Below are 72,089 nucleotides of genomic sequence, written 5' to 3' on the forward strand. Positions count from 1 at the left end.
TTTGAGGTTTGTTGTGACCCAGCAGGCCTATTAGTTGTCTCTTTCCAAGGTATTTTGTGGTAAACTTGTGGTGCACAGTTTAGCGTACATTTCTGACGAACCTAGGAGTTTCCTCTTAATTGCTTTTTATCCTAGCCTCCATTGATTTTGAGACTATCCTTCGGCTTGAACTTCTCCACATTTTGTGACACATGGATTTCATTTCTTTGGGAAGCAATTTAGAGCTCTCTGTTTTGTGGCCGGTTTCTCCTTTTAAAAAAATATAAGACCTGGGTCTGGAGCTGAGAACTGGGACAGTGGAATGCTTCTGAGTGACCCCACCGCTTTAGGAACACTGTGATTGGTTAAAGCAGGGAGGGCAGGAGCCTCAGGTGTTCTCGACTTGCCTCTCCCAGCGCGGAAGCCCCACCGTTTGGGCTGGGATATAAATGATCAGCTTCCTAGTAATCTCAGTGCACAGGACCCCAGTTAGAGTCACAGATGGAGGTTTCAGCAACAGGACTCAGCCTGGGCTCCTCGGCTGGACATGACCTGGGTATTCAGCCAGTTTGGGGTGGCATCAATGCCGCGGGCGTTGGCCATGTTGCACAGATGCGTTGGTGAGTACAGGAAACAGGACCACCTCCCTGAGCAGCCACAGCTGGGAACGACAAGGCCTCTGCTCCGCTGGGAACGACAAGGCCTCTGCTCTGCTGGGAATGACAAGGCCTCTGCTCTGCTGGGAACGACAAGGCCTCTGCTCCGCTGGGAACGACAAGGCCTCTGCTCCGCTGGCCGTCGCAGGAGAGGATGCTGGCTGAAGTCAGACTCACAGCGAGTGGACCAGACGCCGGTCAGTGACATTCCCAACCCCGAGGCTTAGAAACACAAAAAACAAGAGCCCGGGAAGGTATAATTCCACAACCCATTTCAATATAATGTCAACGATAGCGCTGTTCAGCATTATAAATCCCAGAGGCTACTTTAGACGTGTTTCTCTCTCAAAACCAAAAAATTCATTTTGGAAGAATGAGGGGCCCAGAAAATGTACACACTTTGCTTAAGATTCCACAGCCCTCTGGCCACTGTGTTACAGCATTTCTTCTACACCTTTTCATGAATAATTTTCCAATTCTAAGCCAGATTCCTGCATCTTGGGAGCCTGGTATTTATTCTCCAGTTTTGCAAAGCAGCGCTGTGAAATGAATCTATGAATGGTTAATACACCACATTTCAAAATATGTTAACTTTGCTATTGGTAGAACGTTGACGTTATTTGGGATGTGAAACATCACAGAGCCACCCGAGACTGGTTGCTGGGAAAGTTACGTGACTCTGCTCTGAGCTTAACCATGGTCTCCAGAGTCCCCTGTAGGTAAAATGCAGGCTGCTGCTTGATTTGGGCTGTGGCCACAGGGCCTGGCCGGCGTGAGTTTTCACTGACCGGACGTCGGCAACCTGCAGATCTTTGTCAAGGACATGCCCCCCTGCCCTTCTGTCAGTTTAAAGTACCAGCCTGTGTATGTACATTCTGCTTCTCTACACTGTGATAAGTACACATTTTTAGTACACTGCCTCGTGACTGGAAATGGCAGTTTTTAGATTTTTTTTTTTTCCTGAAGTAAAGGAAGTTTACACTTCTTGTTCCCATGATCTTATACTCTGCTGCTCATGGTTCCATGCGGGGCGGGAGGCTGTTTCCCCCAGAAGACACAACAGTGATGCCACTGAGCTGGAGGCTGAGACCGTCCCCGGCCACTTTGGGCTGCTCCTGCCTCTGACTCGATAGGCAGAGAAGGAAATTCCTGTGCAGGCTGGGAAAACTGATCCCAATCAGTAAGGGGAAGTGGGACTTACACCCCACAATGCAGGTGAGCAAGAGCGCGCTTGGAATACAGGCTCTGCTAGGGTGTCTCCTATGATTACCATGCTGTGTAATTAAAGAAAGCAGAAAACTACGAGAAGCCAGTTCAAGCAGGACTGCTAATGGCCCAGACCCTTCAGGAATTAAGTTAGGGTCACTCAACCAGGCAAAGAACCATGACCAGCTGAGGTTCCGGCTGAGGGCAAAGGGTATACGGAATGGGGAGCGGAAGACGGTAGCTATAAATACTAGCTGTGACCATATGACAAGTTCCAGAAATTAGGGCCATGATTGTTATTAGTGTTTTCTCCTTAATATTTATATTTATATGTATTTGTATGTATATATACATATATACATTGTATATATACAAACATATATAAATACATAAATATTTGTGTGTATACATGAGTACATATATTAAAATATCTTTGTTTTCTGTCCTATGTTGTCCTCTTATGTAATATAAGATGGATTGACTTTATATCATAATATCATTATTTACATATCATTAACTTTACATCCCAGTATTTAAGTTAAAAATATCAAGGAGGAGACTAAACATCAGCCCAAGACTCTGCATCCCATCCTGGAGAAGGGTTATTGTGTTTCCGGTTGTGTGCTGTGTAGTTGTATTATGTTAGGCAGAAGTGTGACTTTGTTAGTGTCTTTAATTGGAGACCAGATATGGTTTAAGGAGACAGTATGAGCTCCAAGTTGATAAGGGGTGGACTGGTGATGGTTAATTTTTATTTGTCTATCTGGACAGTGCTTTTCGATGAGATAACATTGAATTGGTGAATTTTGAATTAACAGATTGTCCTCCATAATGGGGGTGGTTCTCATCCAATCAGTTGAAGGTCTGAATAGAACAAAAAGACCAGCAAGAGGGAATTCTCCAGCAGACAGTCTTGGAACATCAGCTTCACCATCAGGTTTCCAAACAACCGTTTTGCTCTGAGAGGTTATGTGTAAAATAAAAAAATGCAAATTTATTTTTGATGGATAATTGAGTCAAGAGGAAATGCTAATTATAGAATACAGTCTTAAATATTAGATCCTTCACTCAATTAATGAGACTATGGCTTAAATAGCGTGGGGTCCATTTCTACGTAAGTTGTCATTCTTGTGCCTCTGCCAGTATTTTGACGTGATCTAAATATAAAGAAAATGTCTTAAAAATTTGCATTTTTTTTACTTAAAATAAAAATGTAGAAATAAGGATTTTTTTCTGATCAACTGTCTAAACAGAATTGAGCAGTAAAAAATAATGTTTTCATATTTTTAATTAAAATTTTTGTAGATGTTATTACTAGAATAGGTTAGCAATCAAGTCAGTCTAGATTTATTAACTCCATGGCTCTTTGTTGATTCTGAATGGAACTTAATAGTTAAATCTTTAATCCTGTGAAAAATACAGTTGTTTAAATATTATAAACATTTGCAGTCAGGGACAGGATGTCCTTAAACCTTACCGTGTCTCACTGCAGTGTAGGTATCAGGTATGGGCTTTATGCTGATTCTATAACAGACATTTCTCATGTCTTGCAGTTTATCAAGATGACTTTGTGGAGATAGTAAAGACTGTGAAAGAAAAGTAAATCTGTGGCTTTCAAAACTAGTGGACTTTTCACAAAATGATGATGCTAGGAGGAAATCGTAAGAAAAACAGTAAACAGTAAACTCTTTGAGTACACAGGATTTCAGGAAACTGTGGAATACTAAATGTGGCTACCTTTTATTTTCTGACCCAACACCAGGTGCATAATGCATTAGAGATGCCAACTGAACCGAGAACATAGCCTAATAAAACAAAAGGCATTTGCTTTATCTGACTAATTGAGGCATAAATAATTATAACGATCAGTCTTGTAGAAAATAAATACTCATTAAAGGTAGGGTGTGAACAGGCGTGTGATGTTAATTTGGTTAACATTCCTAAACCCTGATAGGTTTTTAAATTGCCATTCTTGAATGTCCAAAGTTCAAGAATCCAGAACAACTTGGCATACTGCTCAGTATCTACATTTTATAATTAGCAAGTTCAAGTCTGTTAAATAAAGTGGACTTGAGCGCATATTGGCAGGCTTGAGAGGTTGGAATGCATAAGTGGGAAGGTGTTTGTAATCCCTGTGGGCCAAGACTTCTGAGGGAACAGATGACAGCTCTGAAGAGCCCTCACCGGGCTCTGTAACCAGAATTCCACAGGAAGCCACGGTCTTTATCTGAAACTTTTTGGGTTGGTTTCAGTGTGAATCATTCCTATCAGAGGTGACACTTAGCGCCATTGCAGCCTGGCAACATGCATGTTCATGCTTTGAGCTAGTTTGATAAGAAGCAAACCAGATCATGCACTGAAGGAGGGCCAAGGAAAGAAGAGAAGGGGAAAATTCAGGGTGCTGAACAAAAATCATTTTCTTACTTCCCATTTTCTTACTTTGCCTTAGGCTGAAAATGATAAAATCATAACATGGAAATTAGAACCATCTGTTGGCAGGATAGTGAACTGGACAGATTTTACCAAAAAAATAGAGAATAATGTATTTTAGGAGTTAGCTTAAATCATGGGAAACTATATTTAAAATGCCTACTTTTCTTGACAAAGAGATGTATTGCTTTTTATATACTTAGTTATATTTTCTAACATTTTATTTCCTTTGGATATATTTTTCCTTAGTGCAGTCAAGAGTTTACTCCAATTTATAAAGCCTGTTCCACCCAGGAAGATACTCTAGAAAGGAGTTTAATAATATACAATAAGGCTTATTACAAGATGGCTTATACTTTCTAATTAAAACAATTCTCATTAACTTATTATTCTAGCATTATGGAAATGCAAAAAAAAGTAAAATTTAAGCTTCTGAGTGAAAAAAAAAAAAGGCCATTATGTTGTTTTATGTAGTTCATATTTGTGAAGAATAAAAGTTCCTATTTGCTTGCTGAATCTTCTGGTATAGTTTCCACCATATAAATAGTTGGCATGTTTTGGTAAGTGCTATGAGTGGAGCAGTTCTTACTGAAGAAGCTGAAATCTATGCTGAGAGCTTCCATCAGGACCAAGATGTTAAGAAAATGGTTTAAGAAACAAATGCCTTTTTATTGCCACAGGGACAGAGGAACAATAAAGTACTTAGAACAAAGTGTGGCACAGAGTAAACACTTAAAGATGTTTGCCATCATTATGATATGTGCATTTTGAGAGGTTGTTTGGTTTTTCTTGAACTGTTCTAGCTGAGACCTTGGCAAGAGTCCAGATACAGTCCCAGGTTCTCTGGATTGCAAATGGCCACATGTTGTGTTGTGATTTCTAGGCAGGGTCAGATCAATGTCAACTAAATAAACTCAAGAGTTAGTTTGATCCAACTTCCATGGTCTCTATGGTGGATAGCCATGTTTCACCTGATTATATTTCTTGTCCACTGTCCAGAACAGGGCATCACAAACATTCTCACTCATGTATTGCTGCAAACAAGAGACAGAGATACCGTGGTGAAGTCCCCCACTCTCTGGGATTACACCATGATCAAGTGGGATTCATTCCAAGGATGCAAAGGTGGTTCAACATTCGCAAATCCATCAATATGATACACCATGCTAACAAAACGAAGGATGAAAACCTTATGCTTACCTCAACAGATGCACAAAAAGAATTTGACAAAATTCAACAATCATTTATGATAAAAGTCTTTAAAAAATTGAGTCTAGAGGGAAGGTATGTTAATATAATAAAGGGCATATATGACAAGCCCACAGCTAACGTTATACTCAACAGTGAAAAGCTGAAAGCTTTTCCTCTAAGACCAGGAACAAGGTAAGAATACCCACTCTTTCCACTTTTATTCAACATAGTACTGGAAGTCCTAGTAAGACCAATCAGGCAAGAAAAACAAAATTGTCTCTATTTGCAGCTGACATATTATATATAGAAAATCCTAAAGAATCCACTAAAAAAACTGTTAGAAGTAATAAATTCAGTAAAGTAACAGGATATAAAATCAATATACAAAAATCAGTTGTGTTTCTATACACAGATAAGTGAAGAAAACAGATAAATTAGGAAAAATTGGATAAATCAGACAAATTAAGAAAACAATACAATTTAAATTGCATTATTTAACCAATGAAGTAAAAGGCTTTTACACTGAGAACTATAAGACATTGATGAAAGAAACTGAAGACACAAATAAGTGGAAAGATAGTGCTCATGAATTGGAAGCACTAATATTATTAAAATGTCCATATTATCTAAAGCTCTCTATCAATTCAATGCAATCCTCGTCAAAATTCCAATGGCATTTTTCACAGAAATAGGGTAAACAATCCTAAAATTTATACAGAACTACAAAAGACTTCAAATAGTCAAAGCAATCTTAAGAAAGGAGAACAAGACCTGAGGCATCACAATCCCTGATTTAAAACTATATTACAATTCTTGATTTAAAACTATATTACAAAGCTCTGATAATCAAAACAGTACGGTATTGACATAAAAACAGACACAAAGATCAATGGAACAGAATAGAGAGCCCAGAAATAAATCCATGCGTATATGGTCAAGTAATTTAAAACAAGGAGCCAAGAATAGGCAATGAGGAAAGGATAGCCCCTTCAATAAATGGTGCTGAAAAATTGCACAGCCACATGCAAAAGAATAAAACTGGACAACTATCTTATACCATACATAAAATTCAACTCAAAAGGTTTAAAGACCTGAACATCAGACAAAAAAACCATAAAACTCCCAGATAAAAAGATAAAGGGTAAGCTCCTTGACATTGGTCATGGTGATGGCTTTTTGGATCTGACACCAAAAACAAAGGTAACAAAGCAATGATAAACAAGTGGGACTATGTCAAACTAAAAAGCTTCTACACAGCATAAAATCAAAAGACAACTTATGGAATGGGAGACAGTGTTTGCCAATTACATATCTGATAAGGGGTGAATATCCAAGGGATATAAAGAATTTATACAACTCAATAGAAAAAAATTTTTAAAAAAATCTGATTTAAAAATGGGCCAATAAACTGAATAGACATTTCTCCAAAGAGGACAGTGGGTATGTGAAAAGATGCTCAATATGACTAATCACCAGGGAAATGCAAATCAAAAACACAATGAGATATCACCTCACATCTGTTATAATAGAATGGCTATTATAAAAAAGACAAGAGGTAACAAATGCTGGTGAGGATGTGGAGAAAAGAGAACCCTTGTGCACTGTTGGTGGAAATATAAATTGGTGCAGCCACTATGGAAAACAGTATAGAGGTTCCTCAAAAAATTAAAAATGGAACTACCATATGACCCAGCAATTCCATTTGTGGGTATTTGTTCTAAGAAAATAAAATCACTGTCTTGAAAAGGTATTTGCACTTCTGTGTTCATTGCAGCAAGATTAACAATAGCCAAACACGGAAACAACCTTTGTGTCCATCGATGGATGAATGAACAAAGGAAATATTATGTGCAGCCATAAAAAGAAGGTGATCCTGTCATTTACAACAACATCAGCTTGGGAGAATGCATGCAACTCAAGTTCTCGTGTGTCAGCCAAAGGCCCTAAGACTAAGGATAGAGGTCTCCAAATAATACACTAATGACCCACTGAACTGGAAAAAAAGAAAAAGAAAAAGAAAGTGTCAAGCTTCCATCAATGAAAACAGCAGTCTGTCTCTTTGGGGTGTGTGCAAGTATTGAAAACACTGAGCGCCATGGAAGAAACTTTTCAACACCCACTCAACTGTTAGACCTACTTTTCCAGGATATTTTTAGTTCAAACTGTCCCCCCCATATTCTGTTTTTATGCTTATTTTACCAGCAGCTGTTAAGAGATTCCATTTCAAACAATAAGTTAGGACTTCCCATGTTGACCGTCAAGTCAACGATTTTCTCATTTATAAACATTTGAGAATTGCCATGTTTTCTAAGTTTGAGGAATAGGTTTCTGCTCAAGTATACTTTTAAAAATGTGATGATAATTGCGATCAAGGTAATTCATACATGAAGGGTGCCCATACAATTAGTCTCTGAACTTGGAGGCCCCATGGCCACGTGTCTGAAAGCAAGTCCGCCGCTCAGGGAAGCGTCCTATAAAGCTGTAATTCAGTGGGTGTTTGTCAGTTCTGTTACAAAATTAGAAGGTACAGACCATGATCATTTATTCAGAGACTTGAGAGTTCACAGAGGTAAAATTGTTTAGCAAGTAACACTCTTACTGTCTAGCTCCCTTGGCAGCTGTAAGTCGTGAGGAGTAAACGTAACTGCTTGTTCTTTAGTCTGTAATAGGATGTGGCACCGCTGGGACAGGCCCAAAACAGATATGCCCACAGGGTAGTGCGAAACACCTGTCATTTCTTGTGCAAAACAGCCCCAGTGAAAAATACAAGAGACAAATAATAAAACACTCCCTTTTGTTTTTAAATAAAGTTTGAACAAATTCATGCCCTCACTCAGCCTGTGGTCCAGCTGAGTGTCAGAGGCTAGCAGTAAGTTTTGAAGGTTTATGGCCCTCGGTAACGATGTGCGTATTTTATATTAGAAGAGAGGGGTCACTAACGATTAGGAAAGAAGCTGCATTTGCCAAGGTCATTGGAGACAGGACATAGAGACAGTGCAGAAGTAAGGTCCAAGGTGAAGTTCTGAGTGCTGAACTCCCTGCCCCACAGCCCCCGGGGGTCTCCTCTATCCCTGACCTGCGACTGGAGACTCGCTGTGAGGTACTGTGCTTTAAAGGATACGCCTACGCAACCCTAATTCCTTGCTGGGCCTTTTATTACCCTTGGCTTAGGATTGTTCCCAAAGTATCATAAAGGAATATATTGAAGCAATAGTAGCTCTGAGGTTCCCGAAAGGTCGGGGATGACTGATATTTACCAGGGAGTATGAAGGCATGCTTATTGCTCCAGGGCGGAAAGATGGCGAAGAGGAACCTATGTTTCGTCAATCCTCAGATGCCTCCTTGAATAATGAAAATGCACTGAACTGCAGAAAAAGATACTGAGTTCCGAGCAAGGTTTAAAAAGGAGTCATAATTCAGTAGCAATCCTTGCCCATTAAAGATTAGTTAGGAAACAAAAATGTATGTCCAGTATCCCTGCTTAGAGACCTTCAACTTGTCTGATTGGTGATGCTTTATCCAGAAAAAAAAAATTATATTCTGTTCTCTTTTAGATCATCTATGCATTGATAGTAGATGCCAAGACCATATAAATAAGGGCTCTCACTCTCTAGGCAGTATCATCCAGCCACTCTGAGCCAGGGCTCGTTGAGTGTTAGCAGCCGCACACATCAGGCTAACTTCCTGTTGTGAAGTTTTGCCCAGCATTACAATCAACACACCTAGCACACACACTGTTTGTACAACAAATATATTTTAATTTCAGTACTTCCCTCTGTTCATACCTGCCACCCCTTATGTGTCATTAAAATCTGCAACAGGCAGAATGCAACACTATCCATTCTCCTACCTAAGACACTTCAGCAGGTAAAGCCCCCAATATAAATATCAAGGGACATCTTTCAGCTCAGTGAGCAGGTCGGAGTACCCGTAAGCGATTCTTTCCTAAAGCATGGCTGCTAGAGGAAAGGGGTCAGCAGTCAGACTTGAAAACCAGGCTGCCTGGATGCCAAGCCACGCCCATCACTCACTAGTTTGGGCAGGTTCCATAACTGTCCTATTTGTTTCCTTGACTGAAAACCAATGATACAGTGACACTCATTTTATACCACTGTTGTGAGAATTAAAGGAGCTAGTAACTTGTAACATGGCAAAGACCATGCTTGGTATGAAGCATGCACACAATTGGTATTAACTACTATGGAATCTGTCTCCCATGAAATTGTAAAATTGCTGGGAGCCAGGGATTTTCACATTTTGTCCTCTTCTCTATCACCCCAGCAGAAAGCCTGCTTATATTGGATGCACAGTGAATGCTGAATGAATGAGTGAAAGGGACGGAAGGTACTGGCATAGTTTTATTGTTGACAGAGGCTGACATCTTCACATATGGAAAACTTAATTCTAAACAATTTTGAGATTCAAATATGCAGTGTTCATGAACCCTGCTGCCTTCACAAACTTAAGGAGTTTCATGCCATTATTAATATAAGCCTCTTCTAAGAACCACAACATTCATTAAATATGGCTTTATAATGTTATTTCCAAATGTATATAAGAGAAAAATTCATTAACAGTTTCACACAGTAACATTTATAAATGAATAACTGTCAAGTAAAATCATATGAAGCAATACATTTACCCAAGGGGTATTTATTTTCCTGTTTTGTTTATGTATTTTCTTTAGATTCCACATATAAGTGAAATCACATTGCATCTGTCTTTCTCTGTGTAACACCCCACTTAGAACAATACCCTCCAGGTCCATCCATGCTGCTGCAGATGGCAAGAACCCATTCCCTTCCATGGCCGAACAATATTCCACTGTATATATGTACCACCCCTTCTTTATTTATTCATCCATTGATGGACACCCAGGCTGCCCCCACATCTTGGCCATTGTAAACAATGGGGCAATGAACATATGGATGCACATGTCCCCTCGAAGTAGCATTTGGGTTTCTATGGATAATTACCCAGAAGTAAGATTGATGGGTCCTTCTTTGTCTCTTCTTATAGCCTTTGTTTCAAAGTCTCTTTTGTCTGGCATAAGTATTGCTACCCCAGCTTTTTTTGTTTGTTTCCCTTTTCATGAAATATCTTTTTGCATCCCTTTATTTTCAGTCTGTGTATGTCTTTCTATCTGAAGTGAGTCTCTTTTAGGCAGCATATGTAAGGGTCTTGTTTCCTTATCTATTCAGCCCTCCTCTGTCTTTTGATTGGAGCATTTAATTCATTTACATTAAAAGTAATTGTAAATTACATTGAAAAGTAAATGTTTCTGTTGAGAAATCAGCTGACAGTCTTATGGGAGCTCCCTTGTAGGTAATTAACTGCTATTCTCTTGCTGCTTTTAAGATTCTTTGTCTTTAACATTTGACATTTTAATTATTTTTATCATTATTATTATTATTCTATCTCCATTTTTGTGTTTCCTATCTTTTTGTTGAAGTTCTCACTGAAATCACTGAGCATCCTTATAACCAGTGTTTGGAACTCTGCAAATGACAGGTTGCTTGTCTCCATTTGCTTTAGTTCTTTTCCTGGAGCTTTGTTCTATTCTTTTATTTGGGACATCTTTCTTTGTCTCCTTATTTTGGCTGCCTCCCTGTGTTTGTTTTTATGTATTAAGCAGGGCTACTATGCCTCCTGGTCTTAGTAGAGTGGCCTTATGTAGTAGGTGCCCTGTGGGGTCCAGTGGCACAGTCTGCCTCGTCACCTGCGCCGGGTGCTGTAGGTGTGTCCCTTGTGTGGGTTTCCTCCTGTTATAGTTCAGCCTTGGTTGCTGTTTGCATATCAGTGGAAGGAACTGACCCTCAGGCTGATTGGTCATGAGGACTGTGCATGTCTACAGTGGAGGAGCTGTGGTGCAGGGCCTGACCCTACAGAGCAACGTTCACTTTAGTAGGGCTCTGGTGCCTGACCAGTCTGCCCTTTGGGTGTGTCATCCTTGGAGGTGGTTGGGTGATGCTTCAGCTTGGTCTGAAGCTCTGTGACAACCTGGAAGGCAGCAAAGTAATCCAAAGATGGCTACTGCTCATGCCATGCTTGGAGGTACCAAGCTGCTAACCAAGGCTGCCTGTTGCTAGTGCCAGGCTTGGGGTAGCTCAGCAAGAGGTACAAGATGCTGCTTGTTTGGGTTTTGTGAACCTTTGAGAGGTTTTAGTAAAGCCTGAAGCATGAGCCAAGGTAGGCGGTTTGTATGAAAAAGCCACTGGAAGCAGCTTGTGTGTGCCCAAAAGTTGGGTGGAGCAGGGCAGATGAAAGGTGTTAGCCAGATTGATGGAGACTCACATATAACGCCCACTTCTGTCTGCACACAGGGAAGGGGAGGGCTCAACAGAGAAACAATGGCTTCTGCCAGCTCCTCCATCCAGGAGAACGCTGCTCCTCCAGCCCTTGCTCTGAAGCCAGACAACTCAATTCCTCCCGGTATGTCCCTGGCACCTTTTGAGCTGCTGCCCAGCGCTGGAGCTCAGAGCGAGTGTGTTTGTCAGTGAGTAAATCTGTGTGTGGATTCTTTAAGAGGAACACCACCCTCGTCTCACTCAGACACAGTCTCTGCTGGTTTACATAGCCAAAAATTATGGGGACTTCTCTCCCTGGCACTGGAATCCTGGGCTGGGGAGCCTGGTGGGCTGGGGCCCCTCTTTCCTCAGTGGGGACCTCCTGATATTTAATGGTCACATGCAGGTGTGGGACCAGCCTGTTTCACATCTCTGCTCCCCCTACCAGTCTCGAGGTGGCTTCCTCTGTATATCCTTAGTTATAGGACTTGTGTTCAGCTAGACTTCAGGTGATTCTCAGTGATGGTTGTTCTGTAGTTTAATTTTAATTCTAAAATTGTAATTTTACAAGTTGTAATTATGATGTGGTCATGAGAGTAGGTGAGCACAGTGTTTACCTACTCTGCCATCTTGACCAGAAATCACCCCAGGTGTATTTTTGAAAATTAGGAGAGTCCTCTACATTTAAATATAAAAGTGACAAAATAAGAGTACCATCAGGAAAAGAGTCTTTCCACATGGAAAGTATGTTTTATGGTGATGAAAACCAAATAAGATTCTGTGGACACCCCACCCAAATTTTAAAAACAGAAAGTGATTAAGAAGTTATGCCAAGGAAGGGGGATGATAGCTGTTTCCAGGGCAGGAGAGATGGTGTTTCCCCCTTGGATGATGTTCTGTGATCTAAGCAAGCTCAGGATCCTGAAGGTGCAGTCATCAGGAACTCACTTTGATTTTGTTGCAGACACAAATATCAGACAATGGATGCTACAGAAACTCTGGAGCCTAGGATAGCAGGGACACCCATTTCTAATCTTCAAGTTCTGGTAAACTAAGGCAAAGAATAAATGCTCCCCCAAAGAGTATATGTTCACACAAGACTTATATAACCTTCACTCTGAACCTATGACACATATTGACTATTTTTTAAAATGAAAGTATAATTGACATACAATATTATATTAGTTTCAGGTGTACAATATAGTGATTCGACAACTACCCTGCTTCCCTGAAAATAAGACCTAGCCAGACAATCAGCAATAACGTGTCTTTGGGAGCAAAAATTAATATAAGACCTGGTATTATATTATATTATATTATATTACACCTGGTCTTATAGTAAAATAAGACTGGGTCTTATATTAACTTTTGCTCCAAAAGATGTGTGAGAATTGTTGGTCCGGCTAGGTCTTATTTTTGGGGGAACGTGGTATATACCTTACACAGTGATCACCATAACATATTTAGTAAACTTCCGTCACCATACAGCTATGATAATTTTGACTATATTCCCCCTGCTGTGGATTACATCCTGGTGACTTATTTTATAACTGGAAATTTGTACCACTTAGCCCCCTCCATCTTTTTTGCCCATTCCCCCCACCCTTTACCCTTCTGGCAACCATCAGTTTGTTCTTTCTCTATATTAGTCTTTTTCTTTTTTGTTTTGTTTGTTCGTTTTGTTTTTTAGATTCCATACATAAGTGAATCATACAGTATTTGTCTTTCTCTGTCTGAGTTATCTCACTTAGCATAATACCCTCTAGGTCCATCCAGGTTGTCATAAATGGCAGTATTTCGTCCTTTTTTATGGCTGAGTAATATTCCATTACAGATATGTACCACCTATTCTTTATCCATTTGTCTATTGATGGACACTTACATTGCTTCTGTGTCTTGGCTATTGTAAATAATGCTGCAAGAAACATAGGGGTGCATATATCTTTTTGAATTAGTGTTTTTGAGTTCTTCAGATAAATACCCAGAAGTGAGATTTCTAGGTCATATGGTAATCCTATTTTTAATTTTTTTGAGGAACCTCCATACTCTTTTCCATAGTGACTGCACCAATTTGCAATCCCACCAATAGTGTGCAAGGGTTCCCTTTTCTCCACATCCTCACCTACACCTATTTGCTGTCTTGTTGATAATACCCACTCTGACACATGTGAGGTGGAACTGTGGTTGTGATTTGCATTTACCTGATGGTAAGTGATGCTGAGCCTTTTTTCATATGTCTGTTGACCATTTGTTTTTCCTCTTTGGATAAATGTCTGTTCATGTCCTCTGTTCATGTTTTAATTGAGTTGTTTGTTTGTTTTGATGTTGAGTTGTATAAGTTCTTTATATATTTTAGAATTAATGTTTATCAGGTATATCATTTGCAAATATCTTTTCTAATTCAGTAGGTTGCCTTTACATTTTTTTTTTTGATGGTTTTCTTCATTGTGCAAAAAACTTTTAGTTTGATGTAGTCCCATTTGTTTATATTTCCTTTTGTTGCCTATATGTTTTCTACGGAACTTTAAAAACCATTCTTTCACTCCTTGTTCTTATAGGGGGTCAGCATTAGATTCTCCCCAGTAGCACTCTTGGTGATGAGGATGTGAGCCACATATCAACAGCGTGGGTACCTCTCACCTCCTGCCCTCTATAGTCACAAGGACCATTGCTTTGGCATCGGTCCTTTGTTACGCTTTCATTCTTTTTCTGGACCAGGTTTATTTCATCAGGTACCTTTGCAATCTATGACATTGCTAACTGCCTGTGGTCGATGCTGTGAGGTGTGTGTTCAGTGTCTTGCCTTTCTCTTGATGGTCACTGCAATAAGTCACATCCGGCTGACTCAGGCTGCATGTTTACCCCATTGAGGGATGGATGGCTTTGTGATTCGCTGCCAAGAAAGCACATGTCCACACACCTAAATGCAGCAGAAAATAGTCTACATGCTATGAAGAAGGTATAGAAATGAACGTCTTATTTATAAATGTCAATACGTTTGCATCAGGCATGAAGGGAAGACACTGTCCCATAGCTTAGCAAAAGGCGCTGTGAGATACGAGATCTAATCATATTTCCCAGTTTTTAATCATCGGAACAGTATGTGAGAACTAACAATGGCTACTGAGGCTTCAGCACTGAACATATTATCCATGATTGGCAGTTGTAAATTCCGCTGTCTTGGAAACGTATCTAGTTATCTGAAATAATCCATTTAAGTATTTTGAAATGTTTTATAAGAAACCACCTTCAATAGGCAACAAGGTACCTACGTTTTTCTTACGGTACAGTCATAAATTTAGTTTGTCAGAAGTACTTAACCTCAGTGCATTCGTTTTGCAAGAAATGCTTTTCAATGGTGAAGATTGGGGTAGTAATTAAATATTTTAAATAAACAGCATAGTTCCATGAAATTGACGTATTTATAGAGACAAAATAACAGACCAGAGGGAAAATAATATGTTTTGAGCTTGGTATCTGGGATTGATATATCTCGTAGTCAGTGATCAGATTATTGCCAAAAAAGGTTCAATAAACGCACTTGGATTAATTTGGCATACTGTGGCATTTTAATACTTTTCCGGGAAGCACTGCTGATGTTGTGAGTTGAATCTTCAGAGTGTGACAAAATACATGATTTATGAGTTCCCATTAGAAAATGGTTTGACTGGCAGACCTTGGCATTTCCAAGTGCTTCCAGGTACAATCTGAAGTTATGAACAAAGAATGGCTTAATGTCTTAATTGATGAGTCTCTTAGTCAATTAACAGGGTAGTGAGGTAAAGTGTATCTGTGCAGCCACACACACAGGCTCGGTACTATAAGCTACAGGTCTAACTAAAGGGGATTGTGAAAATGAGTGCCTTAGGTTCTGTGCTTCCAATGCCGTGATAGTCCGTCATGGACGCTGTGGCTGTGCCGGGTCCTCAGCGATGGAGAAGGGGCTCCGGGGCCTCCTGCTGGTCTCCTGCAGGTGTCTAGACAGCCCGACCTGATGGTCAGCACAGTTGTACGCGGACAGGGCTGGACCCGGAGGGGGAGAGGTCTGCGGTCTGGGGGCCACAGTCATCTCACCCGTGCTTCTGCTGTGAAGGGTTCTGACCCAGGAAGCTGTCACCTTCCTGGGATGGGCTTACTGATTCCTCCGCTTGGCCTGACAACAGTGACTGTGTACTGTTTCCTTAAAAAGGAGACTTTTTATTGATTTGTCCAGAAGCTGTCCAGGCCACATTCGCCCATCAACAACAGTGCTTAGCAGATGGAGACCTAATTATTCAAATATAGATGCCAAACTAAATCCTTAAGTTCTATTTTTGAAATGTTCATGGTCTCTCCCTCTCTTTTCCCCCCAACCAGTCAAGGGCAGATAGTGCGATGGCATCATTAAGAATTGGTTCTGCAGCTTTATGTTTGTACAAACTTTTCTTTTTTTCTTTTTTTAAGACTGGTTCAAACTTAGCATGGAATATAGAATCAGGAATTGTATTAGGTGCGTGATCTCATGGAAGGCACTTATATTCCTAATTCAATCAGACGTCGCTTGGTATTCTGTAGGCACCTCTGATTTTTTCAGTTCCTCTAGATATATAATAACAACACCTGCCCCAGTCCACGTCATGTTACAACAATATTTTTTCCCCTAAAATCACATGATAAATACTTATGTTTTCTTTAATGCAGTGGCTGACGTTTGGGGAACTGGCAGAAGCTTAATATTAGATTACTCAGAATATGCCAACTGATAACAAAATAGACTAATAAAAAAGGATACCAGGCCAGTGTATAAAACTGTAAATCCATAAGAATAGAAACATATTAGTTTTCGTATTTACCTACAGTCATAGAGCGTAGAAACTTTCAAAGGTATGAATCAAACTCTGGCTTTACGACGTGTCCGACAAATTGGCCTGCTATAACAAAACGCCAGAGGCTGAGTGGCTCCTACACAACACACATTTATTTCTCACACTCTGGAGGCTGGAAGCCCAAGACCAAGGCGCCCGCAGACGCAGTGTCTTGTGAGCCTGCTTCCTGGTTTATGTGTGGCCATCTCCTCACTGTGTCCTCATGGGGCAGGAGGGACGGAGCTCTCTGGTGTCTCTTTTGTAAGTGCACTAAGCTCATTCACGGGGGCTCTGTCTTCCTGACCTGATCACCTCCCGGAGGCCGCGCTCCAAATATCATCACACTGGGCATTAGAATTTGACATATGAATTGGGGGTGAAGCAAATATTTGGTCTATAGCAGAGGGTTTGTTGAAGGGGAAGTCTTTGCTAGAAGACACTGGATTATTCATCCGAAAATCACCTGAAAAGGCACATTTCCTCATAGGCTGGGGGAGTGGGAGAGATCTTTATGGGCTTGGAGTATATGAGTATTAAAGAAAGAGAGATAATCACAGCTATCATTTATTAAGAGGTTGTTCAGGTTATAGGCATTTGTCCATTTAAATCTTCATAGTAACCTTATGAATGTCACCAGGTTAGTATCATGCAAACAAAGATTATGCCTCTAACAATTCAGGGTGACTTCCCCACAGCTTGACACCCAACACCTAACAAATAATTGAGCAAGTGAGTACGTACTAGCAAACCTGCGTTTGCTTACGCCCATCGGATGGGAGGCTAAGGCCCCACGTTCTGTTTGAACAGCTACCATTTGCTGCAGGGTTATGTGTGAGAGTCATGTATTTATATTTAGTATTTAAATGTGAGTCCCCTTGTGTTTCTCTGTGTGTCTTCCTCTTTCTGTCTCTCGTATATGATATGGATCATATATACACACACATACACATAGACCATTTTATAAATATACATAAATCTCTTACTGAATTTAGTCTTTACTAAGAAGTGTATGATTCATTGGTATTATTGTTTCAGTCAATCAAATATTGATCCATTTGCCACAAACACATGGAGAACCTTCTCTTTGACAGGCCAGTCAAGTTCCGGTTGAGGGCTTCACAGGCGTCACCTCCTGACTCACCACGGGCAGTCCCGGATGGCACACGGGACACCTGAACACTGTGCCCGAGAGAGAGGGTGTGCGCTGACCATCTGAAACTGCAGAGGCCACAAGGGCGGAGTTAACAGGGCAGCTCCACTTTGGTTATTCACCACAAAGCCTTCTTTCCTAAGTCTTTGTCTCCCAAACAAGCAACTTCAGAAATAAGAGAAACACCACAATGCATAAACCAATGACAACGCTAATGTTGAGAGTTCACCGTGTTTTACCATGTTCTGGATCTCGACGCTCCCCTGAACCTCACATGTCTAACCAGCATTTCAAGCTGATTTCTGTTTCCAGTTTGGTGACCAGCCCTGTGTCTTGTTTGATTTCCAGGAGCCCATCTTCTCTTCCTGAGCCTTCACTTTTGGGGAGAGGAGTGATGCCAGCAGTGCCCTGAGCTCTTTAGCGATCCGCGCCAATCAACTCCAAACCTGTAAGAAAGCCTATTTCTTCTTATATTTGATAGTTGCTTTAAAGTTTTCTTCTGCTTTAAGTATAGGAAAATGAGCAGGATTGTAAGGAGATGGTTCAGTATCAAAAAAGAAATGTAAATGGCTCATAAGCAGATGAAAAGTGTTAGTAATCAAAGAAATCAAAGTAATCGTTGAGTTCTCTATTTTGTCAAACTGATACAGCTTTTTAAGAAAGGGTAAATTTTTTGTGGTTGGTATATGTGTTGTGCTCTTCCCAGTCTGATCTCTGCACATGCTGGGCCCTCTCCTGGAAACGTTACGCTGCTGCGCCTCTACGCTCCCTTAATGCCCTTCAACCTTGAATCTTACTGTGAGCAACATTTGTACCTCACCCATCTCAGGTGGGTGGGCTTGACATGATTCTGTTTCCTATTTTGGTTCTCAGGAGAGTAGTTAAATGCATAATAGCGTGATTATCTTTGTTGCTTTTACTCACTAGTCTGTATTTTTAGGTATTTTGATAGCCACATACAAGTGAAGTTATATGTAGTTAAATAATTGTTATAACATGATCTATGCGACTTATCCATGATTTGATGGATAGCTAACTGTCACATCATTCTGAAGTGGTCTCTCCTTGTCCCAAGATAGGAATGGCCTCTCTGTTAATTGTTTCCAGACAAGCAAATGTGAGTCTGCTTCTGAGCTTTTTCTTCTTTGTCAATGGTCTATTTTTCTATCCCTATGCCTATAGCACCAATATAAATAGTATGTTCAATAGCTATACAGGTAAAATTCTCCATATTTATTTCTACCAAAATGTCAGTCGTTATCTCTTTGACATTCCCACCCCCTCCAATTTCTATCTTCTCTTCTGCAGAAAATCTGGTAGGTGAGATATTCAGGTTTGTAGTCATCTCCTTGTCTCTTGTGTATCTGTGCTGCATTCTGGGTACTTTTTCTTATGAGATCTATTTTCTTGCCCATTGATTTTTCTCTTTAAATACATGCATTCTTCTTTTTAACAGGTTTCTTTGGAATATCCTGTCAATTGTCCAGTTTTCCATTTCTGTACATTTTATTTAGTGGTTTTTCTTTCTTTCTTTTTTGTTTGTTTGTTTTTCTTGTGGACATTTTAAATAATATAATTACTTATGCTTCTCATTTATCTTATAGTCCCGAAGTCATATTAAGCATATTTTTTAATTCTTTATACCCTAATTCTAAAATCTCTGGTTATTTTAAAAAGGCCTTATTTTACTGCTTGCGGTGATCTTTTCCATAATTCTGTGATCTGAATTATGAATTTCTGTGCTGGATCCTTTTTATGTGAGGAGTTGGAGGATTTCACTTTGCCAGTCACATTTGGAGAATACTAATTTGGAGGGTTTTGCCTTAGGTTATTTATTTTGTGTAGTTGTTGTGTGTTTGCTTGTGCGACACCATGCACGTGTTGTGGATTCAATCTCCTAACTCCCGTAAACGGAGCTGGGATGTGGCCTTCAGGGGATTGCGTGCCGTCTCCACCTAGAGCCAGCACCGAGATGGGCAAGTGCCCTTCACACCTCGCTCTGTGGGATCAGTACTATTATTACGATCATTACCGTTATTATTATTTGTATTTTAACTCTAAGGGCATGACTCACTCCAGGATGGCAGCTTCGTGTGGGATCCCAGATACGATGCCCACTCGTGTCCATCAAAACTAGAGTGACCATAAATAACGATTTACCTTTGTTATTCCAGATTCCATCAGTGTTAGCGTTTGTTCTGGATGTTAACGTTTTTTAAACGACATGTTGTAACTATTGGTTGTCAGACTGAGCTTCCGCCATGGTCTGGTAGAGTGTGAGGTAGCACTTGTGACCGGCAGTGGGTCCCTTTAACAGGAGGGTAATCGGAAAAATGAGCAGTGATGACCCTTCTTACTTCTCCAGCCCTTTCCAGACCCAGCACAGCTAATGTGTCTCTTTTAAAAACGGTACTCAGGATAAAACAAAATGTGTCCAGGCACAAGCAGAGGGAATAGCTAGTATCTAATTTGACTTGACTCTCTCCACCAGCCTTGTAGTAAGTTGTGTCGTGGCCTGTGCAATCTTCTAGATTAATCTTGCTGATTTTCATTTTAAGTTTTCTTGCACATGTAAAAAGAGAAAAACAGAATTTGTCATTGTATAAGCTTCATTCTTAGAAAAAAAGTTGCGAACACTTAAATAACTTTTTAATCAGTGTCATCAGTTACTTAAAATAGAGAATCAATTAATTCTAATAATGGTTTGATTTTCTTCGGACAATTTGTGCACTCAAAAGAAATATTTTGGATGTTTATTTTATCATAGTTGAAATGATATTATTATGAATGGTGTTGTAAAATCAGATTAAAAGCTTGGTATTTAGAAACTGCTTTTTTCAGTAACGTATAAATCCAAACTCAGATTTTAGTGAGTCACAGCTTCCTGGCAAAAAAGAGTATTCTTATTAAGAAACTTCTGGAGCAGAAATGTGCTTGAATTAGTTGTCATAAAAATACAATGCATATTTTGTCCAAACCTCCTACATGATTCTACTCATCAAAATACAATCTATGGGTGTTAACAAATATTATACACATATACACACACACACTCACACACACCACACACACCACACACTTAGTGTAGCTTCACTACACAAGTACCAAAAGCTTATAAATGAAGCTGGTGGTAAATCATATAAATAGAAAGATAGAGAGATAGTGTAATATTTAACTATTTACATATGCTTGTGTATGTCAATGTAGAACAGTACACTTTCTTTCTCTGCTGCCTATTAACAAACCAAAAAGAAAGGTATGCAGCTTTTGAAGAACTCTTTTTAAAAAGTCAACCTAAGTGTCTACAATTATACTGAATTATATTTAATAAGAGTCCTCTAAAATTTGGCTGCATACTACAAACATTTTGTTGGAATATTATAATAAAACTATGTGATGACTGAAGCTCCATATATTTTCACCTTTAGAAAGTGTTAATATTGAAAAAATCCTGCAAAGAAAAAGGCACACAACAATTTACCTCAAGAAAAGCAAAAGAAGCACTAAACAAAGTAAGTAATAATAATTCAGGTGATACACAACTTACTGTGGTATGTCTCAATCAGCAAGAAATATCACCCGGGGAAAAGTCAGTGTTTAATTCAGTAATTTGTATTCTGTAGCCAATTAGAATGAAGTTGAGAAGGTCTATAATTTTACAGAATTTAAATTTGGTGAAACATTCAAAAGAAGCACAAATTGATAATACATTTGATTTTGGTCTGCAATAGTATTTGTGAAGAAAGGTTCTCTGCAAGGGGACAAATTGAAAACATCTGTGAAAGCATTTGGCTGAAATATTTACACATTACAATATGAAAAGAATTCGAATTGTGAATGTGTCCGCTTGGGATAGTTCCCCCTGAGCTCACTAGTTGTCTCACGGCCGCAAGGAGAACGTATTTTATTTTTCCTGTAGCCTAAGAGATTTGATGAAGCTAGTATGAAACTTTTCAAATGTATTTACCATAAATTGTGACTGTGAAGAGGATTGCAGGTAACTTTCTGACAACAGATTAAAAATCTTGAGAATATATTCTAGACATAACAATCTTCGGAAAAATACCCATGAGCTGTTGTTAGAGACACATTTGGCGCTAGCAGCTGAACATCGTGTACGTTTGCTGAACTAGCTGGGAAAGGCCAGCTCTGATGTTGGCCACACCAGTTGGGAACATTTTACTTCACCGTCAAAGATAAGCAAAAACAAGTGGTGTAGACGGAAGTGCTAAGTGTTAAATGTAGACAGTAGGTAGCAGATGAGCAGATGTGAGCTAGGAAGCAATCCATGAGACACGTTGACATGTTCCGATGAATTACATGGAATAGGAGTGTGTGGAGCAGAGGGAGGTGTAGGAGAATCAAGAGGGGTCACAATCATGGGACCCTGATTGTGTAGAAGGCCCTCGTGTCCACGAAGTCTTCTGTCAGACACTGGTCGGTGACACCTGTCTGGGCCAAAGTGTCTTCTGTCCAAGAATCGCAGACTAAATCCATACCTTGTCATCAGCTGAGCCACATGTGGCCAGCCTTACTCATCCTTGCTCTCTCTCTCCTTCCATCTGCTGAGCTGTTCCTCATCCTTAATTCAGATGCTTGTAGCTACTACTGCGTCAGGGGTGGCTGTGAGAGTGACAATGCATGGGACGACACCTGTGCACTCCAGTGCGAGAGTGAGCTTTCCACCTTGCTGCTTCTCTTAGGGCAAGGTCATATGTGTGCCTCCCCACAAAGCACCAGGACCTAGGACAAGAGCGAATGAAGAGGTGTCCTGCAAAACTGTTTGTTCTAAAGAGGCCGAGTTAACCTGGACCACACTAAGACTTAATCTGCGAATGACGAGGTTAGCATGAACACAGCAGTAATTTTCACTATTGAGAAGTTATAGGCGCTCATGGGAAACTTGAACTTAGCAACAAAATTGTATTCTATATTTCTGCACATTGGGTTCTGAAAGTGAATGCAACTTCTACTCTGTGTGTATGTGAATATACCAAATTTCTTAAGCCTTATTTTCACGGTGGTGGGACTTCAGGGAAATTCTATTTTGTGTTTGATACATATGCTATATATAGTTTGTCTACAATGTAAATGCATGCCATTTGGAGCTATCTTAAAAGTAAAATTTGACCAAATCCTTGGCCCAGTGCACTGTATGAAGTCCATTGGAAGTGACACACATGGTCAATTTTAATGGAACGTGAGAGAGTTTCTGTGTCAAAATCACCATAACGTGCTTTGGTCAATCTCTTCTGACTCTGTCATTGCCTCTTTGTTTTCTTGACTCTTCTCTCCTTGCTCATGCTTTCTGTTTGGTGACCTGTTAGATTGAGAGTCCAAAAAGAAAGGTCTGATTGAAAGTTTCAGTAATATATAAGACTTGGATGGTAGATGCCAGTGGCAAGAACCGAACACAGATGAGGCGGCATCAGAAATCATTAGGAAGTGAAGAGAGGCAGGTGATGGCAGAGGTCCAGAGTGAACACACCTCTGTGATGGTCTGGTGGCCACTTAAAAGCTGTTCCAAAGTTTGTTTGGTTTTCCCGTAGAATCTTCTTCATTAGAAGCGACTGCTTTACCTGTGTGGTAATTAGCACTCCATAGATAGTTATGTTTCCTAAGCTACAATGATACCAATCCCCAATTCATCCTGTGCAGTCAAGTGGGGAATCACAGCTCAGACACATGTCAGTGTCTTCCGTGACTTTCATGTTTGTATCTTAACATTTGCTGGATCCAGATGAATAGATGGCTTTGGTCCCTTCCAAAGAAATAACAATGTCAACTTCACACTTGTTTTATGATGGAAAATCTTTGCCATCATAGTTTTTACATGAAAGATAGATTTGCCACTTCCCAAACGTCAAGTCTAATAGAATGAGAATATAAATGATATATTTCTTTGTAGCCATCAACCCTATAAGGTTATGACATGATGTGACATACCTATTTGTCATGATAAAGTAAGCACTTTTACTGATGTCTTAAATTTTTGATGTTTCCCGGTGCTGAAAATAGTCTGGGTTTATTCCGAATTGTACAAATTTTTATAGCATGTATTATGTCAGGCCTCATGCAGTCAATTAAATTGCTACCAGGGGTCCACCTGCATAAAATATTTCACTATAATAGCAAGATTTATCAGATCTGTTTATTTTAAGTGAAAGTAAAAATAAACTTTCAAGAATAACCAAAAGAAAGTGATGTAATATAATAGGGAGAACCAAAAATGGCAGCCATAACTCCTTTTTAAAAACATTGTATAATTAGTAAGAACTTGGTTTCTATATAATAAACCAAAGCTTTCCAGAAAACTCAGGCCATCGATATATAGATCCTACATAACCAGTGCAGAGGACACGGGGATAACATTAGAGTCAGAGTGTCTTTCAGCCCAGGCCTCAGGTGTGCAGGCTGTGGATTAGGAGTGGGGGGACTTTGCCCCAACTTTCTACATATACAAGTACCCCCCATGACCGGGCCCCCGCCCACGCCCCTCTGTTGGCTTCCATTCATTGACCATGGAGTGAAGCGTTCCTCAAGCTTGGTCTTCCTTCTTATAGCACTTGAATGAAGCTCTTCCCTTTTGGGGAGGGGGGGTCACCCCCATTTTATTGTTTGTTATGGAGACACTAGGAGTGGATCCTTTGGTTTTTGTTCAACTTTTTCTGCCATTGGCCCCTTCTCCTACAAGAAGACTTGGAAGGAAATGTGTATAAAGACCCCAAAGCTTAAAACCAATGCACAGTCATCTCCTGATTTCCTCTTTCCTTCTTGCCTCCCCTCCCCTCGGCCAAGATATTTAACAAGTGGCTCGACCTTGAAGCGGGGTTGCCTCACAGCATAACTCCCTACTCCTAAAGTGTGGGCTACACAGAGGAACTTCTTTTTAAAGAGTGAAGAATGGAAGGGGCAGAAAAAGAATTACAGTGGAGAGACCCGAGAAACCTGTCTTAGCCAGGTGATGAAAGTTAAAATCAATAGGCATACATCAGGTTGATAGTATGTAGACTTGATATGATGTCATCAAATGGCATTTTATGTCAGTCGTCTTGTTTGTAAAAAGGCCCAAGATCGGTCTAGTCAGGAGAAACACATGGATGGATGGGATCCTGAACAGAAAAGAAAAAAAAAAAAACAAGCATTAAATAAAAACTAAGGAAAATGAAAACATATGGACTTGAATTGATATTAATGTATCAATTTCTGTTCATTAACATGGGATTGTAAAAGGAATCTGCATGTCAGGTATATGGGAACTCTGTCTACTATCTTTCTAATTTCTCAGTAACTCTTGAAGTATTTTAGAATTAAAATTTTTTAAAATATACAAAATACATCATATTATTTTACGTAAAAACTATAGCTGATTAGTATATATCCTCGGGTGCTGCTACACAGGCAACTAGTCAGTTACACTCCAAAAGAAGAATGTTGGGACGCAAATTCCTTACCCTCCTGCAGTAAACTCCCGAGCGGCCTTGCACAGACGTTCTCACAGGCGCCCTCTTCCAGACAGCACCGCCCGACCCTGGGTTCAATCACTGTGTCAGTTATTATCTCCTCTGGCGTTGTTGCCCCACTGCTTCCTGCACGACCATCTCCCACACAACAGTGTGGACTGGGCCTGCCGAGGGGTGTCATGACCCCTGGTCGTCCAGTGACAGCTCCATAGCAGGCCTGTGATCGGCCCATGGGCACTCAGTGCATGCATAGGATGCCCTGAGCTGTGCAGTTTGCCTCTCTTTTGCTTCTATCTGGAGTTTCTTCTCCAAGCACTTGGTCCTAAGGTGGTCAAGATGCCCCATGCAGCGCAGAGATCACATATCGCGGGCCATGTGTTTCAATGGGCGTGACAGCTCACATCCCGCCGGAGGCCCTTTGCTTTAGGAAAACAGGGTAAAGCTAGCTTCTTTATAACCCTCTTTTTCCTTTCACCGTAAATCCAAAGTTAGGAATTTCAAATCAGCGATGTCCACTAGAGTGCACCTCCTTTCTCTCACAAACTGTTGGCAGTAGTTTGCACTTTTCTTCCCGTGGAATACTGGGTTGTAAACAGAACTGGAATGCAGGTGCAGGATGCACCTTGGCGCTGCATACCTGCACAGGAGTGGGCATGCCTGCTGGGTGTCTCAGACCTGCGCACTGCACCCCTGCCCTCTTTCCAGGCACTTTACTTTGATGTGTGTCTTTCCTTATCTCCCTTGCAGCTTCCAGGATGTTGCTCTTTATGGTGTTCTGTCAGGGTTTTAAAACATCTAGTAAGACTCCTCTCCAATGGAACAGTTGAAAGAGCAAGGTCTGCATTCTGCAGAGAAACTTTCTAAATATGGGGCTCAGGGCAGGTGGGAGGAAGACTTTCATTTCACCACGTTTCAAACGCTGCGTGACAGAGCCATGCATGATCTTAGTTAACTGATGCTGAGCTAAAGACCCTCAGGGCATTTGCATTAGTTATATTAAAAGAAAGAACAACTTCGAAAAATGCAGCCACCGCCGCTGCTGTTGAGGATAAACAATCCTATTAATATGCCACCCCAGGTTGAGATCATAAACGGCCTCGGATTATAGCATTTTCATGGACTTTTTTGATGCTGACTTGAAAGCCAAATTCATTAAAACTGTAATAAAATACTAAAAATTGGGAATTAAGTTCTCACAAAAGACCTCTGGTGGACACTTAGCCCTGATTTAAAATAATCTTTATGGTTAGTGTATATTTATATTTAAATTCTATTAAAATTTTAGTAATTTCCTGGGTTTTCCAGATAGACAATTGTATTTCTGAAGCTATTTCCCATTCTTTTTAAAATAATCATACATCCTATGTTCATTACATATCCTATTAATTGGCTGTATATTTCAGAATCATTTAAAATAATGAAGATCATCAGTGGTGCCCACTGTAAAAAGTATTATCGCTGGGATTTTGCCATAGAAAATAATAATTGAAGATTATATATATATATATATATATATATATATATATATATATATATATCCCTTGTTATGGAAATGAACTAGCCTTGTGTTCCACTTTTGAAAGGTTTTTGCTTATTGCTTTCTAATCAGGGAGTGTATTTAATTGCATTGAGTAAGTTCTGAGATAATGAAATATGTCATTGGTTGGATGAATTCTAGAAATAGACCCCCAGATATAATGTTAGCCTTGCATTCTTGCTCTAAATCCTACATGGTCTTGGTAGATTATGTTTTAATATACCATTAAATTTTCTTGTATTTTAATTTAGTTTCTTTTTTCTTTTTTAAAATTTGTAATCTTAACTAGGACTTGTTCATCATTTTCTATTTTTTTGTGCTTTCTTGATCAGGGACTAAAATGAGCATTACTATATTATTAATGCACTGTTTCTGGTATAACGAAAAGCCAAAATCAAAGCTCCAAATTATATTTTGCTTGAAATCATATGGGTCTTAAATTCCTCTAATATTCAGTGAATCACTATTGGGAAATAGCAAAGCACGTCTCCTACTTGGGTGTAGACTCTATGAATACCTGCAGATTCATAAATCACCCTAATCTCCCAGGCGTTGTTTTTATTTTAAAAGGCATATTGAGGTGGCCCCTGTATTGAACACAAGCTCAACTATCACCAGGAGAACCTGTGTCATGAGTGGCAAAGTTCCCCTCTATCCTTCCAAATGTCGCCCACGCTCCAAGGGCAGCACTTGAAATGAGGCTTCATAGAGGTTTCATGTAGAGAATTAGAAGGTGTTATCTGTGTGGATCCCCGATTTTTAGCTTAAGATAAACACAGATTCATACACTGAAATAAGGAACCCGGGACTGATACTAGATTTGGTGACAGGGAAAGAAATCACGAGCTTAGTGTTGTACATGTGTTTGAAATGCCTTTGGGACATCCCACTGGACATGCAAGTCTGTTGGGCTTGCGTGGGATTGGATTGTGGAGGAAAGGTCTCCCTGGAGATATAGAAAGTCTTGAACAGTCAAGTATTTAAATGAAAATTGAAGCCAGCACGCAGAGTGCCGAAAGCAAAGTAACGTTCATGTAGAAGAGTGCTCCCTCTTGTAAGATACACAACTGACACGACAGTTGGTGCTCGTAGAGAAGTGTCAGCGCCCCTCATCTCACTGCTTCACTGCACCAGTAGGGTCCAAGATGGGTGCTGGAGCTCCAGCCATTGCATCTATATTTCAACCAACAGGAGGAAGAAAGTGCAGGCCCCTCCCATTAAGGCCACTGACAAGAAGTTCCGTGTTTCCCCAAAAATAAGACCTAGCCGGACAATCAACTCTAATGCGTCTTTTGGAGCAAAAATTAATATAAGACCTGGTCTTATTTTGCTTTAGTATAAGACCCCACCTTGTAATATAATATAATATAATAATAATATAATATAATTCCAGGTCTTATATTAATTGCTCCAAAAGACGCATCAGAGCTGATTGTCCGGCTAGGTCTTATTTTCAGGGAAACACAGTGACATATGCTATTTCTATGCTCATCATAGTAGCCAGAAGTTAGACACACACCTCACACACCTAGCTGCCTAGAGGCTGGCAGATGTTCTCTTTATGTTGGGTTGCTGCATGCAAACACAGCATTTGGGGATTAAACTGCGCAGGGAAAATTGCAAGAGCTTACATTGGGGGGCATCGAGTAATTTACCACAGGAAATCAGCACCAACACCAACACTTAATGGGCACTTACTGGTTGACATCTCGTCTCCTAAGTATTTCCTCGAATTAATTAGTTTAGTCTTGACCATGGCCCTATGAAATAGATGTGCTTGTGCCACTGTCACTTCAGAGAAGAGAAAGGAGTGACATTCCCCTAGTGGCACGCAGATAAAAATAACTTCTATTCCAGACAAGGGTGTTGAATGGGTTTCCAGATCTGATAGTTATGAACATGCTTTTAAGCATAAAATGCATCTTCTTTTGTCAATAAAAATCGCTTTATGTGACAGCATATAAAAATTTTAAGATGTATACTAAATATATACTTTAAAAATGATTTAAAATATCTTAACTGCCTTTGAAAGAAAAGTCAGCAGAGAAATTTGATATACCTCATTTTCTATGGCTTGGAAAGCGTATCTTAAAACACCTCATTCACATTTGCAGCAGCAGTCGTCACTGGTACTCCCCAAAGGAATACGTTTGCGAACTGGGAAAAGCATGTATGCTTTTGATTCAAAATATTTAACTAGCCATAAGGAACCAGATGTATGCCTCTACTTTTTATTTTTATCGTAAGTATTGCAATAATATAATTTTATACTTCCATCCAGCATATGCTTTACCCTAGAAATGGTTTCTTGGAATAAAAATTATAAAACCTTTTATTTTACTAAATTATTTTATGTTTTCTTTCTTTTTTTTTCCTGGATGATAGTGAGGATATTTCAAACTTTTATTAGTAATTAATTTATTCTTTTAAATATAATTAAGGCAAGTTTGGAATAGAAACTTCAAAAGTTAGAGAAGAAAGCAGTTATCTTTTCCTCATGTTATTTGTGTTCATTTTTCCTCTTCAGAAGTTAATGGTTTCTTATCTCTTCTGCATAGTAGAATGAACATAGGAATATTTTCTAATGCAAATATTAACATACTACATAATTAGCATTATTAAATACGATAGTCTTCATATTTCTGGAAAAAAGTTAATGGAATTATTTAATGTAGTTAGTTTAACTTGAAGTACTTTGGGACTGTTCCATAAAGTCATCATACTGTTGTAAATAATTGCCGCAATAAGTGATATTAGACAACTTATTTGTCCAGCACTGTTGTTTGCTATCAGGACCAGTAATGCCAGGAAGAGATGGGTGTATAGTGGCATGTGAGTGCAAGCAAAGAGTTTGACCATTTCTTTTGATTTTATCTTCATTAAATATTTAGTTCCTTGTCTTGGGGGAGAGAAATAAATTCTCTAAGTCAAAACTCAAAATGAGTAAAAGAATTGTGGTGGACGTTGCTGGTGCTCACCCATACTCGCTGCTTCTTCCTCTTCAAGATGTACCAGAGGTCATGTGTCTCAGGCCTCTTGGCATTCAGAGGAAACATGTAACCATTACTGGCTAAGAAATATAAACACTAGTGGGGTGAACCCCATCCACGCCAAGCCAGTGGAACTGGTCCAGTGTCCCAGCCTCTTCTCCCTGCATGGTCATGGAGAAGGTTATCAGGGAAAACAGAAAAGCACAGCGGTTATTGGCCTCGATGGAGAAGAGCATCCCTGCAGGGTCAGTCATACTCCGGCCACCTTGTATGAGCAGGAAGGAATGTGTGGTGATACGGCACTGAGATTGATGGGGTTCTTTGTTACTGAAGAACACCCTAGCCCATTCTGACTAACACGAGAGAATTGCTCTTCTAGTTTTGAGGGAATCAATGTGTTTGGACTGCTGTATATTTGTGCAGACATATGTTTTCACATTGAAATGAATTGCACATATAGCACCCCTATAAACTGTCTATATGTTGCTTATGCATTGGTGCAAATATCTTTGAAATCATTTTATGAGAGGATTAAAGTTCTTTTTCATTCTTTTCAATGCTGCATATTATTGCATTTTGAGATAGCATAATTTAATCAGGCTATACGGTGGGCATTATGGCATTTCCAGCCTTTTCAATTGACTCAAGTAATTTTTATACATACCATCTTGATTTTTATTTGGAGGATAAACACTTAGAGATGAAATGACTGGTGGCCAAAGGATGTGTGCATTTGGAATTTGGATCCCCAAAAGCGGGCCCTTTCCTGATATCAGTGTGCCTATTGGTATATTTAAGTGTTTATTTTTTTTAATATAAAATTTGCAATTTTTTTCTTAGCTTTAGTAAATGAGTTATTTTCTTTTATTGTCAAATTGCTCTTTATAGGTCATGTTCTAAATTGGACTCCCAAATGAAAGATGTAAAATTGACTGCTTACCCAGTAAGCAACAGAGAGAGTTATTAGACTTTCTGACATTTGCCTAGATTGTAGGTGAAAGGGGTATGTCAGATACATTTAATGTGCCTCACAGTTTAAGTAAGCAAAACTAGTAATCTTTAAAAGTCATTTATAGTTCCCATTCTGTGAATGTATGTTCTTACTCTTTGTTCACATTTCCTATTGATTTATTTATTTGTCTTATGAAGTTAATTATATGTTACAGAAATTAGAGACTGAGCTTTTTGGAATTCAGTCCGGTGTGACAGGTGTCATACACATGTGAGTCGAACGTTTTGTGTTGTTAATTGGCACACAGTCATTCTAATACCTCTTACTGAGTGAAAGTATTGCTCTTTTTGGCTGATAGTCTTGTTAGTCCTGTAGTGATACTATGCTACGCATACTGGCAGAGCTACTCCCTCATCATTCCTTCTTTCCGAATTTTTGTGAGTATTCTGTACATTACATTTTGGTCAGCTTATCTCCCATTCTGTGGGTTGGCTGTGATATTTGGAACTGTTATATCTTTGTGGTTAGAACTCTTCACATAAGCCTTCATATAAATGAATACAATTAGTATGATACTAAGAGTGGTGTCTTTATGGTTACAGGTGTAAAAGTTTAATAATTTATGTTGTCAGGCTTTATATATTAAATATAGTCTACTTTGTAATTTGAATTAAAATTATTAAATAGTTACCTCCAGTTATTTTCATGTAGTTTCTACACTTACTGTCTCATTGCCTGAAGGTTTTCCTCAAGTAGTTTAATATTAGATTGCAAATCTTTGGATACTTTTTTTGAACACAAATGGTGCCATTTAGAAGCTTAATATTTTCCCCATATATTTGATGCCAGACTCATCATTTTTTTAGTTTGACCATAAAGTGATAGAATTTATTTATTGAGTGTATATTATATTAATAGATGACAAGAACCTAATGTGGAGCTCAGTTATTTTTAACTTGACAAGTCCTTTAGCAGAAAAGAATATGTTAAGAACTCATAGTTTATAATAAAATCCACCAAGGAATTCATGAGAGCACTTTCCTTTCTCTTCATAATATACACAACTTGGTACCAAGAGCCAGTGATAAAGTAGGAGAACTGAGAGTTATAGAGCGAGTAAAAATGAGTAAATGGAAAGAGAAAATGGCTTACAATAGACAAAAACACATTTTGTTATAAAAATAATTAACTGCTTCCAACTAGCTTTAGAAAACTTAGATCTGGAAACTTTCTGTCTTCTGTCTGGCCTGTCATTCATTTATATCCTTTTTTCCTGTAAATGAACATGCTTTTCCATTTAATAGGCTGTTCATCAATTTGTTTAGCAATTTCAGTGCAAAATCTAATGATTTAATTATGTGGATGGGAAGAAAACAAGACTAGAGTTGATCCTTCAGGAGTGACAGTGGTCACATGCTGTCAGGCCACCCAGAGACTGCAGGGGGACCCAGCCCCCTCGCTGCCCTCGCTGGTGGGAATGCCTGAAAGTTCTGGTCTTCAGCATCTCATTGATGATAAGACTCCTCATCTTCAAGAGTGCACAGGAAAATGGATTCACCTGAGTTATGGGCTTGATGTTTGACATGACAGTGTAAGGAGCTCTGCTGATATACATCCCACTGAAATGGAAAGCTATAAATAGCCTGAATCATTTGAAACATCTGGAAATGGTCCCAAGAGCAAATAGGAATAAAGAAACATTTGTTTAAGAAAAGTTATGAAAGTTTGCCAAGAAAGATAAGATCTGTGGCCTTTGAACTAATGTTGCTCCCTCCTCCCTCATTCCTCCAAACTCCGGAAGCGTAGCTCCCACTCGAGACTGCTGCACCCAAGAGCAGAGGGCTCCGTCCCCACCTCTCCGTCAGAGGGCTTCTTCCCAGGAGGAGCAGAGCTCCAGTGTTTGTCACCCTGTGCCAGCTGCCTGGCAGTGAGGCTACGTCCCGGCCAGTTGAAGGACAGGAGTCCCTCATCTTTGCCCACCCCTCACACCACTCGTGGAATGGAGGCTTTATCTTGGGTACAGAATACTGAAAATACTGGGGCCCACATCAGCCATCCCATGGCCAGGAGAGGCAAGGGAGCCCCAGGAGGTTTTCCACTCCTCTACCCAGTACTCAGTTTCTAGAGCAAGGTGTCATCCAGCGGGAAGCCTTGTCCCAACTGCCAGCTCCAGAGTCCTGCCTCTGAGATGTCACCCAGGAGGAGAAGCCAGTCACAAAATGCTTAGCCCAAGTCTGTTCACAAAAAGTGGCTCTATTAGCAACAGAGCAAGGAGAAGGTCAAACCTAAATGTGCTCTGAAGAAAAGTGGAGATGGTGGGAAAGCCAGTTGGGAGATGTGTGATCATAAGTTGTATCTTATGGCTATGAATCCAAAAAATTGTATGCATCCATCCTGAAAGACTTGATTCTCCAACCCACACCCCAAGATCAGGAATAAGACAAAAATGTCTGCTCTCACCATTTCTGCTAAACGTAATACTGGAGATTCTATAAAGGGCAATTAGGCAAAGGTAGATAAATTAAAAAATAAATTTAAAAAGAAAGGAAGTAAATAAAGGGCATTAAGATTGGAAATAACTAAAACTTATTTTCAGATGGTATTATCTTGTGTATAGAGAATCCTAAAGAAGCCAGTAAATATAAGTATATGTGTGTGTGTGTGTGTGTGTGTGTGTATGTATTTACATAATTTATAAATATATATAATTTATAAATATATACATATATATACATATATATATATATAATTTAGTAAGTTTGCACGTACGTGATCTATATACAAAATCCAAATGTATTCTTATACACTCACAATAAACAGTCAAAAAATATTAAGAAACTATTTCAACCACAATATCATCAAAAGTATAAACTACTTTGGAATGAATTTTTAAAAAAGAAGTACAGAATTTATACTCTGATATTTACAAAACATTTTTGAAAAAAATTGAAAAGATCTAAATGAATGGAAAAAATTCTATATTTATGGATTAGAAAAACTGACATTGTTAAGATGGTACCAGTTTCCAAACTGATCTACAGATTCTACATAGTCTCTATCAAAATCCTAGATTACTTGTTTGTAGAAATTAACAAGGTGATTCTAAAATTCAAATGCAATAATAAGGAACTCAGGACAGTGGAAATAATTCTGAAAACAAAGAACAAATAAGAGGGTTCACACTTTCAGATTTCAAAAATCGCTACAAAGGGACAGTAATTAATCTTTATGATATGGGCCCAAAGGATAGGCATAAAGACCAATGGAAGAGGACCAAAAAACCTAGAACTAAATCTGTATATCTCTGGTCAACTGATTTTCTACAGGATGTCAAGATCATTTAATAGGGGAAAGAGAGTTTTATTTTGTTATTGTTTATTTGTTTGCTTGTTTTTTTTATCCCAAACGGTGTTGGGATAAATAAATGAAGTTGGATCCTTACCTCACACCATATACAAAATTAAGTAAAAATGGATTAAACATCTAAATATGGGAGTTAAAAATATAAAACTTTCAGAAGAAAATGTAAGGGTAAATATTTATGACTTTGGATTTTACAGAGAGTTCTTAGACATGACAGCAAATTTATGAGTAATTAAAAAATAGATAAATTGGACTTCATCAAAATTAAATTTTGTGCTTCAAATGCCACCATCAAAAAAGTGATAAGGGAATTCACAGAATGGAAAAAAATTACAAAGTATATATCTTATAAGACCTTATAAGTGTCTTGCATCTTAATATATATTGACTCTTACAGTCAATAATATAAAAATAACCCAATTTAAGACATAAGCAAAGTACCTAAATAGACATTTCTCCAAGGGAGATGTAGAAATGGCCAATGAGCATATTGAAAAGATGCTCAATATCATTAGTTATCACAGAAATTCAAATCAAAATCACAATGAAATACCACTTCACATATATTAGGATGGCTACAGTCAAAAAGTCAGGTGAGTGTTGGTGAGGCTTAGAGAAATCAGAATATTAAAATATGCTGGTGGGTATGTAAAGTGCTGCAGCCACTTGGAAATACAGTCTGGCAGTTCCCCAAACAATTAAACATAAAGTCAACATATGACCCAGCAAATCCACTCCTAGGTTATAAACCTGTACAGCATGTTACTGTACTGAATACCACAGGCAATTGTAACACAATGGTAAGCATTTGTGTAATGCATTGTGCTACATACATTAGGACTGCTATGACGTCACTAGGTGATAGGAATTTTTCAGCTTCGTTAGAATCTCATGGGACCACCATCATATATACAGTCCATCCTTGACTGAACCATGACTTTATGGCACATGACTGCATTGAAGTATTTTATTACATGTTTCATTTCTAACAATTTTGAAATATGTGTGAAGTTATCAAGGTACTATTTTCTGTTTGTGCCTTAGTTTTCACATTGAAACTTATTCACCACCTACCTAAAACAACTCTCTTTGATCTAACTCTTTTTAAAATTTTTACTTGGTCTGAAGAGTACTATTTTAATTACATACCACATTTTCCTCATTCTGTAAATGATATAGTTTTGATAATCATACATTTAAGAAATCATTTTATATAACTTTGCTTTAGGTGTGAATCTTACAAATATGATGTATTTAAATTCAGTTACTTTTAAAAATCAAAAGGTTTGTTTTCCTTTTTTTGAAAATTTTTTATTCAAATTTATCTTTATGATGGATATAATTCAATAATCAATATTTTTTATTTCCCACTTTTTTATTCATTTTTGATTTTTTTCTTTGTTTTCATTTTTCCCAGAATTGGAAGGATTTAAAGACTATTTTTTTAAAAGATACTGGTCATTACATCCATTTTTTTCAAAATTATTTTTCAGTAGCTTTTTTTTTTTTTTTGATTGTCATTATTACGTGGGTTTTTTCCCTAGTGAAATAAAAGAATTTCAAGTTTTTTCTCTTTTCCTCAGTCAAGTTTCATTAATGTATTTTTTCTTATGAATAATGTTTATACATCCCAGACACCTTCAGTCCAAATGTTCAAATGTGAAAGGCAGCATTTACATTTCTGATGTTTTCTTGGCTATTTTTGTGACAAGTGAGAGAGGTGGAAAGGCAAGTTTTACCCGGAAGGACGTCAGCTGGAGCCGGAAGTGAGGGACTGTGGTGGGGCCGCCCTGGTTCTGCATCTCAGCACTCAGGACCAGGGATTATGGCAAACCTCACACAGGTGGAGTCCAGGCCAACTGCGTTAACTGCTCTTGAACAGATTTACAGATCTCTTCAGAGTTTTTTCCCTTAGCTTTCAGGCTTGAGCAGGAACATGGCCGTGTTTCTGAGGTGATGTGGACTCTTCCACCCACTCTCCATGCCCTAGTCCAAGAGGACTGGCCACAGCACAAGGGGAAGGTACAAGACAGGCCCAGGGGCATGTCCAACTTTGCATCCGTTGAGACACTTGTACCTTAATAAGTTTTAATGTATTGCCTGGCCTTTTACTCTCACACTTGACATAACCCAAAACCTCAGTAAATACATTTTAATATGTAAACTATAATAAGCAGAAATGGGTTTTAAAAGACTTAATGATACTTAAAGTATTTAGAAGTGAAAATTTCTGCATTTATCCAAGATCATCAAGCTTCCAGGAATGACTGATTGGGCTACTCTATGCACGGTGCCATTTAAATGCAATAACTTGGAAATCTTCAATGAAAGATGGCTTTTCCCCTTACAATCTACAATTAAAATGCCAATTTTATCTCAGCAATCTATGTAAATTTACATTTAGAATAATCAAATTACGTTTTTATTGCAGCCTGGAGTATTTATTGTTCCTTTTTATGTTTGGGCATTTTTCAGGGAAGGAAAAAGAGAGTTAACACCAGAAGTGTTTGAAAAACGACCCTTGCGATTGGTAATAATGTAGCAAGTGAAGCTTTGTCAGGTGTCCTGCAGGCAGTTATTCAAAACCACCCCAACATTAGCTGCAGGATGCTGTTTAAACATGGGAAAACCGAAGGCACATGAGTGCATGCACTTTTTCAATGGCCTTAATTTACATGCTAGAAAGGCAGCATCTGAGAAAATGTGTGTTAGTGTGCTGCTCTACAGACGACTAGTCAGAAGAGAAAAATCAGCATAGGTCTTCAAAGTAACTCTGTCTTCCTATTTAAGGATACTTTACTCGTCGTAGCGGCTGGCAAAACTCATTCCGTTATTGGAAATGAGCCTAGCTCTGTTTTTGGGATCAGTCCTGTGGACAGAAGGAGGGAACGATTAAAGACAGGCTTTCGCAGCCTTATTTTCTTCTTCTTTTATACAGAGTTGCATGTTTTTTAGTAACAAATGCAGTTGTACAACATCAGATGTTTTTCATTCCCAAAGTGGCTGGGGGCAGGGCCTTGGAAGGGATTTATGCTTGGCTCCATTTGCATATTTTAGGAAGATGCTTTCCTTAGGAATGTTCTCCCCTTTCTGTAGTGCTGGGGTCCATACAGACTTGCTGCCAAGGGATGAGAGGAGCTGGAGGGTGGCCATGGAATGAACACGAGTCAAAAGTAAACCATTTTTCTCACAATGTGACAGAAAATTCTTGGAGAGGGTATGGCTTTGGGATGGAAAACATTGCTATATGCAAAGCATTTCAAATTATTACTGTGATTGTACAAATGAAGAAATTCAGCTGAAGGATATAACAAAATGCCTGTATACGGCCAGTCAAGCAGGAGTGAAGATGGATTCAAATTCGTATTTATCTGATTCGGAAGTCCATGATTTTGGCATTGTTCCACATGTACCATCTATGGAGTTGGGAAATACTATCATCTGAAATATTGAGTTTTCCAACACATAAGCATGGCATATTCTTCTGGTTGGTAAGCGTCTTCAATTTCTCCAATGATGTTTATTATTTTTTTATCTTGCACCATTTGTTGGAAAAATAATCTTTGTTCCATAGTATTGTCTTTGCTTCTTTGTCAAAGAGAAGTTGACTCTATTTATGGGAGTCTGTTTCTGGGCTTTCTATTCTGTTCCTTTACAAAGTAAATTTCAAGCACCTAACTTGTCAATTAAAAAAAAAAATCATTAATTAAAGTTTAACATTAGATAGTCATTTTTGCAATACTTTCATTCAGTTGATTGCAATTAAAGTTCTTGATACATTATACATATTGATTATAAATATAGCTGGTGAGTTGAGAAATACTGTGTTTTCATGTGACTAAAACCTACACCTAATTGTTATCACACATACATCGAAAACTAAATATGGTTGCTAACTAATGAGATAAAATAGAAACCTAGGACATGCCACAAGCTAATTAAACCTCGGGCCTGAAGTAGCTTTACTCATTCAGAGGATTTCACAGTCAAATCTTTGGTTTAATTTGTAATGCAAAGTTTATTTAAAATATTGGTGATGACTACATTCACACACAGTGGTGAGAAATAATCAAGAGAGATTCTGTTTGCTCTCACCCAGTTTACCCCAATGGTAACATCTTGCGTTACTACAATATCACAGCCAGGAAATTATCACCGATGTAATTCATCCACCTTCTTCAGATTTCACTAGTTTTACACGTATGTACCTACTGTGTTCATTTACTTTAATGCAAATTTGCCACACGTGTAGGTTCAGGAGCCACCAACATCGTCATGATACAGCACTGTTCCATTTCAATGATCTTTCATGCCACCTTCTTATAGTCACAGCTCGCTCCCTTCCCATCTCCCTAATCTTTGGCCATTAGTAGGCTGTTTTCCAGTTCTGTGATTTTGTCATTTCAAAATTGCAATGTAAATAAAGTCATGCCATGCATCAACTTTTGATATTGGGTCTTCCCACCCAGAATAATTCCATGGAGATCCATGTAAGTTGTTACATGCGTCAATAGTCCATTCCATTTAGTGTTGAGCAGTATTCCACGGTGTGGATGTACCAGTTTGTTTCATTTAAATTTGAAGGACATTTGGGTAGTTACTACTTTGTGGATAGTAAAAAATAAAGCTGCCAGGTATATTCTTATGTATGTTTCCTTGTGTGAGAATAAGTTTTCATTTTTCTGGAATCGATGTCCAAGTGTACAATCACTAGGTCAAATGGTAAGCTCATGTCTAGTTTCTTAAGAAATTGCTATACTCTTTTTCAGAATGGCTGTATCATGTTCCAGTTCCACCAGATATGTGTGAGTGATGCAGTTTCTTCACATCCTCACCAGTGTGTGTTGTTTCAAATTTCAAATTCCACATTTAATCTGTTCCTCTATTCTTTCACCAATACCACACTGTCTGGATTACTGTAGTTTTACAGTAGGTCTTGAGGTTGGGTAGTGTCAGTCCTCCAAATTTGGTATTCTTTCACTTTTGTATTGACTATTCTGGGTTTTTTTGCCTCTCTGTGTAAAGTTTAGAAACAGGTTATTGATGTCTACAGAAAACTTGCTAGGTGTTTTTTATTGACACTGCATTGACTGCAGGTCAAATTAGGAAGAACTGACATCTTGGCAAGTTTGAGTCTTCCTAACCATGAATATGGACTGTCTCTCCATTTATTTGGCTTTCTTAAAAATAATTTCTTGCATCAGAGATCTGTGCTTTTTAGAACTCTTGTATGTATTTTGCCAGATTTATACCTAAGCATTTATTTATTTATTTTTTGGCGTTAATATAAATGGTAATATGTAAAGATCTCTCTTCAATAAACTTTAGAAGTTTGTAACTCTGTGAAATACCAGTAATATCTATCAGGAGAAAGAAGATGCAATTGTGATCATCTTTTCATTTACTTTTTGTGAGTAATCAAGCATACAAGTGCTTGCATGTCTTACTTTTATTTGAAAGTCAATGTAGACTATAGCTGTAAATGGCTTTATAACGAGGGTGACTATAAAACAGCCATTTTGTAGGCACAGGAATGTGTTCCGTGCACATGGAGATCATTTTGTATTTGCTTAAATAGCTAAGACTGATGTGCAGAGGCTCACAATAAGTATTTAACAGTGGTTCCCGCATTTCCTCATGTATGTATTATTTCATCCACTTGTATGATAGCATCGCTTAATTTTGTTCCAAACATCACACAGGTCATGAATATTCTTTCACATACTCCCCATTCTTGTCGAATTCAGAAACTAGTAGGAGACTGAGAATCAAGTAATTGTAAAACCATGCTGTGTTAGTTAAGGGCGACGATAGAAATGGGTTTCGTCAGCATGAACTTATCCCCTTCCCTTTCTTGGAGCTTCCTTCTGACATTGTGACCTGGGACGTTTCGGTCAGCTTAGGAAATTTCTAGAGAACTGAGTGATTACTCAGTGATTACTTATCAGTTCCCTGACCCTTTTCCCCAACAAATGTAAATGTAAACTTTGAGCATGTAAAATTATTTACTATTTATTTAGCAACTATTTATGGAACATTTATTTATTGTAAGAGAGGTATTCCACTATTAACAAATTCAGCCTCAAAAATCTCATTTATTCCAAGTAATTATTTTGTCCTCAAAGAATTCATATCTTGAAAGTTGATATAAAGAGGCATTTATAAGCATACATATATATTTTGTGACCAGTATCAGCCATTAAAAAGACAAAATTTGAATTTTCCTGAAGGGTCTAGATCAGGGGTGTCCAAACTTTTTTCAACATTTTTTACCAAGGGCCATATGCTGTAAAATACACAAACAGCTGGGCCACTCACTCGAGGTGAAGCACGTATTGCCTCACCTGGTTTATTTAAATAAACTAAATATATTTTTGGAATTTGCTGCGCGCCAAGTAACAATGGATTGCGGGCCGCAGTTGGCCCGCAGGCTGCAGTTTGGACACCCTGGTCTAGATAGTATATTAACTTTAAGAAGTCAATGATTTTAATTAAAAAGAGGTGAAACTAATGTTTGGTGAACACCTGTTAGTGCAAACTTCCCTGCCCAGGGCTTTGTTGTCCGTACTCGGACAGTGGTATTGATAGATGCATTTTAAAGAACAAATTCATCTGTATTTGACATGTCACATTACTGACACACAGGACATGTGTGGCAGAGTGAGAAACCAGACAGCTTGCTGCCTCTGACCGCGCTGTTTACATTAAACTGCGCTCAGACTCTTTCTAGAGGTCCAGTATGTGTCTTGTTTGTGGTGTCCCTCCACCTGTCTGTATCTCTCTTCATCTGCATGACAGCCTTGTGTGGGAGAGAGTGTTCTAACAACTCAACAGAAATCAGAGCTCAAACGTGTTTGCAGTATCATAGAGAAAGCATCTGGTGAAAACTTGCCTTGAACTTAGGTTTGCTGGAACCCTCATTAAACACCACCTAAGGCAAAGAGGATATCACAGAAAGCTAATTCTCCAGTCTGGAGTGGAGAAATCTACAATCCTGGATAAAACTCCAGGGGTCACAATCGCTTTGTGCATCAAATGTAGAGGCAAAATTGGACAATAATAAAAAATTGTTTAAAAACAACCGTCTGTGTTCCTCAAAAGAAAAAAGATCAGTTGGGCTATTTGGTAATAGAAAGATTTTTCAGAGGAAGAAAAAATATAAGGCAATCGATGAAAAATGTAAGATATTCTCCCAAAAAATTAAAGGAAAAGAAAGAAGCATTATCATCTAATTCTGATAAATCAGAAACAATTGTTAAATGATCCATAATTCTTTCTTCTTGCTATGTGATTAGGTACTCAACAGTCCTTGAATTTTATGTCTTATATTTTGAGTTCATTTTCGTATGTCTTCAGCAAGCAAAACTTTGTTGAATGGATATTCTGAATATTCTGGCATGTACACTCAGAATGTATTTTAAGTGTTTATCAGATGAAGATTTAAATCTCCTGGTTTAATAACCTAATAGATATTGATATGCGCTTTTACTTGTATTGTTGTCAGTTATGAGCAGTAAAACATCTGTGTGCTACCTAAGCAGGAAGACACTGAAAAGTGTGAACATGTACTCCCCATCCAAGGCCTTTGGGAAGAAAAACAAACAAAAATTCTCCTTGAATTGAGAGTGTATTGTGTCCAGATGCAAGTCTGATACCCAGTGGAGGCCTGGAGCCCCTCTGCACGAGACAGACATTCATTCCTCCTCGTGCCTGTGATTTCCCTTTTTTTCTAACAATTGTAATTGAACTGCGTTTAGACACAAAACCAACTAATTAAAAAATAATTTCCTTTCAGCGAGATCACATAGCACAGTGAAAAGAGCCCTCCTATAACCACCTGAGGAGTCTAATTTGGAATGCATGTTTTCACACGTTAGACATGTGACCCCGTGATTTAATCTCCCTGTATCTCAGTCAATTCTCTCAACTCAAACACCTAATCACGTCCCAAGGTGGTTCCTTCTGTGATAGATAATCAGGGTATCAAAGAAAAACATGGAATCATTTTTTCAAGTAAGGGCTTCACACATCAGCAGAAGAGGTTAGATTTTTCAAACAAAAAGATGTCATGCATTGTAAAAGCTACAACTGTATAATTGTGCCTAGGTTTAGCAAAATATAAGGAATAGAAGGGTCACTTCTACCCAACATAATTCAGAGTTTTCATAGATTTATCACCCCTTGAACTAAATTATGACAGTAAGTATGGGGTGGACTCAAGGAGAGAAGGCAGTAGGAGCAAAGACACTCACTGTATGTTGAGGCATCTTCATGGAGGTAGGTTTGGCTACAGGATGGCATCGTGTGGGTGTGGAAGAGGGTGAGCAGGACCACTGGGTGGGTGAGAAGGCAGGCCTGAGGTCACGGAGGCTTTGTACTCTTAGCATTCAGGAGCCAGAGAAGACGTGGGTGGGATAGGATGGAGGCACGGGGGCCTTGAACGGGAAATGGGCACCTTTCCTTGAGAACAGAGGGAATGCAAAGAGGATAACTGCAGCTATTAGAACTTGTACGTACGTAGGATTAGGAGGTTGAGATAACTTAAGCCTATTGGCTCCAGTTTCTTGTGTGAAAGAAATACCATAATCATCATCTTCAGAGAGAGAGAGAGAGAGAGAGAGAGAGAGAGAGAGAGAGAGAGAGAGAGAGAGAGAAGCAGTGGGATGACTAAGTGGGGAGAAAAGAATTAAAGCCTGAAATGGCTACAAAAGCCTGGGGTGGCTACAGTAGCTGCTGACTGTCTAAAGGCACCAAGGGCCAGCAGAGGACCAGGATTCAGACACTAAGCTTCAGTGACGGAGGGAAACTTTCGATGGATCCAAAGCTGCTCTGGCGAGTCCCAGATTAATCTCAATGTTTTCTTCCGGTAGGAGACGTTATTTCTGTTTGTAGGTCTGAAGAATTCTCCCTTTGTTCTTGAAATTTGTTTACCAACACTTATTATTAAATTGGTTGATCAGAGAATAGACTGATGAATTTTAATTTTCAAGATTTAATTATCTGAAATAATATATATTCTGTTTTATGAAAAAATATATTAAACTTTAAAAGCATACTGTCTGTCATTCATTGGTTTTGTCAAGTCAAACTTAAATTTATATTGGGTAGACTTGACCCCCCATTTAAAATATTCTCTTCCTATTTTTTTCTTCATATTTTGTTTTATTTATCTCATCCAATGAAATTAAGTCAAACCGTGAGAGTAAATAAATTTTCATTTTTGTCTGGTCTGCCTCTTAATATTTCTAAGTTATTTCTAACTCATGTTTTGCCTTGGTCCTCAAATTGTTTTCTTACCACTGTGATCCCTCTTTTTTCTTTTTTTTAATCTTAGGATGCTTTCCCTTTTTATCTTTGTTTTTTATTTAATTCGTGTCTTTTTAAGCACTTCTAAATTGAAAAGCACTTACTGAGAATCTTCTTTTACTTGAAATATATTTTCTTAAAGAGTGGATTGCTTAATTTTGTGGGCCTGCTAAGCGGCTTTCAGTTTTGCTGTAACATTTGTGCAAAATTCACAAGCTGCTTCTTTTCACTGTGTTCATACTTAACCTTGGTGGCGCCTTCTACACATTCAATGCTGTGCTTTAAGATGCTCGCTCCTTGTTTCCCTGAGGTCTGTTCTTCTCCCAGGTGCAGTTTGATGTTGTGCACAGTTCCAGGGTGTGATATTTGTCAAGAATGGGTGAGAGCATGAGGATGTCTCTGCAGCTGTCCACCATTTGTCAGAGAAACAGGGTTGACAGTACTCTGGAGAGTTAGTTAAATGCCCTGCCTCACGGTGACTCCATCACCTTTGGGGTATCCTGTTCCTGCATAAAGTGCCTTGCTGTTTGGCTCATTTCATTCATGCAACTGGACTAAAGCTTGGCCATCGTTCTCTTGTTGGACCCTGAGGGTTTTCAAGGTTTGTCTGTGCCCTCATTTTGAACAGTTCCATGTAAAATTTTCTATTATCTGCACATTTTCCCCTCAGTGTGCTTCTCTTCCCAGTAGGGCATATTAATAAAAAAAAAAAAAAAAAATCTCAAGTAATAAAAAAAATCTAAAATCTGGAGCACAGCCCCTAAAATAGCAGCTGGAGAAGTGGGGACAAGCTCATCTTCAGTCTTTTGCTTCTCGCATTAGTTGAACATTTTCTCAATTAGTACCAGGGCTCCCTTTGGACTGGAGGTTGAGAATGTTAGGAATAAATGGATTTAAATAACGAAAAATAAGATCTTCTTAAAGTGTGGGAAGGACTGGGTTTGTTGAAAAATTGACTGAGAGAGAAGCATGAAGGATGACTTCTTTGTTTGGGGCTTAAATAGCTAAGTGTGTGGGCTTTCATTTCCTGAGATGTAATTAGAGAAGACTGGGATAAGAAAGGGTTCAGAATTGATGTTGGTGTGAGAGAATTATCTTCTGGGCATAATATTTTTGGATGCCTAAGGACATCCAAGAGGGCATGTTGAATTATGTAAATAAGTTAGAGAAATCAGGACATCAACATCAGAGACCAAATAAGCCAAGAAAATGTCCGAGATAAGCTAGCAAGAAAATAGGAAGGGAAAGATGAAGGCTCAGGACTGAGCATGATAATATGGTAACATTTAGCAGTAGGACAGAGAAACCAGAAAGGAGATTAAACAAGATCCAGAGGGCCGGGAGGGAAACCAGGACAATGTGTCTTCAGAGTAACCCGTACATTTGACTGTTGTGGAAAAGAGCATGTTTACACTCTGTTGAAACTATAGAGTTTCAATGGACGAGTAAGGAGGAGTGTATTCAAGTCTGGTGACTTGTTGGTGATACGGAAAAGGCAGTTTTGGTAAAGCAGTGGGAGAGAAGTCAGTTGTGGTGCTTTGACACATTAATTAATTAGAAAGTTCAATGGATTACTTGGGGCGGCTCTTTCAATGTTAACGGTAATGGTTTACCAAAAATGGATGCTCTGTGGAAGGGAATGAGAGGTCAAGAGAGGGATGTTACTTAATGAAGGGGCTACTGTGATGTTTAAAGCTTCTAGAATTTATTAAGTAGAGTATGTGATAGACCATAACGATACAGGAGAGGAATAGTTCAATAGATGGGACGCGGTAATATAAGAGAGAGAAGACACAGAGGAAGGGCTGCGAGCACTTGTGGAGAAGCAAATATCGAGAGGAGGAATGATGTTTATCTCCATTTCAACACATGGAGGTAATGTATGTTGTAGATGCTAGAGATTTTATCCATTATGATGGGGACAAAAAGGTAGTTTCTGCTTGATACTGCTATTTTCCATCAAAATATGAATCCTGGTTATTAGTGGATGAGTGAATAGTTAGTGGCTTAAAGCAACTACCAACTCTTATTTTTTTAATAATTCTATGGGTAAGTTTACTGGGCTGGGCTTGTCTGGGTTTTTCTTCTCCTGGTCTTATCTGGAACCACCAGTGCAGATGGAATCAAATGGCGGGTGGATTTATTGGGATAGCTGATGTAGGTGACCTTACTTACATAGCTGACTATTGGTGTGGGCTGTTGGCTGGGCCACATGCTTCCAACAGGCTAGCTCGGGCTTCTCCATATAAAAGCAGCAAGAGAGAGAACCAGCTCCAGTGAGCGAGTGTTTTCCAAGCCTCTGCTTGCTTCATGTTTTCTAACGTCCCAGTGGCAAAAAGAAATCACGTAGTCGGTGTGGGGGAGAAGGCACAAAAGCAAGGACACAGGGAGCTGGCTCATTGGGGGCCATTTCTGTCACAACCTATTGCAGGAGACCTGAGGTGATACCCAGAGGTGTGATTCTTCGTGCAGTACTGAGTTGTGTCATCAGAGGAAACTGTATTAGCGAAGCAGTGGGAACAAGAACACTATCCCCAAATTCCCAGAGAGAGATATGAGGTCTGTGAAAGAGGCACAATATAAAATAAAAAGGAAATATAAAGGGAAATATAGTAAAGAAATTGTATGCTTAAGATATAGTCAAGTTTCTGTAAAGTCAAAGAGGTAGTGGGAATTTCCAATAAACCTGGTATGACTGAAGGAGAGTTACATTAAATGCTCATTATGTTAAACATAAAACTTTCAAAAATTATAAAAATGGCTGAGAAAAAGTGCCTGGCAAATTTTTGAATTGCTATAGCTGTGTCTGGAATTGGAGGATCGTCAAAAACAAACTTAACCCAGGTATTAGAAGACAATGGAAGGTTTGTGAGCAATAATTAATGCAATAACCTTTGGATGAAGTTTCACCTGAAAAATTAATTTAATGTGGGTTAAATATGAGTTTTGACATTAAAAAGAACAGACGTTCAAAGACTGTTAATAACAACTAAAGTAAATGACGGTGTCTTCAGGAAGGGAGTATTTAATGAAGTGTCAGAGGCCATAATATGCCCGATATTCATTAACTTCTTAATTAATTGTATGATGAAAGGGATAGGCTTCAAGTAAATGCAATTTCCTGTTGATAGGGAATGAGGGATGGTGACAAATCAGTAACAATGAAAAGTGCAAACTGTCCTAAAGAGACGAGGAGTTTAGGCACATTTTAAAAAGAAATTGTTGCTTTGATGATGGACACAATTGGGAAAAGAACATAACCTAATATGTAGGGATTTGAAAAATTGGGCAATTTTTTGTGAAACATGTTTGTATATTAAGTTGAAAGGAAAAGGCGTGCCATTTAATGTGTTATCTAATGACGAAACTGAACTAACTGGGCCTAAACGGTGGGTCTTAGCATAATGTGTATGTCAGCTAATGCTCACATCTGTGAATACACATAAATATATTATTTAGGTCTGTAATAACTTAGGTTAGCAAAATGCTGCCTTTCAGCAGTTTTTATAAAGTATATTGAGCATACAGGGCAGTGGAGACCATGTGCTTGTGTGTGTAATAGTCATGTGACAGTCATGGCCCCGCAGCACTCAGGCGAGGGCCTGGATGGGATGACCCCACGCTCCACTCCCCATGTGTCTGTGCGTAACTGACCACGGCTGGGCAGAGCTGACACTATCTTCCCTTACTTCTGAGTACAGATCCCGTCCAATGACTTCTTGTCACGTTTGCTGCCACCAGGCTGATCCAGGACACTATCGTATCTTGTCTAGATTATCGCATGAGCCGTGTAGTTGATATGCCTGTTCCCATGCTTACCCTGAGCCTGTTCTCCACAGAGGGACCAGAATGACCTTTGAACATGTGTCAGAGCAGGCCAGGCCCTGTGCAGTGCTCTCCAGTCGCTCTCCATGGCGCTCAGAGCAGAGCCAGAGCAGAGCCACGCAGGCCCACGCTGGTCCCGCCCCTCCTGTTTCTCTAACTTGTCCTCCTCCTGTCCTCCTCACTCCTCTCCAGACACACGGGTGTCCTCACTCTTCCTCCTGCACAGCAGGCACACTCTCCACCGTGGGGCTGTCCCCACCGCATGTCATCTCCTCCCAGCACGTTCTTGCAGCCAGCCACTCACAGGTCTTTGGTGAAATGTCCCACTCTGAGTGGGGCTACTCTGCTGCTCTGTTTATAATGAAACTATTCCTCAGCCCTCCTCATTCCCACCTTCTGCTTCCTCTCTCTCCATACGGAATGTCTTCTTTTAATTTCCTACATAGCTATTTAGTCGCTTTGGTCTGCATCTCCCCCACTAAACTCCATGTAGACAGTGCTTTCTGCTGAGTCCGCTTACTCTGTATCTCCAACGCTTAAAATGGCATCTGGCATAAAGAGATCCTTAACAAATACTTTTCAGTGATTGCATTGATGCAGAAAAGAGAGGACAAAATCGTTGGCCTGATGTCAGGAAGTAGCAAGGGGGACTGGGACGGGTCACAGTGGAATGTCCACCTCTACAAGAGAACCAGGGAAGGTGAGAGGAGGCCCAGTGTGAGTACAGCTTTGTTTTGTCCGTCTGCCAGTGTTTGGGTTCATCACCCAGGTTGTTCAGGATGCAGTTGTGACAGAGACATGCTATTTACTGGGCCCCTCAAAGCCCCAAAGTTGGGAACCTCAGGGACGTTAAGCAATAGATTAAAATGTAGAGGAGTGGAAATAATACATGGGATTATTGGGGCCTCCTGTGCCCAGGACAGTGGGGACGACCCTGTGTCTGAGCGGGGCATTTGGACGGTGGTGGGGAGAGGCTCATGCAGGCCTAGGTGTCCTTTTGTAGCCCAGGTAGGACTAAGACACAGGGTAGGATGACCTTGACTGTGGCTCCAGCTTTGCCCAATGGCAGGGGGTTGCTCCTTAGAGGCCCACGTGCAAGTCCCATGTTCAAAGACAAGCATGTAAGGGGTGAGCTTCAGGCCTCAGAAACAAGCCTCAGCTTCCGGGGCCTCTGAGAAGACACAGTCAAGAGAGTCTTAGCGTGTCTGTTGATGGCGTTCCACAAGTGGTGGCTTTGCAGCCGCGCTGTGACAAGCTGTACACCGCTGTGCGCTGTGCGTTGCGGTCCTGGTGAGTGATGGGGGTCAGCGCCGTGCCCACACTGGGCCTCACAGATGCAGAGACCTCAGAATTCAGGCTACTGAGCTACCTGTGCAGGTGCTGCCTGACCAAGCAGGCATGTTAGAGGTGAAGGCTCAGTTACACACCAAGGCTGCTCTCTCCTGCCAGCCTCAACCACCTCAAGGAGCAGAGAACCCACTGTTTTTAAACTCCAGGGTGCCGCCGAGTAGAGTTTTCTGTGACCCTATTTGTCAGCCTAGTAAGCTGCTTTAGATCAGCCAACTCAAAGGGTCCTGTGGTTCCACCTGAGAGGGAAGCATCTCAGGGCTAACGTGGTGTCCTTATGTAATATGACGCCTTCCACATATACCACGTGGCCCCCAGTCATTTCTGGATCGCTCAATCCCTTGGGAGAAACATTCCTGAGGAGGCAGATATCCTAGCCCGAGGCTATTCCGTAGCAACTCCTGAGACAGGTCTGCATCAGGTGGCTTGTGACACAGCGCTCTTGCCCCAAAGGAAGTCTTAATGCTTTGTTAATAATGCAGAACTTGAACACCAGAAAAACATGCCTTGAAGAAGAGATGGAAATTAATTGGTCTTGACTCTATTAAGGAAAGAGGCACTTCAAATGAGACATGCTGCCACTTTGCATGTTTATCAATATTAAAACAGAGCAGAGTCCAGTGCCTTGCTGTGAAGGAGATGGTGCATAGGCGAATTTTCCTCCCAGAGAGGGTACGTTCTGGGGCTAAAGGTGATGGCCTGCTGAATCCATGCTGCATTTGGATGGCTACAGCATTCTATCAAATAGTGCTGGCAGGTAAGGGAGTGCTAGGAGCTCATCCACGGAATCCACCAGATTTAAAACAGAATTTAACAGCAATTCCATCGTCCTCTAGTGATTCATATAACAAAACATATCTTCCCACAAAAAGTGGACACCAAATTTGTGACCTAAAATCCTGCTCAGTGAGCGGACTGGCCACTGGGTGGGGTTGCAACTCTGTGGCTGGGGCCACCTGGCTGCCGTGTACGGGAAGTGGGGACCAGCTCCCACCTTCTCCTCTTCTGCCGACGGCTCCCCACGGGGCCACAGGGAGGGCGCCACAAGTGGGCAAAGCCGTGGATCAGGCACCTGGAGTCTCAGCTACCTGCCCGCTCATGCAGCTCGTTGGGGCTGATCTCTCTCGCATGCCTGCAGACAGAAGTTGTACATGCTTTGCTGCTGTAGGCGTCCTATTACAGTTCATTGTTTCAAGTTACATCCGTTCCGTTATGGACCGCTGGGTCCAGCCATGTTTTTATGTTCCGTGGCTGCTCCTAACCAAGGCCCAGTGACGAGGTAAGAGCTGTTTTCCAATGAGAGAGCTGCTGTCAGCACAGGAAGTCAGCTCTTGTCTCTTTGTGGCCTGCACTCTCTTCCTCCCTCCGCCATTTTGCAGACCCTGTGAAGCAGTTCCTCTGCCACAGACACTGCTAAGACCGACGGTGCCGCTGGGTCCCCAGGCCCAAGTGCCAGACATTGTCCCAGCTGCCTGGACTTGCTGTGAGCCCCTGTCATGCCTCTGCCTTTGCCCACTCAAAGCTGCTGGGCTGATGGCTTACCAGGTAAAATGGCGGGGGCAACCCACCTGCACCTTGCCCAGTGCTGTGCGTCTTTCTGTTTAGTGGAGAGTAGAGGGGAGAGTAACCTGCCTCTCCTTAGACTGGAACCCACACCTACCCCTTTCCTAACCACTACAGCTCTACAAGCTTTACCACTACAGCAGATTACAAAATTCCACAAGGCTTATCCCCACCTCTGGCAGTTTCTCTCTTAAAGTACTTGAGTGCTCAGGACTTCCAACTTACTGGGTCAAGGTAGCATATTGTTGTCGATGTAATGGATTAGCAAGAAATTATACGGCATGTCAAGCTGCTCCAGGTCCCTCTGGACCACATTTTGGCAAAGAGCAGAAGAGTGGATGCGATCTGGGAATGAGACAATGAAGCCGCTTCCTTGTCTATGCAATTACACGTTGCTTCTGAATCCCCTGAGTGGTAGGAGTGTCCAGGTCAAGACCGATGCTGGTGGCAGAGGCTGTGTTGATTTTCTGCAGGAAGGGGGTCCAGGAACACAGCTGCACAAGCATCACTCCCAGATACAGTTTATCTCAATCCAGTCGGCCCACACCACACACCTGCGTTCACGTTTGCTGATAGGTAGATGCGAGTGTGGCAGGAATGAGTAGTCGTAACAATAATTTCTGATGTCGTTTTGCTTTGGGGTTACAGCCTGATGTGCACAGTGTTCATTTGGGGGCTTCCCTTTGACTCTTCTTATCACAATCACCTTCACTCCACGGAGCAGGGGCCTCACATGGGAATTCTATTATCTCGGGCTGAGAAAAGAAGCACAGGGTGGATCTGTGGTCCAGGTGAGACTAGTTCTCAGATGAGTGAGTGAACCATTGTTCAGGGAGTGACCTCTGAAAGTCAGCATATGTGTGTGGGAAGCAGCAGGTTGACAATCGTTTTCATTCCCAGAGGCGTTATTATTATTTTGCCATTGCCACAGACGATCGGTTGCCAGATAAAATACAGGATGCACAGTTAAACTGGAATTTCAGACAAACACAAATATTTTAGTGAAATATTACATGGAATATATTTATATTAAAAAGTTTGTCATTTATCTGAAATTCAAATTTCACTGGGCATTCTGTGCTCTTTTCTCCTAAATCTGACAGCCCTGCACAGACAAACCTCTGTCGTTCCAAACTCTGAGTAACATTGTGTGCCAGTGGATTGTTTGGGTCATTTTGCCACTTTGTCTCTGATGGCACAGTGTGGACACCTGACCTTCACCATCTAGGCTCTGCTATGTCTACAGTGATGATGGAATCAAATACATTGCAGTGTCCAGAGGCGTTCTTTCTCTCTGAAATTTCCATGATGTACTGTAGGGACATGTGTGCATGGTCCTTTTTGTATGCCAGCCTAGAATTTCATCTACATTCATACAGCATGAGGACACATTATTGATGGAGGCTGGGAGCTGGTGTCTAAATTCCATCTCTTTGTCCCTTGAGTGCAGTTTCTGAGATGCCCTCTGCAGAGCTCTCCATGCCCCTGAGATCAGGCCTCCGGCCCTCACAATGGCAGTCAAGTCATGCATCTCTGTTGGCTTTCCCTCCTTCCATGCTGCATTCTCCCCTTGTCTTGACTTCCGGGGTTAGTCCCCAAATGAACTATTTGCACAGAAGCCCTAGTCTCAGGCTCTGCTTTGTAAGTGAAGAGAAAACCCCAGTTTAAACACCTTGCAATCGGTTCCTGGGCTTATTCCTCAGCTACATCTGCCTGTGACATCGTCAAAGCCACCTTGGAGGTGAGAGCCTTCTTCAAAGCCACCCTGGGAGCCTTTGCATTTGCCTGAGCTTCATTCAGTGAACGCTCATTTTCTTCCCTCTATGTATGCTATTATTTCCTCAGCAATTAAGTATCACAGTGATTTGAGCTGCTATCACCTTGACCTCCACCTAAAATTCATCTCATGCTACCATAATGGTAATTAGAATTAAATGAGGCCATCCCACGGCATAAATCACCCATTGCCCATCCTCCCACACAGAGCTTATGCTTCATATTACATTCAAGTATATCATGCATTTCTTTTACAGTGTGTGATTATGTATATGGCCAATCCAATCTCAGAATTTCATTTCAAGTGTCTATATCCTGGGGTCCCATCGCATGGCCTTGTGAAGTTATTGTTCAGTTGACATTCATGTTTAAATCAGTAGACTCTGGGTAAAGTAGATGGCTCTATATAAAGTAAGTAAGGCTCTTCCAATCAGTTGAAACCTTTAAGAGAAAAGATGGCCATTTTCTGAGGAGGAAGGAAATTGGTCTCTAGACGGCCATCAGACTTAAAATGCACATCAAACTTCCCCTGTGTCTCCAGCTTGGAGGCCTGCCCCTGCCCTACAGATTTTGGACTGTCAACCTCCACAGTCCTGTGAGGCAATTGTATAGTTCTATTATGTGTACACACACACACACACACACACTGAAATCCTAATGGTTCTGTTTCTCTGGAAAAGTCTGACTAATAAAATCATGTATAATTAATTGCTTGTTAAGAAGAGCAGCGATCTTCAGTGAAGGTACTCAACTAGCCAAGGTGACCGTTCAGAGAGGAAGTCCTTGACCTCTCTCTATCCCCTCTTTCAATTCCTGCTAGGGCTCCTCATCCATGGGCTAAACTCAATGAGGAAGAGAGCTGAGCTTCCACGCATTCCGATCAGCCTCTCAGGGTGAGCAGGGTGAAGAAAGGTGAAGAAAGGATCTCAAGGGGCATGTCTGTGAATGGTGGCACACCACCACCCACTATCCACTCTTCACTTGCACCCCCCGTATGTCCTGGAGGAAAGCAGCATCCTTGGAGCAGAAACCCTCTGCTCCCTCATGCCTGAGTATGCTCATGCCACAAAGCTGGATCATCCACAGAGCCATTATAACACCAATAGTTTTATTTTGACCTCCTTTGTCACTCACCTGGCTTATGTCTCCACTTAATCACAACTTGGGTAGGAAAAATGAGTCCTGTTAATAATGATAATAACAATAACACGATATGGGTCATTCTGTCATGCTAAGAATTATATAGAAGTTATTCACTGGATTATTTTATAATCATATATGTTAACGTTATTTCCATTCTATTGATGATAACTTGAAATTTGCAGTGCAGTGATGACTTCCCTTGCATATTTTCTAATTCTAAAACCAAGCTTTTTCCGTGATTCAGTGTTCCCCCAACTGATAACACAAAAGCAAATGTTACATCAAGGAAAGAAAGCAAACTGTATTTAGATATTACATTATTGACTGAGATTCCTAAATTGAATCAAGTACATTCTACTCTGTTTCTTTATCTAAAAATTATACAAGAAATATGACCTGTAGTTTACATGGAGATGACAGTTGGAACTCTGGTGAATTGTGAGTTTAAGACAGTCAGGTCTAAGTTGGTGCTATGTCAACACTTAATCTAAATTACAGTGGAATAATCTCGGTTCATGTATTGTCTTCACATACAGTTCTTCAGACGGCAAATATTGACGAACATCCCTGGGAAGCGTGAAAGCTGAAATAACATGCTGCCCTCAGTGCACACTGACAAAGCAGGAAAACAAGTTTACCTGGGGCTGCTATTTTCTGCGTGGATTGCTCTCCGTCTCAGACTTCTTTCACTTGGTGTATGTAAAGCATGTGCTCGTTTTTCTGAGGTCGGGTGATTTTCTAGGTTTAGGACACACCTTTAATGGATCCCAGTCATTTCTTTAAACTGATTTCCTTGTGCAGCTGAATGTTTTGACTAAGTCTCCAAGAGTGCAAGAGTGGGTGGTACTACTCAGGGGATAGTGCCATGGGATGGTCAGGGGACACAGGCGAGAGCCTTGGGAAGGAGCCCAGGGGAGAGAGGTCAGCAGCAGGGCAAGTTCCAATGTACAGGGCACCAGGAGGACTTCATCCTGCATTATGCTCAGACCCAGCCTCAGAGACGCTCTCTGTGAATGTTGAGGACTTTCAGGAGGACACCCCAGTCTGTTAATTTGCCCCCTTGGCATCCACAGAAGAAGGCAGAGCCAAGCAAATGTGGCAGCATTCTCAGAGAAACTGGCATGAGACCGTGGCAGGGAGTAGACAGAGGGTGAGCTGCTCTTCTGTTGAGTGTAAATCTCTCTCCTTGGCGAGCACATGAAGTCCCGATACACATTCGTTTGAAATACCTAGAATACAGTATATTTTGAATGAGAGGAATTATGAGGAAAGTGAATGAATTGGCTTTTTCCATTTCCATTTTGTTCTCACCCCTGCCCCCTTTTTTAGAACAAAATGAAGGTGAGCATGATTCACGATATGATGAATGGGGGGAACTGTTTTATTCTTAATATGTAATTTAATGCTTTGTTAGGATCCAAAAATATAATTTAGCTGATGAGAAGTAGAATTCAAAATACATTACAAAAACAAATCATAAATCACAGAATACCAGGAGAGGAAAATTGATTAATCAATCTGTTGTTGAAAATAGCAAACAAACTCCCTCCAAAAGCATGTCTGAAGTTCCAGTGGGGGGAAAAATTGTGATTAATGCATTATGCTCACCCACTCAATTTTAAGAAGGGGTAGAAGTGACTGCTTCTTGACAAATGAAGAAACTTGAAAAGACAATGGAAGCAAAATGCAAAGACCCTTCAAAAGGGTGAGTTTCTGAATTTTCTGGATAATCTAACTGCTGGGCAAAACCAGAGAAACCATTCTTAGTGGAGTGGGGAGAAAGGCTAAGCTCATTAATCCCAGGGCTTATGCATTTGACATAGTTATGAATATGATGGAAGAAAATATACCAGGGAGGACTCTACCTTTCCTTCCAGTGAAAGGCTCACTGGGTATTTTGATGTCCGTTGTTTGATGTTCTTGTCATTATTACTTGATCTCACAAGAAATGCCACATGAATCATCTTAAATCTCTTGCTTATAAGTCTCCATTTGATTTTAATCACAACATTGAGAGAAGAGGAGGAGTCACACTTTAAAAATGGGTGACATCTTGTGGAAGAAGGCTCTGTGGGACTCCCCATTGACGTCTGGCCAGTTCAGTCAGAACTCAGGTCTGGAGCGCTAGAACCTATGGGGGTCATCCATTGTTCTGCACCTCCTGGCAGCAGCTATTTTCTAGATCACTGGCATTTAAAGATGAGCAAGGGATGTCAAAACATTAGCACGACTGGGAAAACTAACTCAATCACATCCTAAAAAACTCCCGCTGCATTAAGGACATCGTGAATTAAATGGCCATATTGCAAGCACTGCTGTTGCTGGCCCCCGGTGGTGGTTGCTGACAAACAGCTCCCCCTCCAGGCCTCCTGTTTAGTAATGGGGCATGGATTCCCAGGATGCATTGCAAAAATCCCCTCCATGAAACACATCACATGTTGTTAAATCAGCTCTGCATGTCATCAGCTGACCTTGACACCAGCAAATAAGAGAGTCGCCCCCTGCATTCATCACACAAAGCTGCCCAGGGAGAGACGCTTGCTCGGGAATGTGCCAAGAGTCATGGCATCAAATATCAGTTGTGAAGAATGAAGAAGTTAAGGGGCTGGGGCCGTGAGGAAACACAGCAAGGGTGAATGCCTCCATTATGCGTGGTCCCTACGTCGGCCTGGCTAATGGCTTCTCCTTTAGTCTGGGGAAGCAAAGTCACAAACTAGGGGATGTTGACAGTGATCACCATTACTTTGCCATGTGTCCCTCCGGGAGGAAGGGCTCTGCATAACCCGTCCTGGGGCATGGGTTTGTCCGTTCCCATCATCTAGACTTTGTCAGCGTCACGGCGTGCCCACTCTGACTCACACTGTCAAGTGCAGAAGAAATGGCGTCATCTCCTTCCACAACCCCAAGTCAAGGGCTCCCCGCCTTTGTTTAGGCTGAAGCAATCATTCAGCTAAATATTCTCTCCAAACATGTAGAAAGGACTTACATTTTAACCCATTGGTCAAGTGCCGAGGCTTTTTAAGAGACTATATTTAGTGTGAGAGCCCTCTGGCTCTTCCCAACCAGCATATGACAGTGGAGAGAAGCAAATGTAACAGTGAAAAACCCTGTGGGATCACCAGAAAATGTTGGCAAGAAGCTTCCTAAGTGTGAGAGGAAACAATTGAGGGTTTGCCGTCATTTTAATGTCATGACTGGACAGCTGCAGTGATCCATTTAAGAGGAACCTCTGATGACAGGGACATGCCACACTGCAGTGTCTCCATCCCTCTCACATGGCAGAAAACGTCACCCTGAAGAGAAAAGTCACCCCAAAGAGATCGGATGGGAACTTGGTCACAGACTCGCTGAAGGTCAAGGGTGGCTATGGACTCGGACGCTGACAGCACACCCTGTTCCGGGACCGACTAACACCACCGCCTCCACGTTTCTGATTTTGCTTCAAAGCAAAGATCCTAGTTTCCCCTTTTAGCTGCAGCTATGTGTTGTGCCTCATCACCTGGGGACAAACGCTCAACACGTTTTTTGGCTAGGTATTTCAGCAGGTCCAGTCAGCTTAGCAGTATTTCATTTAATTCTTGAAATGAAATTGAAAGGTAATAATTAAGTTATTACTGTTTCACACTGTGTTCAAACCTGGCAGACACATTTAGGAATATATGCAGGGGGTGCAAAAAAAATCTATACACATTTTAAGAAAGGAAAAAACTGTTAAATTTGTAATACTCAATATATATTGACAAGAGATGAACACAAGTCATGTGTATACATTTTTTGGCATCCCTGTATATATATTACATATATATATATAGATTCTGGGCATATCATTCATATATATATATATATATACACACATAATTTCATTCTGGACATGTGGCTGATAAATGATACACACTTTTCAAATTTCATTTTTTTCTAAGTGAGATAGTAAACTATTGGAAAAGGTTTAAAATCATGTGTCTGTGAAAGTAAGTCATCCATAACAAAATTGGGCATTTAATCAATTTATAGTAGTGTTTTGGGGAGTTAAACTTCATTGGTTTTATTCATTTGTTTTGAAATGAGCTGCATATACAGGCTCCTATAAAAATGCAGCTGAATTCTCTGATAGCCAGGTCCGTCCCAAATAAAGCACAGGTATTCTTGTGCTGGAACCCAGGAAATGACAAGAAGCGATACCATATCAATGATTTTTACTTGTCTCTTGTCCTGCACTGATTTTGTTAAAATGGCCATTCAGACCCATGATAAACCACGTGTCTGAAATCTCTAAAAGTGTAATATGAAAGGGGGACCGTTTCACCAAGGTTGTCGTTCAGAAGGGAAACGTATGACGTTTGCCGTTTCCTCAGCGCTCCCTTCTAGCTCCAATTCCAACTGTCCTGGGAGGTTTAGATCCAGCCCTGCTAGAGGCCACGCAGGACTGGCAGGGTCTAGCCCCGTGACAAGCCACACAGAAGACAGGAACACAAGAGTGGCTCTCCCTGCAAAGGCCGTCCAAGCCCCATGCAAATGAAAATCATTCAATGTTTTTATTCATTTCAGCACAGTGGATTTTAATGAGCACATGATGTCTCAGGCCTTGGGGTCTGTGACAGCAGTGTGTGTCCCTTTTCCTACTTTTCCTGGTGCCTATGCTCTGACCTCTCTTTCTGAGGCATGCCAGTGAAAGAAGCCTCAGCATGTATTCCCACCAGGGCCTTTTTCCTACTTCGGCTCCTGAGCCTGGGCTAAGGGTCACCTGTAGCACTTTGGAAAATACTTCTGTACTAGCTGTTTTGTTGTTGTTTGTTTGTTTTTAATTAGTTCAGGCGTACAAAGCAACATACTAGTTAGACATTTACACCCTCACAAAGTGATACCCCCCATCTACTACCCCTCTGGCATCGTGTACAGCGGTTACATTTCCATTGATTCTATTCCCTGTGCTGTACTTCACTTCCCCTGACCACACACATATATTTATGGTTGGCATTCAGTGCTATTCTACCTCAGCTTCAGGTGTACAGTGCATTGGTCAGGCATCTGCACAGTCTATGAAGTGACCCCCCTGATGAGTCCAGTGTCCATCTGGTCCCCTATAGAATCCTTACAACATTATTGATTATATTCCCCTGTATTTCGGGTGGGGATGGGAGAGAAGGGGAAGGGGTTAGAGAGTACAGACTAGTAGTCACCATATAGTCACGGGGATATGAGCTACAGTGTGGGGTTTATAATCAATAATGTGCTGGTCGTTTAATAGTTGGTAACAATCACTCAATGCAATAGGTGATGCCCTGCAGTCCTGGCTGCCTCAGTCCTGGGGAGCCCCAATGGGCACTGTGCAATGGCTGCCTGGGTGCTCACTGTTCTCTTATTGGCTCTGTAGTCAGCCGGCCAGCCTGCCATGGCTCCCTGACGTGTCCCCACATGTTCTCAGGCCCAGAGCAAGGCAGGCACAGGCATGGGGAGCGACCCTTCTCTTGCCATTGCATCCCAGTGGCAAGTGTTCTGGTGCTCCAGTGGTCACCTGCTGCTAGATGGCCCTTCCCAAATTCTTCCTGGCATGTCAGGGATTTCTTCTTTGCCTCACAAGCTGGGAGAGACCATTTAAATTAACCAAACGTGACGTCCAGGCTTTTCAAAGCAAAGTACAAGTAACACTAGCAGAGGTGGGGAAAACGTTTCTCCCCTTCTCCTGCGGCCAGTTGATTCCAGAAGAGTGACTTTTCATGGGCCAGGCACCTCAGGCTTGAGAGCCCCCAGACGTGTGATCGAAGAGAATGGGCCCCTCTTAGCTGGTCTGCAACCCTGCCTGTGAACCCCTTGTGGCTGTTTGCCCAACATGATACTCAGCAGTAGAAACTCCCCTCGGTTTTAGTCAAAGTATTGTGGAAAGAGAACTGAGGTTCTGTGCAGCAGCCTGGTGACGCTGAGGGACTGGAAAGCCGGGAGAGTGTTCCTTTGGGCAGGAGTTCACTTACGCACAGGTCACCTGGAACTGGGGCAGGAAGGATCCCAACGGTAGACTCCAAGGCCTCTCCAGCTGCTCACCCCTCAGCAGTCCTCCGTTGGATGTGTTGGTGCCCCACTGGGGATCGTGATAAAGGCGACCCTCCGCTCCCATGCTCAGTCCCAGCGCTCTGAGGTTCACATGGAATGCCTTGGGGCCTCTGCTTGCCCGGGCCCTTGACCCTAAGCACGACATGCAATTCCCATCCACCTCAAGCCAGCCAAAGATTGAGCTACACACACACACACACACACACACACACACGTGTGCACACACATACCTGCACACACACGTGTTCTCACACACATATGCACACATGCCTGCACACACAAATATGCACATGCACACACATATACTTATGCTTGCACACACACATCACACACACGCACGCGCACACACACACACACACACACACACACACACACACACAAAGAGCATGAAGCCCTGGCTGGTCCCTCCAGACTGCTTTGCTGATTTGGATTTACAGACCCTGTTACAGCCTTTGCCCATTCCACTTACAGAACAGAAATATCTCTTAACCTCGCAGTATCACCCGATAGCATTTCTTTCTTGAATGTTCCCTTTATTTTGTCATCTACCATCAAAGCTTTCCCTAAGGCATCCGCACACATTTGGGTGGTTTTATCAGGAGAAAACAAAAGTCGGTGATACTGACCATCAGACTTGAATCCCCATAATTCCCTAAATTGGGGGAATTACTTTCTCACCTTTATTCAACTCAAGTTAGAGTTCAGCATTGAATTCTGAGTTGGACTCTCCAGAGCCATAAAATTTCTTAATATCTTTAGGGAAGTCAAGTGGTTTAAAAATACTTCGGTAGCTGGCTCTCCAGTCTCTGATTTAACTTGTACTTAAATTTACCTTCTTAAGTATCTTCTTAAAGAAAAGCAGTTCCCCGGGAGCCAAATAAAATTAAAGTGTCTCTTCTCACTGACTTGTAGGAACATTTAGTCTCCATTTCTTCTCCTAAATCTTTCTTTTCTTTTCTCATGAGTCTTAATTATTATTGTTGTTTAAATCTGGATCCCAAAGGAAATCAGCACACTCTGATGCCATGTTTTCCTCCATAAAGAATTCTGACTTTCATCACTATAGTATACATGAGAAAAGAGGGCAGTTTCTGAACATGTATTTTATACCTCACTTATGGAGTATATCAGGTTGAATAATAGACTCTATTTCGAAGGTCCCTGCAGTCTGCTGGGGCATCAGAACTAACATGTATTAGCTGGACGCTGCTTTAAATGCTTTGTTTATAATAACTTATTCAATCATCACAGCAATCTCAGGAAGCACACACACTATTACTAACCTCTTCCACAGATGGGGAAGCTGACGCATGAGAGCTGAGGTACCGGATCCAACATAACCAAGTTAGTAAGAGGCACAGTAGGGTGAGAATCCAGGAGGTCTCAGCCATTACGGTAAACTGCCTCTCCAAGAGCAATTAGTGTCCCTGTTGTCCTGACAACAGGGTTTCAGGGAAGGAACACATTAGGTTCATTTGCCAGTGCACAATTACCAGTGTGCAGTTGTGGCATCTCAGGGTTGACACTCTCCAGTAAATCCTTCTTTCCTGAAACCTTCCCAGTAGCCAATACAGAAGAGATCCCTGCCGTTATCTGAGTGTCTCCCCTCGTCATGCCTTTGCTAAAGCAGTTTACACGTAGTTCCTTCACCTCCATCTGTGAATCCAACTTTGGTGGCAGCTGAGATGCCTTCTCTTCCTTCAGGCATCTTTTGTAATACACTCAGTGGTGAGCACTTTCTTGTCCTCCTGTCGCAAATCTTTTTAACATCACTCAAGTCAATTTGCCTTGAACTAGTAAGTATTTTGACATAAGAAAGGGTTGTGAAGGAGGCATTAAAATCAGGGTGGAAACATTTAAGTTTAATCATCTATTTAATAGAACACTTTTGTAGGGTCATGGGAACTGTCAGTGACATTAAAAACTGTTTAACCGTTTAAGGACCATTAGTCTGGAAGGTAACGCATCCTGGATTTCAGGGACAGACTACATTAAGTAAAGCTGCATTGCGCAGGGATACTTAACATATTTTCTTCAAGAGAATGCAATTAGATAAAAACAAAGAAGCATGTAGCATTAATAATAACTAGAAAAATAAGGAAAAGTAGTTGACCTGTAGGGATTGGCAAAATGCATATGGAGTGAGAAAGCAGATCATTGCAGACCCTTGTATTTCAAACAAACATTTGCAAAACATCTATTTTTCCTGTCCAAGGACCTCATGCGCTTCAGCTGAAATTCCCATGGACATCCACATTCCTTATTGCATACAATTTTAGCATCTCTCTGAACATACAGCTTTGTAGCAAACCGTTAGCAAGTAGCATAATTTCTCTGGATAGTTTTTTGTTCATGGCACAGGCTCTCACCTTCTCCCTTCCTCCAAGGAGGTGAGGGTCACAGCCGATGGGATGCACATCACCAAATCTTTTTCCAGCTTGGATTTTTCATCCGTGTGGACTGTCTCTGTCCTGGCAGTAAATAGCACAGACTGAGGATTTGAGAATATGCTCTAAACAGTAATGGGGAAATACGTGAGCAAATGAAAACCTGAGGCCGAGAAGAGGGAGAAAGCATAACCAAGCAAATGGAAAGCACCTGATGGGTGTCATTTTGGAAGGGCCTCTGCTTTATTCCCCAGGCGAAGTAGCAGCAAGGGTGAGAGACCCCGCTCCGTGATGAGGGTCTCTTAGTCTCCACAGAGAAGACCTCGCAGGCCCTCTCAGGATGAATTCCAGCGTGGCACTTCAGGCCAGCACAGGTGCAGGCAAGGACAACCATGTCACCAAGAGTCAGGCACAGCAGAATGAAAGGGAACATGTCCGCCAGGACCATGGCCACGTTCTCAAGCCTTGTCAGATGCTTGTGTTGACTTACCTGTTTGAGAAAGTTTCAGCCACCATCTACAACATCCTGGAATTTAGACACAATTCCTTGTAATGAGGACAGGTTGAAGGGCTTTTCTGCTCTTTCCCTAAGAGTAGGTTTCCAACTAGGCTGGAGAAATGGGAATTCAAAGCACAAATTAACGCAATCTTAGAAAAATAAAATTAGATTTTCTACAGCAACATCGTCAACAGGTTTTTCACACCGACGATGTGCCGAAACACTCAAGGAAGAAAATATAGATAACTTAATGCCGTCACCCAAAGGTAATCCCTGTGAACACTCTGGTATCCTTCTTACCAGTTTACTTTCCTTAGGCACATATTTTATATATTAACAATAAATAAAATAGCAAAGCCCCTTAGGCTAGTAGTGAAACATAGCTTCCTGGGTAGCTGTCTAACAACTTACTTGCCTTACCACCGACTCGCTACGGTGCTTGTGCTGAAAGAGAGTGAAGGACAACATGGGGATGAGGTAGTTGGCTTTCCTAGTACAGATTTGAGAGTACAAGTGAGGGACATCAAAATAACTGAGAAGCATGTTTCCATTAAAGACAGATCAGAAACTCTCGTTGTCAGACTTTTCAAGGGAATTTCAGGACGTTTATTTCTAGCATACAATTTTAACTTGGTTTGAATTTTGATCCTTTCCAACCCTTCTCCACTACAAAACATAATCTATAGAAGTCCTTTTTCTGTTATTATTTGTGTTAGTTGTACTTTTGGGAACTCTTCCTGTTAAGGATTGATCACAGCTCAGAGAGAGGGCCTCTGTTTTATTTAAAGGCCTCTGCTGGTACCAGGATTCAGCAACACTGAGAAACAAGCCCAATGGGTAGTTGCTTGCTCACTGAGCATCGAATTTTCTCCTTTATTTGCTAAGAAGACCCTGTTTGTTCTTTAATTCATGCCCCAAACATAACCGTTTCACCTAGGTGTGACCTCAGTTGAACCAAGGAGTTTCCCACTAATTCTTTTAGGTCAGAATTTGACCCGATTCTGACCAGTTAAAAATGAGAAAAGGTTTTCTAGAAGCTTCTAAAAACAGTTATTCAATTGCAGTTGACAGTGACAGTGAGTCAAGCTCCCTCTCCTTCTGGACATCAAAGAGGAAAAGTGTGTTCCCAGGGGCTCCTGACATGCATTTTCCTTCAGCAAAGGAGATCAGGCTCATGGCATCCATTTCCCGTCAGTGAAGGAGATCAGGCTTATGCTAAATCTGACTGTAACCACAAAGGCGGAAATGGCAAATGCCCATTTTTCCGGTGGCTCCCTTGAGCCATGCACTGTCCACCCTGGAGTTACCACATTAATCTTTAATGTCTACTGGCAATTACATGCCAAGATTGCGTTTCGTCTTCTTGCTTCTATATTCATGAAGGGGATTGATCAGCATGTTTTCCCCCTGGAATCTCTGCCTGATGGATGTTACCTGTGAAACTTTACAGCTGGGGCACTTTTAGAGTTAAGTCGTCGACATGTTTTATACAGATCCATGGTTATTGGTCTAATCCAGTTTATTCTTTTTGTTGCCAAATTAACTTAACTAATTGCCTGGAAAATTACCTATTTTCAAATTTATTTGCACATGCTTCTGAATAGAAATCTTTTACATTTTAGGTTTTGTTTATGTTCTACATATTTGTTTATATTCTCTTTTTGTCATTCAATGTTTTGTATATTCGCTTATATTTCTGAGTAGATATATGTGATGTTTACGTACTTTATCTTATTTAAAGATTAGCATCTGGTCTTATATTAAATTTTCATGTTCATTGTTTTCTAAAATAGATTTTTGTCTCCTTTGTTTTTCCTGCTCAGTTTAGTTTTTCCACCTTCTTTCTTTGAAGACTACTTAGTAAAATAATAACAGTAAATAATAAGTGAATATGTAAGAGTGAATTTTTCACTGGCACCTTTAGTACACATTTTAATTGTCATTACTTTCCAGTACTATTTTTTGTTTGTTTTGCCAGGAGAGGAAATATAATCCCAGAAACATGAAGCCCACTATCACCTAGATATACGGTCTCAACCTCTTTCTGTAGCATATTCACGTTCTGCCGCAGATCCCATGTTCTTGCCCCTTCCTTCCCCAGCGTATTGCGTCATAGCGTAACTTGACTGTGGAATAAATGAGGAAAAAATGGTTTTTTTGGGAGGGGGCATATTTGGTCAAATAACATTGGTCTCATTCATGAATCACCTCTCCAGCCTTCTGACCAGGGTAGACATGGCTTCTCTGATGTGCAGATAAACAAAAGTTGGGGGAAATAGTTGATTCTTCTTTTCTCTGTACCTAGGCTATTATATGTTAGGTGCTTAGCCTTACCTTAATTAGTGGAAATTGCTCTTGTATTTTTATAGGCTGTGTATGAATGAAACGGCTTCTGACATAACATCGTGGGAATCCCAGATGTCGATTTTCATGACCCGTTAATTTGGTTACCCCCCCTCCCTCTTCCTCCCTTTCCCATTTCCTGACAAGAGGCTGTGTAGGAGGTGCTACTAACAGCAGTGCTACAAGTGCATATTTTAAAGAAAGGGGAACAGTTCATCTAGGAAAGCTTTATGTGAGATATGGGGGCAGCAACACGTGGGGAACAGCCATCGCAGCGACTGCACCAAGTGGCGTTGGACTTTTTGACAATTGCTATTAGGCCCTGCAATTCAAACCTCACTTGCTGTTTAAAACTGATGATGTACATTCATTAGGATGGCGATTATATGTTTTTTAAAAAAGAAAGAAAGAAAAGAACAACGATTGGTGATTATGTGGTGATATTGGAACTCATGCACTGCTGGTGGGAACATAGAATTGCACTTTGGAAAACCGTGTGCAGTTCCTCAAAAGTTACATATAGATTTGCTGTTCGATTCAGCACTTTCACTTCTAGGTATATGCCCAGAAGAATTGAAAGCAGGGAATCAGAGACTTGTAAACCAATGTCCATAGCAGCATTATTTGCAATAACCTAAAGGTGGAGACAAAGCAACTGTCCATCACCAGACTGACGGTGAGGAAAAGTGAAGAACACATGAGTCGTGTAGTCAAGCTGAAGCAGCCCCTTCATTTAGACCGAGACGTGAGGACACAATTTTACCTCCACTAGCATTGGGACTACAACTTTTGAAATTCTCAGTTGTACATCAGTGTCCGGGATGCATAAATTCCATAGATAACCATCTGAAGAACTTAGGAGAGAACGCTCCATTATCCAGACCACCGGGACATCTGGAATATTACCTTCTCAGGCCAGTGCAGAGGTTAAGAACGTAGGACTGATACTTCTCAGAAATGTGCTTTTTGCTTTAAAAACTCTCAGCTTTTCCTTTTCTTTGGAATACTCTGATTATTGCCTGACAATGATTCCTGACTTGCAATTTGTTTAGGGCCCTTCAATGAAACTCTGTCCTTTAATTCTAGCAAAGCCTCCTGATTCATTTATGTTTGGTTGACAATGGATAAACAACATGTGGTATATGCAGATACTGGAGTATTATTCAATCGTAAAAGGAAGGAATTCTCACATATGCTACATGGATGAGCCTTGAAGAAGACATCATGCTAAGTGAGAGAAGCTAGACATAAAAGGAGAAATATTACACAATTCTACTTAGAAAAGGTACCTTGATTAATCAAATGCATATAAACAGAAAGCAGAAGGGAAGGTTCCAGGAGTTGGAGAAAGAAAGGAATGGAGGGTTATTAAATAATGGGTATAGAATTTATGGCACGATAAAAAAGTTCTGGAAATGGATATTGATGATGGTTTGTTGCACAACATTACAAATGTACTTAATGCCACTGAGTTTTACATTTAAGTAAGGTTAAAATGGCAAATTCCATGATGTATATTTTACCACAATAAAAATTTTCAAAAGTGATGGTAAAAGTTATTGGCTCTACTTAATTCTCAATCTCCTAACACGATGATCCATCGCTAAGTCATGCGCTCGCTGCAGGAACATGGCTTTGGTACAAATCTCACTTTTAAGCACTCGTACCCCACGTACCTACACTAGCTTCAGAATATCACCCCTCTAAATTTTTCAGAAAAGTTCCACTCATTTAATTTTTAAATATGTATAGTACATATAGCTCTTACTTTATTCCCACTTGTTTCTGACTGAATGTGCTATGTTTAAAATATATTACTCCTTTAAGCCAATCTTTTAACCAATATTTATTGAGCATCTGTATTAGTCTAGGCTGTTACAGGATGATGGGGATTCAACGTTAAATACATCAGGTAAAGCATCTGCTTTTATGGAGTTTCTGTTCGAAGACAGGAGAGGTGGACAAGAACCATGTAGAAATAAAGTAGGTGGCCTTGCGAATGTCGGCATCTTCCTGAAGAAACCATCAGGGAAGGAGGAGGGGAGCTGTGCCCGTGGGAGGGGTGTGAGGAGTTGCCAGCAGTGTTGTGCTGAAGGCTCCATCAGAAGGTGGCATTTGAATACCCATGGGCAGTGAGTGCCAACCGTGAAGCCAGCAGGGGGAGCAGAGCTGCAGGCAGAGAGGAATGATGCAAACCCCTCAGGACAGAGCAGGCCTGGTGCTTAAACCTGGGAAGACAGTGAACTTGGCACACAGTGAGCAGAGGAAGCAGAAACGGGGTCAGAGAGATTTGGGGGAGGGTCAAGGCAGGGCCATGGGTCCTGCAGGACCTGGTGAAGTATTGTAACGTCTTTGCCCCTTCTGTCAAGGTGAGAGAAAGACTGCTGGCGGGGGTGGCCTGGGGCAGTGCTGGTGGGAATCCAGCATGTTCTGTGCCAGTCTCAGCCTATCAGGAGTGATGCTGTGGATTAGGGCAGCCTGGGGCTCTCACGTAGGCCCATACTCCTCGTGGTCAGCGCCCAGCCATTTCCCTGGCTGGATGGAGCCCATGTTGTAGCTGAACCGGCCATTGAGGTTCACATTATAAATGCAGGGTGCACCTCAGCAACCACTATCAGGGAACTTTAAAAAAACAGGGTTTATTTCTCACTAGCCCTGAGGGGCACACAGTGTACCCAGAGTCACACCGGGAGGTGACAGGAGGTAGAGATGGCCTGGGGCTCTGCCTTTATTGGGCCCAAGGGTGGAGTGGCTAGGGTTTCACAGGTTTACTCTTTATTGGAGAATTTAAAACATAAGAGCAGAAATGCAAAAGCTATCTAGGTCACCCAGGGCTTTCTAAAATGGGCCCTTCATGGGTGGGGCAGCCTGGCACCTTATCCGGTTGGTTAGCTGGTAGCTGCGTTGTACAGCTGGCAGTTTGTTTATTTGAGATGGACGCCACTGAAATGGATGCCTTGACAATCAAGGGCTCAGTGTCACGCATGGACATTGCAAAGCAGAAGCCATAGAATTACATTACTCAGAGTCTTTTGGTACTAAGTTTTCCAAAATCGTCATAATTCTCCCATGTGACTTTGCAGCTCTTGCCATCAACAGGTGGCCACCATTGAACCCGGGCTAGACTGTGAAGCTGCATCAGTCTGCTGGGGCTGCCATTAACAGTTCCGTGGACTGGGTGGTTCAATAGAAACTCACTTCTCATTGTTCTGGAGGCTGGATGTTCAATATCATATGTGTGCAATGTAGGGTATGTGTACACACACGTGCGCACACACACACACACACACACACACACACACGGCTTTCTCATTTGAATTTTGCAATAACCTGAAATAAGTACATTGTTCCTGTTGTGCTAATAAAAGAACAAAAACCCAGAGAGGCTAGCCCAGTAGCATGAGGCGGAGACCGTTCTCTTTGTTTCCAACGAAGCATGCGACATATAGGCCTTACTGTGCTGTAATTAACGAATATGCATTGTTCTCTTCATGGACTATGAGCTTCTTGGGAACAGGAGCCATATATCATCAATGGGCATTGTTTCCCTTTGAAAGTACCTGAAAGACAGTGGTCAGGAAATAAAACGCATGCTTGCTCTTCAGCTAGACAGATGTTCCTGAAGTTGTAGGTAAGCTTACATTTTGCAGTTCGGTCTAATTCTTTTCAATTATCTTATTGTTGACAAAAGGCGGTGAACTTCAGTGCTTTCTGTTTGGATGAGCACATTCTGCACACGGAAATGCTGAGCCTGCAATACCATGTTTTCATTTCATTGGTTCTTAAAGGGGAGGCACCAGATTAGTTACATTATACTGGGGTGTTCTGCATCCAGGGAGCTTTAACTGCAGGGTCTGTAAACACTACGGTTGTTCTCTTAGAGGACATCCAATTGTCTCCAATCATACTCAGTATATATTTAAATGTTAAGTAGGTGTTCTTTTTGATTACTGTATCTCAAGCTTTGCCTGCTCACAGCCAAGTATAACAAAGTCAAACTTAATTGATTTCTTTGAAGTTCAAAGGTATCCTCATCTCTAATATTTCAAGAAGTTCAGTAGCGCTGTCAGCCTGTTCCTCAGAATGCCTTCATCTCCAAAGACTGTACCGCGTGCCCTTCGTTTACATAATAGGTACACAGTATGCAAATGGAGGCACAGGGATGGTGGTAGACTTGATGTTGCCCTTGTGCGATCTGAGAAATGAAAACATGCCCCGTACGCCAAACGAAATCCCCTCACTGTTTGGCATCTCCTGACATTCAGTCTTCTCCTCATGCTACAGCCATGCTTGACTTCCCAATTGCCACCTCCCTGGGGATCCAAAGTGATGAAGAGAAGATGGAAGCCAGTCTGGTGCACTGGGTCCCAGGGCGCTCTTTTGTTCGTACCTCCCATCTCAGCAAGTTGGTTGTCAATATGACTGTTACAAGTCCAGTCCAAAAGGGGGAACATTCACGAGACCAAATCCCTACCCACATTACCTCAACCTCCCTATTCTACCATTGAATCCATCTTCATAACAACCCATATTCCATAATAGACAGAGAGGCCATTATCAAGAAAGACAGCAGATGTATGTCTACAAGCAAGAAATGCCACTGCCACTCCAGTACAGACGTGATTGTTTTCAACGATCCTGTGTGATTGTCTGGCCGCCGGTGGTTTTCTGTGCTACTTGCTTTCACCCAGGCCGCACTGGAAAGTCATCACTCGGATCTAGGTCCTCTGGAGGTCCTGGTAGCAGGGCCGTTGCTTAGAGTCATGGTTTTCTGACACTTTCACCACCAGCATGTTAGCGAATACATAGACAGCACAGGCCATAAAAAGCAAATGTGAAGGTGGAGAATAATTCTTACAAGTCTGTCTTCTCCAGCCTTGAACTTGGCTCATTGCTTCCTATTTCCCAGGCAATGACTTCTGGGTGATAGCAATTGATACACACATACACTCAAGCACGCAAAGCAGTATCTTCATGACTGAACTTTTGGAAACTGTCTCATAATATGTGTCCTGTGCATCGAGCTTTACTCTTTTGAATCATCTAAAACTTCCTGCAGTGAAGAAACTAATTTAACTATTTAATCTAGTTTCGTTTCCGGAACTTACTTGAGCATTGATGGGGGAACAGATTTTAAAATCTGTCCGCAGACCTATCAAGTTACTAAGATAAAAGGGAGCCCAAGAATCACTAGGAATGTCACATGTTTACAGAATTATCTCAGAGTCAAAAAAAGAGAAGAGTATGGCTTCCCCTGGGTGGAGGCATCGCAGTGCCCTCCACCTTACCTCTGGCAGATGGGGGCAGTTTGATTTACAGCAATTCTTTTAGGTATTCCCTTTTTTAAACTTCCTGAAAATCACCAGTTGATACTTACTCCTTGTGCCTTTATAGAGCTTTAGTACTTTTTCGTCAACCCCCATGCCCATCCCTGAAGAGATGGTTCCAACTCTCCATGAGTTGTTAGTAGATAGGTTTTCCTTTTGTCAGAGGTTTTCCAAGGTCTTGTCTCATAGGCAGAAAATCGAGCAGTGCTTCAGGGCATAGACAGAAAGAAAGGATATCTGGATGGTAAGGTGCTGCTCTGGAGAGCCCTGTTTGGAGAGTCTGGTCTGTGAGGGCACCGAAAGGACAAGCAGTGAACAAAAGTCTGGACTGGAAGTTCAGGGGCAAAGCACCAGATGTGGCCACTTCACAGTTTTGTCAAAGGAAAGCTGTGCCTGAGGTCCCTATAGAGAGCGGGGGTTGAGCCTCATGGTGTGACATTTCTTATTTAGTGTTTCTTTCTGTTCTTGCTCTCTGGATAAATATAGAATTTTTGTTGCAAGGGATATTGATCCTTTCAAGCATCATAAATTCTCCCCAAGAAAAGGAACAAATCTGAGCAAATAAACTAAGCTTTACTTTCTCTTTATAATCTAAAAACAAAAAAATCAATATATTTTAGAAACAGGATAGCACAGTATACCTTACTGTAAAAGAATTGGAAAGTTATATTTGTTTTTGTTTTAAAACATAACTGCTGCGTCCAAATACTAATTGGATTCTGAACACTTTCCTGTATATACTTTCTGTGATATTAAAATTTATATTATAGTGCAAATGTTTTTCTTAAGGGATGAGAATGCAAATCCAAATGTCCTCCTCCCAAAATATAATCATCATGAAAGATATAAGATAATTTTATTTCAACAGTAAAACTCAGTATTGGGTATTTTCCTGGATATTGAACAGCATGTAGATTCTTTGAAAGAGTAGGGTTAGTACGAAAGGACTACACATGTTCACTTATCCCACATCTGGGATTTTGTCAAATGTTCTCACTACTACTATTTAGAAAATGCATTGAAATCAAACTTGTAAAAAAATAAATGAACACATGACGCCACTGAGATGTAATGGCTTCCTAGACGCATTTGGAAATGCTATTTTTGGTGTTTTGTGAGGGACCACATTTTCACATATATTAGTGTCCATATGCTACTGATGAAGCTCTCTGTGCCACACCTGCAGAACATGACCTAAAATGACAAAGCCTGTAGCAGTCGGTCCCACGCCCCATCTCAGGGATCTACCTACACCCTCTCTCAAGTGGTGTGATTAAGTCACATGGTTTGACAGTGTGCTAGGACTGTGAGGGGAGAAGAAGACAGAAGATAAAGGAAAGACTATGTATTAATGCTTATAAAATCCAAGTTAAATGTCTTATTTATGTAGTTCACCTAATGATCGCGTTCCAGCAAGATGGGGCACCATTGAAACACTGACCAGAATCAGGATTTAAAGCTTGTGGGTTGCCTTCCATTTATTATGGTCTGACTATATTAAGCGAAGTGAATGAGGATTATTATCTTGATAAATCCCCTTAATTAACCATGATAGAGTACAGGATGGCTGCCAGTATATTTGTGATTAAATAAGTCATAGTCATTTTTTTTTTTAGGTTCTCTTATATTTTTAGTGTTTGTTTAAACTCAGACTTTAGATTCTTTTAGGAGCAAATCAGGCTTTTTATGTTTACAAAGTTATTTCTGAGTGGCAGAAATTCTTTGTGCCAGTTTTTCCCTGTATCGCCGTGTTTTCCTCCTGTCTTCACTCATTTGGTCTCGGTGGCCTCAGTCAGACAGACAGAGAGACAGACAGCTCACAGATTCTTTCTTGCCTCTGAGCAGCAGGTTGTTCCAGGTTCATCAGACACGTGCATCTACCTTACTACTTCTTCTGTCGTGTTTCTCAGGTTACAAACTTTTGTCACAAAATAACTGCACTACCTCAGGGAATGTATTTCCTACATATGTACTAAGCTTATAGTAAGCAAGGGTCAGATACTATGCTTCTTTGTTTCCCTAACGGGCCCAGCAAAACGGGGGGTACAGAAATGATGCACAATTTGCTGAATTAAAGAAAAAAACAATGCATTTTTTCCCCCATGTAAATATAACCCTTATGGAAGCTTGATTTTCATTCATGCTAGGGCATCTAGGTTCATTCAGTATGAGACTTTTAGCTTCTTCTGCTCTCATTTTTAATTCGGACTTTAGATAAATTTTGAATCATCTCAAATATCTGGATATTAGCGGATAATTTACAAGACTACTCTTTTTCACTTTTATTTATTTTATTTACTATTCTAGTAAAATAGAACTAAACCTAAGTATTTTATGGTTGAACATACATGAAAACTGCACAGAGAGAATAGAGCGCTGCAACTATTATTTTGATAAAATAAAAGTCTGCAGTGTTTCCTATTTTATGTTTAAAATGGCTGAACTTATCTTGGTCAAGATCAGAATAATTTAACTTTGTA

The sequence above is a fragment of the Rhinolophus sinicus genome, chromosome 4 (assembly GCF_057876585.1).
Source record: "Rhinolophus sinicus isolate RSI-liver-muscle chromosome 4, RSI-T2T, whole genome shotgun sequence".
NCBI classification, from domain to species: domain Eukaryota; kingdom Metazoa; phylum Chordata; class Mammalia; order Chiroptera; family Rhinolophidae; genus Rhinolophus; species Rhinolophus sinicus.